Raw genomic sequence first — 53221 nt, 5'->3', positions numbered from 1 at the left:
AAGATACTTTTTAATAATTATTGTAATGATATATATTAGTAATAATAATAATAATATAAAATGTACAAGACTTCATTGGTACGGATTGTGAGATAAATTTAGGACTCGTCAGTAAGGTGGTGACACTATGATAGGATTATATTTCTGAAGCGACAGGGAGTGGTACCTGCAAAGACACTCCAACGTTCAAGTCAGAATGGATCTAAGAAGTATAAGTGAGTTAGGAATATGTAACGTATAGCTTTTGGCTCCCTTTTTATAGTTTAAAGTTGTTATCTTATCTTATCTTGTCGATAAGATAAAATTTGAATTTGAATGTTGGTTAAGATTTTATAAATAGCAGGTCAGTTTGGGCTGCGATGGTGGCTCGGATAACCGGGTCGTAGCTGCTTCGATGGAGGATCCAGAGATCGGGTCCATAACATAAAATATATTATTATAATAAAGAGTAAAATATATTTTTTATCCTTAAAGTTTGTTAAAAAGTTTTAAAATATTTCTAAGTTTTATGTTATTTTAATTTTGTCCCAAAAATTTTCTCTTTGCATTAAATATATTTCTGGCGGCTACTTTTTTTTTGAAAATTTAGGATATATTTAGTAATAATTGCACAAGAATAACTTTTAACATAATCAAATTAGACATAGATGTCATGTATTATTATTAAATTGGTCATAAATTTTCTAAAAATTTAGCTGTCAAAAATATATTCGATGTAAATCGAAAATTTTTAAGATAAAACTAAAATAATATAAAACTTAAGGATATTTTTAAAAATTTTAACAAATTATAAAAATAAAAAATATATTTTACTCTTTGTAATAATAATATATTTTATATTACTATTATATATAATTATAATAATTATTAAAGGGTATCTTCGTCAAATTTACTAAAATATATGTTATTTAATTTTTATAAGATAAGATCAGAGTATGTACGTTTTACTTGTTACAAAAATATTTAATTTAAAATTTCTCACATATTTCATGATTAATGATCAAATATTTAACATAAATAAAATTTATCACTTCAACGGTGTGTGTATATATATATATATATATATATATACTATTACATAATATACAATATTTTTACTTGTTATAAAAATACTTAATTTAAAATTTTAAAAACATATTAGAGTAATAATACTTATATATTTTTATATTATTTTTTATAATAATATATTTTTAACAAGTTAAAATATTAGAAAATAAATTAAATTTATTACCGTAATTAATAAATATATATTATGTTTTTTTTAAATTATCAAATAATTATTACTTATTTAATTTGTATATATGATTATAATTATTAAATTGAAGAGTATTTTAGTCAAATAAAATAAAATGTATGTTATATTAACTCTTGTATGAAAAGAGTCCATTTATTTAATTTTTTAACCAATTTGGTTGGTCGAATGGTCAATTCACTTGTCCGCTTAAATAAGTGTCGCGGTTCGAATTCTGCTTTGTACATGCAACAACTCATTGGCCAGCGACAGACCTTAAATAAAACTAAGATCCGCGATGGATTAATTATTGACCTGTCAAGTTGGAGGATACCGTGGAAAACAAAAAAAAAACTCTTTATGAAAGAGAGCGTATATTTTAGAAATAGAAAAATGAAAATTATTTTCTCTTATTATTTAATATATATTTTAACACAGGAGAAAATATATAGAAATTTATGTTTCTTAATATATAGAAAGATCATTTTAAAAATTTATTATAAAACTAAAGATGATTTTGAAAATGAAATTAAGAATGATATTAATTATGGACAAAAAAACTCTAGACTAAATTTATTAAAAATATATATACATAATATTTTTCTATTGGATATATGAATAGAGAAAGTGGATACTATTATTCTTATTTTAATAATAACATCTTTTTTTCATAAAATTATACAAACATATAGGTATATTATATTGAAGCTATATTCAATAAGCGATAATTAGTCTATTTGGTATATTAGTAGTAACCTCTGAAGTTCACTTTCAATAATGAACAATTTTTAGCAGCCATATATCTTGAATGTTATTAATGTTAACGTAATTATTTATATAAAGATATTTTTATATATAAAAATAATAATTGATATTATTAAATAACTTAATATATTTAACATAATATATGTTTATATCATAATTAGTCACCAAAACAAAATCTTAATTATGATTATGGCATAAAAAATTTTGTATGCGAAAAACCACCTAATACTACCTAGCAATTAGAAAGATGTATAATGCTAGAAGTCTACAAATAATAATAACAAACATGTCGTAATTAATGTTAGCGAGATAGTATTCAAAGTTTAGTTCAATTATTCTGATAATAATTAAAAATATAGAATAAAATAATTTTAATTTTTTTTAAATTAATTTTTTATTGTTTACCAAATATTTTCAAATAAGGATAATTAAGTACGATTTTTATCTTTAAAATATAGGTCAAACAATTTTTTCGTCCTCAACTTTATTTTGCATACAAAATCGTCTCTAAAATTTATTTTCGTTTTAAAATTGTCTTTTTTACTTAAATCTTAAAATTTAAGATCAAATTATCCCTAATAAAAAATTATAAAATAAAAAAAAGAAAAAGAACGAACGTTGAGACTTGAGAGAGAGAAAGAGAATCATGGAATGGGAAAGAGAAGAAGAAGGAGGAGGGGGAAGGGAAGGTGGTGACGACGCCGGTGAGAGAGGATGGACGTCAACGCCAGTGAGAGAGGATGGACGTCGACGCCAGCAAATCGGCCAGGGAGGACATCCGTCGCATCACTGTTTCTGCTCCTTCTTCTCTCTAGCTCGTTGTTCGTTGCTGCTCCTCGCTACTCCCCGCTCGCCGCTGCTCCTCGCCACTCCCCGCTCGCCGCCGCTCCTCACATGTCACCGCTGCTCTTAGTTGCTCGCCGCTGCCTTTTCCTAGAGTTTTAATTCTGCTTCTGATTTGTTGATTTTGTTAATTACATTGATTCTTCCACCTTTGTTTCTTTTAATTTGTTAATTACATGATTGATTTGCTGATTTTGTTAATCACATTATTTTTTGTCTGGTTCCATTGTTGTTGTTGATTCTGATTTCATTCTTTTGCTTTTGATTCCATTATTGTTATTGATTCTTCTGCTTTTGTTTCTATTTTTGTTGTGTTTTTTGGAGTTGAGAGAGATAGTGATAATTTCTCTTTTCTTCTCTTTTAATTTGTTGTTGCTGCTAGTTGAAATGAATTGTGTTTTAATTCTTTGATATTTGAAATACAGATTTATTTTTTTACTATTGTTTCTATTTCTATTTCTGATTTTATTTTTTATGTTTATTACATTAGTTCTATTTTTTATTTTATTGTTATTGTTGTTAATGCCGTGACAAAGAAAAAGAAAAAAAATGGTGCTGTGACGAAGAAAAAAAAAAGAATAGAAATTGATTATTTTGGTGAAAAAGAAAAATGATATTTTAGTTTGAATAACAATTTTAAAATCAAGTTAAATTTTAGAGACGATTTTATATAAGAAAAATGTTAGAAACAAAAAAGTGTTTTAATCTATTCTTAGAAACTAAAATCTTATTTAACCGTTTAACAAACATATTATACCATGTTAGAAAAAGGATCTGTATATTTACTATGTATTTAGTGTGTGTCGCATATAATAAATAAAAAGTACCACTTATTTATAGATGTAAAACAAATAAAAATAAAATCACAAAAATAATTATCTAATTTAAATTTAAGTATAAATTCTAATCTAAATAATATCCAAAATGTTGTTCCAACACATGTCGAAATTTAATAAAATAGTGACACATTCCAACTTTTGCCTGCTCCATTATTATAGGCATCAATGCTGAAAAAAAATTGCTTAAAATAAATCATTAGTTGAAACTGGCCTCTCGCAAGTCACAACCCACATAATAAGTTTCATTTCATTTGTGTTTATTAACAAAAGTTAATAAATGAGATGGCGAAATTTAGGGTTTTTAAGTATATAAAATAATTATTAGAAAACAAACTTTTTAGATTATTCCAAAAGAATTTTTATTATAAATTTATCCTCTTTTTATTTATGTAAATTATTACAAATACATAGTTGTCGCTTACAACATTTTGGTACTCTCATGTTTGATTGTTTTAACGGATTACATTATATATGAAACCGTGGACTATGGAGCACAGATTATTGGGTATTAGCCTATTAATTAAAGACGCCGCACCATGATTTAGCATAAAAGGCCAAACAACTGAATGTAGAAGCATGCAACAATATAATAAGAGACATATTCAACTGATGCCTAACTTATTTGTGGGCAATACATATATCAATTATAATCACAAATAATGTTATTTCAAATTAAATGACTTATATAATGATGATCTTATTTATTGTTATAAATGCTAATTGAATAAGTCATTATTACTTTTGATTTAGAATTAAATGAGAATAAAACCGGATATTATCTTTTGTTCTTTAGATAATTATCTTTTTGGATTTTAGATATATTATCTTTTGGGCTTTAGATACTATTTTATTTGGGCTTAAGGGTTTAATGGGTGCCATGCTCAAATATAAATAGACCTTCAGGGTTTCGGTCCCCAATATACCAAAGCCGCTTTTGTTGCTCTTTCCCCATCAAAAAGAGTTACGGTTCAGCCACCTAAGAATACAGAAGGCGAGGAAGATCGAAAGAACCACAAGATCTAAATTCTTCTGATTGTATGATTCATGTTTATGAATTCAGGTACGCTTCCACATTATGTTATATTTTTGGTGATTCAATATGGAAGATCTGGGATATGAAAATTGATTTATTCCAACAACTAAAACCCGAAAGGTGGTAGCAATTTATCTTCACCAAGACACTGAAACATGCATCCAGTTAGCTAGATTCATTCTATCTTCATTCTATGGTTAGATGGCATTGCTCATGTGGCATGCATGTTTCAAAAACGAAGATGTTAGTAGGATATTTTTTATTTTAAACATTTTCATCATATTTATTCGATTAGATTATTCCTAGATTGTTGTTGAAGTAAATGGTGATGATAGTCTAGATGAGATTATATTATTTAATTACCATTTGAAAAAATAAGATTAGTATAAAATATACTGTGATTTTCTATACATTACGAATTTAGTTGACATTGGTAGAGCTTGTGTGATAAAATATGCCATATAAGTATTTAAAATATTATTAGTATACCAAAATCAGTTACCAATATATTTGTGTATAAATATATATGATTTAATTTATTTTCAATGTGTATTTATATTCCAACATATATTTTATAATAATGACTGATTTTAGTGGCTAATTTTGGTATACACGTAACATAATCGACAATATTACAATTAGAAAAGGAATATAAATGAGATTTATATATTTTTTTTATCTTTTTGTTGGTAATGTAGTTAGATTTTTCATTAAAAAATTTGATTAAACGGGAAATACAACAAATTAAATACATCTAGTGATTCTTTAAATATTTATAATATATGTTCTAAATCCAAAATATTTTCTCTTCGTTGTAACTGACTCGTTTAGGGTAATTAAAATAGCATCAAGTATGTCGAGTGGATCTATTTAATCAAATGAAGAAAAAACATTATTTGATTCGTAATTTATCCCTTTTAATATTGTCGTAAAAAATAAATTATAGATCATAAATTTTTAACAAGTCCCAACAATTACACCAAAATACCCCCAACACCCAAAACACACCAAACTGCCCTCATATAAAAGGCAATAACCCAAATAGAAATAGTCAATAAAATAAAATCATCTAAAAATAATTCGAACTTATCTTATTTAATATTTATTAATTATTATAACAATTAATAAATCTTAAATAAAATAAATTTTGAGGTTTTTTTTTTTTCGAAAAAGCTCTGCATACAAGCCATTAGGGCTTGTATGCTTTACAAATTTATTAAACAATAAATTTAAAATACGCGCTCCTCCACGTACATTGAATACACGCGCTATATAATATCCCGCGTATATCTAACTTCCAAATTTAAAATATTTGTTTCTTTCTTCGTTTTCGTTATTTTGAGATTTGGTTGTTCTTCTTCTCGCGCGTCTTCCCTCATTCTTCTCCATCGATCTTTTCCTCTCCTTTTCTCACTGGTATGTTCTTCGTTTACGTTATCTTTTTCTCTCTCTGCAACTCGAGCTTCGTTTTCTCTTTTGATTTGTTGTTTTCTGAAATCAAAGTTTGAAGTCGTTTTGAAGATAATGGATCCTTCAAGCTCAAATTGTCTGCTGAATCCAGGCGAAGTGGATTATGAATTTGAATCTAACGAAGTTCCTGAGGTTTGATTTACAGTAATTTGTATAGCATTGTGTAGTTTAAAAATTGCTCAACATTGATTAATTACCTGGAATTTATAGCAGACGTTCGGGTGTAGATCAATTCTTCTTTAGGTGTATTTTAGCTAGAAGTGTGGGTGTATATACACTTTACTGGTTTTTTGTTATTTTTAATTGAGTTGTTGTTGTTCAGGTGTATTATATCAGACATGATTGGGTGTGTTTTTAGTTTTTGACATGGTGTATTCTGCAGCCTGTGTATTGACAGTTTATGGCTTTAAAGGTCATTCTGTAGTTGAGTTGTTGCGGTTCGGGTGTATCATATTAGACATGATTGGGTGTATTTGAATCATATCTATGGGTGTATTCACAATTCTGACACGGTGTATTGTGCAGCCTCTCTCGGTTGTTGATGACGAGCTTGTTCCGAAGGTCGGAATGACCTTTACCACCCTTGAAGATGCCGGAAAATTTTACAGGAACTACGCCAAGGCTGCAGGTTTCTCTACAAGAGTTCGATGCACAAATAGGAAGGGAAACGAGATTAAGAATCAACTGATTATATGTACCAGAGAGGGAAAATTGAAATCTAAAATATCTCCAACCGAGAAGACCAATCCGACAGCCGGTTTAAACTGTCCTGCAAGAATTTATATACACACATTGAAGGATGTCGGTGCTTGGATCATTTCAAAGGTTGTGCTGGATCATTCACACTCCTGCTGTCCAAGCAAAGCAGAGATGCTCAAACAGCACAGGGAACTAAGCATGTCCATTCGTCGTACGATAGAGAATAACGATGAGGCCGGTATCAGACCAAGCAAAACCTACCAATCATTTGTTGCGGCCGCCGGGGGTCACCGCGAGTTAAATTTTATCGAAAAGGACGTGAGGAATTACATTACCAGGGAAGTGCGGAATGTTTCCGAACAAGAAGATGCAAAGGAATTCGGGAAATATTTGTTAAGAATGAAAGAGAAGAATCCGAATTTCTTTTTTGAGCTCGAACTCGAGGAGGATCAATCGATTAAGCTGGCTTTTTGGGCCGACGCAAGAAGCAGAGCCACCTTTGAGTATTTCGGAGACGTCATTTCATTCGACACCACCTACAATACAAACAGGTAACAAATTGTCCCTGTTTATGATGCTAAATTAATTTATTTTTACGAATCCGCAGCAGAGGTGTATATTGGCTGTTTCATTGGGTGTATTCGAAGCATTTGTTGGGGTGTACCTAATGATTTTGCATTCTGGACCATGGTAATTCGTTTCAGGTATAATTTGGTCTGTGGTTCTTTTGTCGGGGTGAATCACCACGGTCAGTCAACACTTCTCGGATGCTCTTTGATGAAGAACGAAGAAATTGAATCATTCAAATGGTTATTTCAATGCTGGCTTTGTTGCATGGGAGGAAACGCTCCGAAAGGGTTTCTCACCGATCAGTGCGCATCAATGAAAAGGGCTTTAGAGGCCTGTATGCCAACAACAGTTCACCGCTGGTGTATTTGGCACATCATGAAGAAGATTCCAAGCAAATTAAATGGGTACAAGGGACATGCCGATATCGAACAACAAATGAGCCATGTTGTTTGGAACTCTCATAGCAAAGACTCATTCGATAGGTATTGGAACGATTTTCTGGTGAATTTTGGTCTTGCGGACAACAAGTGGCTTTCAGGTAATGTGTTTTTAAAATCTGCAGCAGAGGTGTAAATTGTACGATCTCTCGGGTGTATTTTACAGAGTGTGTTTGGGTGTATTATGCAGATCTGTACGAAGACCGTCACATATGGGTTCCTATCTATCTGGATCACCACTTCTGGGCAGGGATGAGAAGCACACAAAGGAGTGAGAGCATGCATTCATTTTTTAACAAGTACATCACCCGGAACAGCTCGCTCATTCAGTTCGTCAAACAGTACGATAATTGCCTCGGAAGCAGGGAGCAAGCAGAGAGAGAATTAGATGCTGCAGATTTTCATACGGTCATACCGTGTGCAACCAAATCCTCCATCGAAGCTCAGTTTCAAGATGCGTACACTCACGCAAAGTTTAGGGAAGTCCAAGCCCAATTCAGAGGAAAGGCGAATTGCATCACCAGATTAAAGAATTCCGCTCTAGGCTATTCAGTATACGAAGTCGGAGAACAAGTTTCCAGCTCAATATTCGACAAGTTCGCGGTTACCTACGACTCAGTTGCAGCCGAGGTAAAATGCCAATGCTTATTATTCGAGTCGAGAGGGATACTGTGCTGTCACGCACTAAGCGTGTTAAGCTTCGAACAAGTAAGCCAAGTGTCCCCTAGATACATACTGGAACGATGGAGCAAGAAGGTAAAGAGGCAACACACACACATCAAGAGCAGCCACGACGAGCCACTAATGGAGCCAAGAAGCAAGAGGTTCGACCAATTGGTTTTTCGTTCGCAAAATATTTGCGAATTTGCCTCCGAATCGGAGGAGCTGACTGCAATTCTGCACCGTGCGTACGATAACGTCATGGCCGAGATGGAAGCATTAAAAGCCAAAAGGAAGGGGACATCTTCTTTATCCCACGAAGACGCCAACTTGGAATCCGTTAACGAGCTTCAAAGCCCGCCAAGGATTCGAACAAGAGGACGTCCAAAAAACAGGTTAGGTTCAAAGCTGGAGAAACAGATTGCAAATGCCACAAAGAAGAAGAAGACGAAAGTTTTAAGCGAGGTAAATGTAATGTTCTTTAAATTTGTGGCGATTGAGTTTATTTTTCTAGTTAATAGTTTAGCTAATGCGGGAGTGTTATATTCAGATAAACCTGTTTGATGTTGCATCAGCGGCGCATTCAAATTACAGTCAATATCAGGGACAAGTTATAAATTATCAGCTCAGGGTAACAGCAGCAGGGGATAACTCTTTGGGTGTATAGTTATAAAGAGTATGGGTGTAAAAGCTCTGTTTCTTTTGGGTGTATTTTTGTTAATTCACAATTTACATATAGACACATATATAGATACATATAGAACAAAAGCTGTAAAAATTCACAGGTTATGGGCGTATATTTCAGTTGATGTTTTTCTTCATATTTTAGTACATGTAATTCATTCATTTTGAATACAGCACAGACAGTTGGGTGTATATTTTATTCAACCTCGGGTGTATTATTAGACTTGCATTGGGTGTAACAGTTTATAATTTACGTTTATATATGCCTTTATTTTTTGCTTCATATTTTACCACCTGTAATACAGCTTTTGAATACATCACAGGCAGTTTACCATCACAGATAGTTTAACTATCGGAAAAAATATACATGGAATAGAAGTTGTTGATAAATGGCAAATATTTACATCATTTGTTCAATTTACAAACTACCCAGCAGTTGGATTACCCAGTTTCTATATTAGCAGAATTAATCTGACAAAACGGACTCAATAATACAGAGGATGGCTTCGACAGCCTTATAGCACTACTATCTCTAATTGCCCGATCTCTCTGTTTATTCATCTCACTGAATAGTATCCGGGAAACATACTCCACTCTATAGTAGTCCACCTCCTCCTATAATTAAAAAGTATGTTATGTTTAAACAGAAATATTAATTCAGTAAAGTAATACAGAGTTATATAGTTCTAAAGACAGTTACCTGTGTCCAATTATCCCATTCATACTTTCCATTTTTAATGGTTTCCGGCTCAATTAACTCAAGCCACTTCATTACGTAGATAGCGCAGTCATAGCTGAAAACGAAGAAAATAAATTACAAATCTCATTTAGGAAAGTTTAATGTTCAGAGTCACAAATTTATATCTTGTTTTTTGGCCTGATATTTTAACATATGAGGCTTTAATTTCCTTCTCCTTCTCGCCTTTCTCGAGAGGTTTCCCGCCGGCATATGTTATCAATCTTGAAAATACATATCCCTTAAATACCAAAACAAATCAGTAATACACCTGAATGAAAGGACAAGATACACCCAACTGAATATGGAATATACACCCAACACAACCTTCGAAATAGACCTATCTATTAAAGTAAAGAAGACAGAGGCAACTTACAGTGAATTTATTAATGTCCTTTCTCTCATCGCTTGGAGCTTTTTTGTGTAGCGGGTGAAGTATTTGACATTTCCACTTTGTTGTATTTATCAGCCATAACCACCAATGTCCCGAGTGGCAAACAGGAGCAAAAATCTGAAGGATTGCCACATTTCAACAGTCTGTTATTTTATTTGGCATATAAGTAAATAAGCGTACTAACAAATTTACGAAACGAAAACTTACATATGGATGCGAACTTAATTTTTTTCTATCTATGAAGTGAATGAAACTCGGGTAGGCTTCCACCCTGAATTCTTTTTTCGTTTTCGGGGATATGAATTCCCCCCTTGGGTGATCCGAAAGTGCCATGCTCTGCAAGAATTGCGATACAAGAAATGAAATACTGAAAATACACAACTTACACCCAATCTAAGCTAAAAAATACACCCAAATCAATGCATAAAATACACCCAAAGTTCGTAGAAGTAACACTTACCACAATATCGGGGGGGAGACAGTATATTTGTTCCTGAAACCTCTTTTCATTTTTCTGGTTTAGGATGAGGCAGATGGCAGATACAATCTAGAAATCAATTTTAAATTAATAAACATTGCAGTTAACTTTGGTGTAAAAACATTAATGTTAGTCTAAAATTACCTGAGATTCTATATCACTTTTTGCCTGGAGGGATGCAAGGTGCGTTCTCATCAAAATGTATTCTCCTTGGCCAATCAGAGTGCATATCTCCTCATACTCGTCAGTATCGCCTTTTGCATCTTCCTTCAGTCTCGTCCCCCAGATGTAGCACTTTTGTTTCACATCATCCGGAATTTGATTTATTCCCCCAGGAGTTTCAAACTTTGCAGAACTTTCTCCCCCAGTCTCCCTCTGAATTTGTGGACTTTCGTCTTTTCCCTTTGCCGCACTGCTTGCTAATTTTTGGACCCAACTGTCTAATTGTTCTAGCATAGTTGCAGTTTCTGGAGATTTTTCCCTTTCTGTCTCCTGTGTTGACGCCCCCTCCTGGCTTGAATCTGTCAATCCGAGGCTGAATGATGGCATCCCTGGATCTGTTTTAGGAACATAGGTTGCTGTCCGTGCCATCATCAACAGGGCAGCAGCGTCTTCTGCGGCTGGATGACTGTGTCATTATGTATAAGAATAAGAGTAAGAATAAGAATATACGGATGATAAGCAAAGATTGATTTTAGTCTGATGAACTTACATTTTTGTTGGAGCTGGGGGAAGCTTGGGTTTTGTTTCATCAAGTTGTTTGGGGGTTTCAGGAGTGCTGCACAGTTACACAAAATTGATCAGGAAGAATATACACCCAAACTGTTAGCAAATATACACCCAAACCCTAAATAAATATACACCCAATACTATTTTCTTATGTTTCTCTAGCCCCTTCAATCTGTAGCATAGGGGTTGGTTCGAAATCTGCGTCAGTGGTTGTTTGTTGGGATGCCGGCACAAAAAACTGGATCGGAACTCTAAACAAGAATAAAAATTAAAGGTTAACAACGTATTTGAAAATAATAAGGTTATAAGGTTGAAATATTCTTGGAAAACTCACATTGCAAGCGCTTCCGACGGTGTTTGTTCCTTAACAACCATCATATTCGAATCAGTCGGAGTCAACCTAAAATACACCCAAAGAAGATCAAAAAATACACCCGAACAATTCAAAAAGAAGACGGGCTTTGTTTTTTGAGAACTTACATACTTGCAGTTTTTGCTTTTTTTTGCTGCCTTTTTTTTCTTGAATAAAATAATAAAGGGCTTTTTTTCTAAAAAAAAATATATACAGAATTAGAAGTAGAAGTTATTAGAAGAACAAAAGTAACGGTTATTTGAAAGAGAAATTACATGCTCTGAGACGGCTAGTTTACACTACTCTGTTCTGTGCGTCCTTGAGAGGAAGGATCATCACTTCCCAAGTTCACAGCCGGTAGTCTAAACAGATTTCATGTTATTCAAACGAAATATACATCCAACTTAGTAAACAAGATACACCCAACTTGATCCACAAAATACACCCAAATTGTTTCACAGAATACATCCAAATCATGATAACAAGATTTTATTAAATAATAAAGCTTCTTACGTTTCAGAGGACACATAGCGACCTTCTGTCGATCGCAGGTCAGCTTGGTTCTCCCTGCGAAACAAGATACAATTATTAGCAAACAAAAGACACCAAAATCTCAAATACACAGCCCAGCAAGACATACCCCTCTGCAGCAGATTTATCAACGTTTTCCCTTAACCATTCATCAAGTTCGTCACTTGATATTTCATATCTCTCACTACATTCATAAAATAAGACGTTAACAAAAATAATTACGATGATAGACCGTAGTATAGCTTACGAGGTACTGTACCCGTCAAAGTATTGATCTTCTTCAGGAGGTGAATCCTCCACAACAACTTTTTTCTTTTTTTGTGGTGTTCTGGGTGCAAAAAAAACAGTACCAATCAGAAATAAAAAATTAATTTTATCACAGAATTTTATCCAAAGAATTGCTTACTTTTTTGGAGTTGTTTTTGTTTCTTTCTTTTTCTTCTCCTTCTCCGCAGGCCATGATTCTTCGCTCCTATAAGTTAATAATAGACACTTCAGTTAATACACGAAATCTTTATAACGAAGCCAAAAGAAAGGAGTATTAATTTCAGGACATTACTCATCACTTGGTTCAGATTCAGATTCTGAATCAGAATCTGACTCGTCTTGCCTCTGCTTTCTTTTTCTTGAGTCCATTCTGGAAGGCAAACAATTGTCATTTAGAACATACCAAAAATACACCCAAATGAATTCACGAGATACACCCAACTAAATATACAATATACACCCAACGCAGCAAACGAAACACACCCTGCTTAATAAGCTACATACACCCAACGTGGACAAATAAAATACACCCAAACCGAAAAAGAAATTACACCCAAGTATGGTACTTACTTTTTCCCCTTTTTGCCGGGGTGTTTTCTTCCCGAATCCTCTGAGTCTTCTTGAGCCTCAGACTCAGAGGTAGAAGTGTCACTGTCAGTAGTTTCTGTCTCCGAAGACGATGTTGGGCTCGCCTTCCTTTTTTTTGTTTTTTTTTTATTTCTTGTTTTTTTTCTTTTTTTATCATTTTTTCTCTTGTCTCTACCATCTTCACAATCCCCTGAAACATGAGATATTTTAGTTAGCACCATTCGGGTAAATAAAATACACCAACTTATTATGATTACTCACCAAAATTTTCTCTCTTTCTGCATTCATTCTTTCCACCAACTGCTCCTTAGTCCAGTTGGCAATCCATGGCTTTTGTGGTCTTTCAGCCCTGTTCTTGCCTTTGTTTTTTGAAAGATGAAAGTAGATTATCATCAGGGCGAAGAGGCAGCCATTGATTGCCTTCTTCTTCTTCTCTTGATAGTTTGTGATGCCCTTGACCATGAAGGTCAAAACATGCCCCCCCAGTTTCTCTCCGATATGCCGTCCATCTTAAAAATTGGGGCTAGGTGCACGGGCGATATTTTGTTTATCGTCGTTGGCAAAAGGAACGCCATCTGTATGTAGAGGATGAATATCCTCTTGAACATCAGGTGTTCCTCTTCGTTGCCAACGCCGATTTCCATCATTTCATCGGTAAGACTTTTGAGGGTCTTACCCTGGAATCTTCTATAAATTATTTTGTCATCATCAGAAAGTTTCTTATAGTCAACTTTCTCAGGAAATAGATCTCCTACAAAAAGGAAGACAACAAAGCATCCAAGTCGGTTCAAATACACCCAAGCATCAAGTTAATATACACCCAAGCAACAACTTAATATACATCTATAATTTTGAGCTAATTACCTGTTGCATTGATGCCAAGCGCATCACCTATTTTTTTTTGGGTTATTTGGAAAGAACCATATCTTGTCTTCAGTCTGTTCTCCCCAAGTTTGAAGTTGTTTGCCAGCTCCCTTAAGAGTTGGTGATCCACCCTCAGTGGTGGGATGTGCATCAACCCACCGAATCCAAGATCCCTCACAATCGCCTTCTTCTCCTCAGTCATGTTTCTGAACTTATCATTCAGGAGATGTGTGGCACATTTAAGGTCTTTAGTTTGGTTTCTTGCTGCCATTTTCTCCGAAACTAAAAATACACCCAAAAAGATCAGTAAGATACACCCACATATATATGACTCAGATACACCCATTGATAACAATAAGATACACCCATTGATAACAGTAAGATACACCCATATATATGAGTCAGATACACCCAAATATATCCGCAAGATACACCCATTGATAACAGTGAGATACACCCATAGATATTATTCAGATACATGCGTATAGATATTAGTCAGATATCACTCAACCATGCTTCAATATCAAGCCACATTACAAGGTTAAGCAGTTTACACCCCCGAATATACGGAATAAACCCCCAAAAATCAACAAAAATAGCAGGAGAACTTAGAACAACAACGTAGAACGACGTAGAACTTAGAACAGTGTAACAAAGAAGCAAGAGTAATAGTAAACGCTAGAAGAACGACGTAGAAGAAAAGTAAAATATACAGTATCTTAATGGACTTACGTTGAGTATTATTGCTTTGTTTTTTCTTCAGATTCTTCACGGAGAGTTTGATGGTGTTTTGATGCAGTTTTCGAACTACGATTTCTATATTTTGAACTTTGATTTTCGCTCGAAAATGGGAGGGTTTCGTTGTTTTGAAAGCGCCTTGAGAAATGGAAGAAGTGGAAGAAGTGGAAGAGTCTGCCATACGTAACCGTTCGAATGTTGAGCGCGTGATTTTGACGCGCCATGTTATCTCTCTTCATGCGCGTGAGTTCTGTTTGGGCTGGACCAACTTGTATGCTTGTAGGCTTGTATGTGTAGCAGGCCCGTTTTTTTTTTTCTCTCTAACTCAAAATACATTCGAGCAATTATTCCATGCCTTCCTTAGCACTCAGCAGTTGTGGTTCGCTTTCTTAATTAGCTCAAGATAGAGATCCATATTGTAATAGCCACCCATTCTCATTCTCAACGATAACTCCTTATTATGATGATAACAAATAACAAATTGCACTTTCACATATTGACCATCAACAAATTCACGATCATACCTAACTTATCTAATAATAACAAATTCTTATATGAATGACACTTACAAACTCCCAAGAACAGGGACGTGAGACCAAACAAGTCCAAGAACAGAATACAAAACAACACAAAGCTAAAGCAAAGATACCAATCAATGAACAGGAAACTGAATAATACTAAATCACATCACTATCATAGCATAAAGCCTCCATGAGAACCATCCTCGTGCCCTGCTGCAAACCACAGGAATATACATCATACTCATATCCTTATACTCTTCAAACCGCCGTTCAGTCCTTTCCTTAGTCTATAATGCAACACAATTTATAACCTCATTTTTCAATAGGTCAAAGTTAATTTCCCCTTTTCTAAAAGTTTTATTATTTCTCACCTTCCAAATACATCATGTAACAGCGAAGAACAATGTCATGGGCACCTCTTTTTCATCCCTTTTTAGACTTCTCTCCATCCATAATTCAAAACAAATTTTTACATCATTCGGCCCAACCCAACACACGGTACCCTCCACTGCCAGCGATTTAAAATACTCCCCAAGGCTTATTACATCCAAAAAACAAATTAATTTCAAATATAGCAAGTCGTAGCTTTTTCTAATGTTCAATTTTTCCAAACCAACAAACCACACAAGAAGCTCAACACGAGGAACTAACCCATTTCATAACTTTTTGGTAAAACTAAACATATTAGGTTCCACTCCTAATAACTCTTTATACACCACATGTAAAAAAAAAATCTAACAGACCAATGAGTTATAGTTTAAATAACATAAGATCCGTTCAAGTAAGGCTTTCTCCTCCCACTCCCTAGAGGCCGTCTCCATTGCTAACTCCATCTCCACTAGAAACCATCCAAACACCGCCCTTACAGATGGAACGTTTTTCCACTTTCATCCACAAATCGTGCCAAAATTTAGCCTTCATCCCATCACCAACCTGAACCTACAAACCCACTTTATATAACTCAAACAACTCTACCCTCTTTATGCTTCAAGCCACCAATATCAGCCACACACTCCTTTCTTTCTTATTAATTGATTTTCAATAGGCCTACTTCCATTAAAGTTATTACACGAGCGCACTACTTTCTTTTACAACAGATACTACTCCTCTTAAGCAAAAGACCCATATTCTTCAACACGAGCACCCATATTCTTTGTTAAACCCCATATAGTTGGCATTCCCCTCCCACGGTTCGACTTACCCAAAAGAACCTTGATCGCAATGCCATAAGCTTTGCCGCCACTACCTTTGTAATTGTAAACATGCTCAAGTAATACATTGACAAATTATTGAGAACCAATTTAATCAGCACTAGTTTTTTAATTTTTTTGCTTTTGTCAAGTACCTCCCCTTCCAACCCTGGAGCCTTTCCTCCACTCTTTTTAATAACTGGATTCCATGTTTTCACCCTCTTCAGGTTCGCTCTTAATGGAATTTTCCGATAACGGATCGGTAAATTAATTGATCTACACATCCCAAAATATTGCATGACAGCTTAATCTCTTCTGTTTCGCAATTTAATTGAATGACTGCCCACTTCTCAATAATATCACATGTAGTGACGCTTTGAAATTTTGACATATATCTAAGGGTGTTCATCAGTTCATGTATCGGATTCGTTTTGCATATATGTCATATTTATCTGATCTGAGAATTGTAGATATAGATCCGATTCACAAGACTATTGGATCGGATCAGATCGGATCCGCACACTTATAGATTCGAATTGCAGATTTTATGTCGGTATATACGTATCCGCAGATCCGCAAAAATAAATAAATAAATAATTAAATATTCTTCTTATGTTTTATTTCGACTAATAATAATCGTATATGTTGTATTATTTTAATTTTATTATTTAAGAAAATTATGTTTAATATTATTTTAAAAATAACATATTTAAAAGAGTAGAAAATAGGAGTTTTATTAATAAAAATAAGATTTTAAAAATATTTTTGTGTTTTGCGGATATATCTGATATACGATATCCGATCTGTAAATGTGCAAATCGGATCAGATCCAAGCTTAAAAACTATGGATATTGGATCTGATAATTTTAGTGCAAATCAGATCGAAATTTTGGCTATATCTAATTCAATTCAATCTGCGTTCACCTGTAATATCTTGATCTTATTATCACATTCTTTTAAAAATATGTAAAATAGTAAAATACAAATAAATATATACAAATATTTAGGATTAATTTGATGATTTGTTATTTATAGAGCATTTTATATTTCCTTGATACCTTAAATGAGATAGATTAAATATTCTATGAATTTAGATCGTTACGTAGTATCCAAATCTAAGAAAAAAAACATTACCATAATAAAATATTAAAATATCAAGTATAAAAAAATAAAAGTCTCACAATTGTTGAAAATGGATTATTTAATAATGAAAACTCATTAATTTAAAATTTTGGGTTAAAATGTGATGTCTAACACATTGTTATTTAAACTGATGTTCTATTGTTTCTGAAATATTTTTGTTATTTAATCTATTAGTTAGTTAAAGTCTCTCGGATTGTTAGTGCACACAAGTAGTTAGACTATTAGTTAGTTAAAGTCTCTCGGATTGTTAGTGCACACAAGTAGTTAGACAATTACGCCAATTATATAATATAGTATTTTTTTATAAAAATATCACTGATACATTCAAATTAATTACTAAAATTTATTATTATTTATTTATATATAATTATATATATAATTTAATTTATTTTTAGTGCGTATTTTATATTTTATTTTTATATATATTTTATATTGATGAATAATTTTAGTATACACTTAATTATATTTTTTATAATTATATATGATAATATCAAAAAAAATATAGAGAAACAAGTGTGTAATTAACCAAAAATTAAACAATTCAATTAATTATAATTATTAATAATTAATTTTAAATTTTTTAAATTCAAAATTTAAATAATTAAAAACTGATTAATTAGACCTAATTAAAAACTATAAAAATATTCTCCTTCTCTTCTATAGTAATCTGCACATCCCCAACAATAATACACACAAATTCTCTCTCTCAAAAAATTTGCTGCCGAAGAAGCAAAACCTGAAAGCTGAGAAAAAGGAGGAAGCTTTTTTATAAATTGGTTCTTCCAGTCAAAATTTGGACAATAGTGTTGTCTCATCAGACACCACTGAGATGGAGAAATCAAAGGCAAAGTCTGGCAGCGGCGGCGGAGGTGGAGGTGCTGTCAACGGTGGTGGTGGTGATGAAAATCTGAACGGTGTATTCAACCAAGATAGAGGTGAAAATACTGTTGTGTCAGTTCCTAACGGTAATTACAAGGCTCAGGTGGGTCATATTCAAAATGGATTTGATAGAAACGGTGTCCAGGATCAACAGATGGTGGTCAACAATGATGAGTATGTTGGGATTAATGCGGTAAGAAATAGGGAGAACTGTGGTGAGAGTTATAAGAGGGAGATGAGAGATTTGGAGGAGCTTTTGTCAAAGTTGAACCCCATAGCTAAGGAGTTTGCCGCCATCGCTCGCCAACAATCACAGTTACTTGGCTGGTCCTGGTGGTGTTATTAGTTTTGGATTCGCCAACAATTTTGCGATGTCGATAGAGGTGGTGTAGTTTTGCGAAAAGTACAATCTGGTTCAGTTTCAAGAGTTGTTCAAGAAAGGAGTGATGGAGCACGGGTTGTTTTTGAACAATCGCAAAAATATATAAAAAAACATCCCTTTAATATAAAAAAAACATCATAATACTTAACAAAAAAATGTCCAGCTATAAGATTTTAAAAAAAAATCATATAATTTTTAAAAAAATAGAAATATCCACATTAGTAATACAAAAAATTTAAAAAATACATTAAAAAACATCTATTTAATATGAAAAAGAAACATCATAATATTTAGCAGAAGAAATATCTTTATATATCAACTTATCTTTATTAAGATAAATTTTAAAATCAAATTCATTAAAAAATTGACAAAAATTGGCTAGACCCTAATTAATTCCCTAGCAAAACTCTAATATCAAATACAAACTTTGTGAAGATCCATGATGAAAAACTACATCAGCTAATGATATGCTTATTACTTCTTCACTTATTTATCTTATACAATAGATGACAAGATGATATATAATGTCCGTACAATCTATAATAGAGTCCATACCATGTAGATGCCCCTAAATCTAATTAATAATGCCTCTATTAGTAACCTTTAAGCCTTGTTTCATGTGAAGCACAATAGAAACACATGGGCACACATTTTTATGTCCTTCCACCACACCTCAAACTGAAAATTGCACAGCAAAGCAATGGCGATGATCTTCATCTGAATAAAGGTTATATTTTCATTTGTCCTCTTAAGCAAGTGTCGAGAGTTTGAATCCCGCTTTGTACATACAATAACCTATTGACTAGCGACAAATCCTTAAATAGAGTTTAGATCCGCGACGGATTAATCCTTAATCTGTCGAATTAGGAAATACCATGAACAAAAAAAAATATACATATAAAAAAGTAATATATATATATGTATTAATAATTATATATATTAATAATTTTAATTATTTTTTATATATAATTTTAATGTAGGACATAAATAAAAAATTTATAATTTATTTTAGATAAAGAATATATAAAATTGATTTTTTAAAATATTTTTTAAATATATAAGTTATAATTTATTGGTATAAAATAATAAATTATGTAGTTCTTATTATTTGAGTCAACCCGTGAGCTCGAGCTAGCTCATGAGCTTTTGGTGAGTCGAACTTGAATTTAAAAAATAAGCTTGACTGTTAATGAGTCGAATCGTGAACCAATCTCAAATTTTGTGTGTCGAATTTGAACTTGATCCAATTTGACTCAACTCAACTTACTTTCAACCTTAAATTGACAGCTTAAACTCTTTTGCTTCGTAATTTAGTTAAATAATTAACGACTTCTCAATAATATCATATGTAGTGACGCTTATAAATTTTGACATATATCTTAATTTTATTGCCACAATCTTTTGAAAATGTGTAAAAGTATATATAAATATATACAAATATTTATTAGTAATTGATTCAATAATTTATTATTTATAGAGTATTTTATATTCCCTTGATACCTTAAATGAGATAGATTAAATATTCTATGAATTTAGACGGTTATATATGTATCCAAATATATAAAAAAAAGACTTACCACAATAGAATATTAAAATATTAAGTATAAAAAAGTAAAGTCTCACAATAGTTCAAATGAATTATTAAATAATAAAAAAAAACCATTTGTACAGAATGGTAAAGGGGCCCAATCCCATAGAGATTATGACTTGAATCAAATCAATTCTTTTTTAATCTTTATCCCTGCTATTCTCTCGACACCAGAAGAGTCCTGGATGACCGGGCTTCGTAAGATCCACTAAAACAAAATGTAAGACTGGTGCCAACAGTTCATCACGAAAGAAAGAATTCACTGAGCCAAAATCACTAACTAATATAGCCGAGCTCGAAAAAATCGAACCAACCAAGCTATTGCCTCACCAACTAGCTAATCAGACGCGAGGAGTAGGTCCTGGGGGGGAGGTTATAGACACCTTTCCATACTTTGTGTCCGGAGTACTTCACTTATTCAATTCAGCGGGATCTTTCATTCACATTTTTTTCCATCAAGGAAAATGCTCTACCTTTGAGTGCGGTTTGAACTATTGATTTACGTAATTGGAAGTAAATAATCGCAGAAATCCAAACATTTATCTATCCAACCATGAGGTAGATCGGCCGCGACTCTCCCGATACAGAAAAAATTATGCATCATTCTCATACCTATCGCAGCTTCGAATAGATCATATATTAATTCTCTTTCTTCTATATAAAAATCATAAAACTCATTAATTTAAAACTTTGGGTTAAAATGTTATGTCTAACACATTGTTATTTAAACTAATGTTTTACTTCTAAAATATTTTTTGTTATTTAATTTAATCTATTAGCTAGTTAAAGTTTCTGGCATTGTTACTATAACACAAGTAGACAGTTACGCCAATTATATAATATAGTCATTTTTTATATAGATGCTATTTACACACTAAAATAAGTTACTAAAATTTGTCATTATATATTTATATATATACACGTATAGTTTAATTCATTTTTAGTGTAAATTTTATATTTTTATATGTATTACATACTCATGAATAATTTTTATGATTGATTTTAGCATGTACCTAGTTGTATTTTTCATATTATATATATATATATATATATATATATATATATATATATATATATATATATATATATGATCAATATCAAATACAAACTTTGTGAAGATCCATGATGAAAAACTACATCAGCTAATGATATGCTTATTTCTTCTCCACTTATTTATCTGATACATATGACAAGATGATATATAATGTCCGTACAATAATGGAGTCCATAACATGTAGATGCCCCTAGCTAAATCTAATTAATACCTCTTTTAGTAACCTTGACCTTCAAGCCATGTTTCATGTGAAGAATAATAGAAACACATGGACACACATTATTATGCCCTTCCACCACCTCAAACTGAAAATTGCAGAGCAAAGCAATGGCGACAATCTTCATCTGAATAAAGGTTATATTTTTACCCAAACAACTTCTTGGGCCTGCATTGAAAGCTATGAACTTGTAAGATGGTATGTGTATGATGCTTCCCTTTTCAGAAATCCACCTTTCTGGCTTAAACTCCAAGCAATCTTCTCCCCATATTTGTTCCATTCTTCCCATTGAATATGGAGAGTAAATTACAATAGTATTTGCATTAACACGATGTCCACTAGGGAGTACATCAGATTTAACTGCACATTTGTGCTCAAAAGGAACTGCAGGAAAAAGTCTCAATGCCTCACACAAAGCTCCATGCAGGTAAACTAGCTTGTTAAGATTTTCTAATCTTGAAGTGATGAGCCAATATTCTTCTTTGGTTATAAAGTTTGCTCTCATTTCTTCAAGGATCTTGGCTTCAACAAGAGGATGGGTTGAAACTAGCCAGAAAAACCAACTGAGACTTGAACTAATTGTATCCCTTCCAGCTGCTAACAGAGTCAATGCATTGTCTCTTAGAAACTTGCGATCTATTTGTTCCATTCCACTTTCCTCCACAAAAGCTTTGAGCATGTTAAATGTTGGTTCATCATCATCTTTGGTGCAATTGACTTTGCTTTTCTCTTGGAATGTGGATGATATACACTGATGCAAGAATTGGTCAATTATTTTTTCACATTCAGTATAGGTCTTCCCTCGTCCAATTTGGAGCCATTTCTGAAGCTTCCACACAAATCTTGGGACAATGTGTCTGTAAAACATTACATCCTCGATCATGTTGAAAGCTTTCTCGAAAGCAACTTCCGGGAACTCGATGAGCTTGTTAGGAAGGGATTTAGGATCAAACCCCAACACTATGGAGCAGATGTTGTCAAAACTGATTCTCTGAAAGATGTCTTGCAAATCCACAACAGTTCCTGATTCTGATACATCATTGAGAAGTGGAACTAGGCAACTGTGGAGCTTCTTATGAATGGTTTTCACAACTAGACTCTCAAACGAGTTTTGTCTGAACAATGAATGTAGTATGTTCCTACTATGCTTCCATTTGTGGGAATCAGTGTTAAAGATGCCATCTCCGAGTATTTCAAAAATCTCATAGAACTCAGAGCCTTTGATGTAGTTGTCAAAGTTCTTGCTAGTAATGTGGTGCACATTCATAGGATCACTGGTGATGAGAAAGTTGTGGTTTGTGAACCAGGGACCTTTGAACAAAAAAGTACCTCCACATTGCTTCAAATTGGTGGTTGTGTGATCATGGATATTGGAAAGATTACATAAAGTCCCTGGAAGCATACCAAAGAAGGGCCAATTAGTGAGGCGGTTATTTCTATTAGACCTCCATGTGTGGATAAAGAAGAATGAGACAATGGCTGCAAGAATAGCAATAAGCTCTAAGGAGTCCATCAAGATTTATATGCATGACGATTGACAAGGTTTCAGACAATGGTAAACTTATATAGGCGCACAATGCTTCTAATAAAGATAATATTATACTGAAAAAAATATATTTATACACTAAATTATTTAATTTATGTTTAACGTGTATTTTATATTTAATATATATTATTTTATTTTAATAATTAATTTTAATATACAACTCGAAAAAAAGATATGATCGAAGTCAGAAGATATGAATCTGAGAGAGATTTAAAATTCACACCACATTAGTAACGATTTATATGCCAAAACAATTAATAATTTATTTAATTTGATTGAAAAAATATCAGATTATTGAATATTTTTTTGACCACATTAAGTTATTTACTATAACTAATCAATTATATTAATTTTTATTAGATTGAGATAGATATCAAATTATTTAATATTTTATTTTACCATATTAACTATAACTAATTAGTTATATTAATTATTTGATTTGACTGAAATAAATAAATTGATTTTATTTTAATTTACATTAATTTTTTGTCTTATGTTTTTAATTAATAATTTTTAAAAATATTATAATTAATTTTATTTTATTTTATTTAGATAAATATCGAATTATTTAATATTTTATTTAATAACATAAACTATAACTAATCAATTATATTAATTATTTGATTTAACTATAATAAATAAATTAATTTATTTTAACTTGTATTAATTTTTTTGTCACTTATGTATTTTGATTAATAATTTTTAAAAATGTTATAATTTTCACATACCATATTTATAAGATATCTTTTATTTATTTAACTTATTTTATTGAGTCAAATAATTATAACTAATTTTTATATCAATGATTTAATTTAATTAATTCAAATTTGATTCAATTTTTTTTATCATATTAATGTTTAAGTCGTTGTTTATCAAAATTTTCTCTTCATTTTTTGATCTCAAATATTTTAATTTTAAATTTCAAAATTTTGTTTATTATTTATATTTCTCTTTTATTTTATAATCAAATTTAATATTTCTATTAATATTTTTTTGTAATTTATTATCTAATAGTTATATCTACTATCAATTATATGGTCCTAAATATTTTTTTAATTTATTAAAAAAAACATAATTTTATTTTATTTATTTTATTTATTTTTATATTTTATAACTTATTCATGTGGTAAAAAGACATATATACTTAAATAATTTTTTTTTACCAATTACTCCTTCTATCGGTAATCGATTTTTTTCTCCTATGAAACATTATTTTTATTGCTCAACTTTTTTATAAATTATAAAAAAATATTATCTCTTTTATTTTATCTAACACATTATTACTTAAGAGAAATATTAAAAGCATCATAATTTATTATTTTTTAATTAAATTAATTTTTTAATTTAATATTTTTAGTTCAGTAATTTAATAACATACTTTATTTTATATTTTTAAATATTAATAATTTAATAGTCGAAAACAATATATAATTCGGATGGCCCAACAATATATAAATCTGATTAAAGCCTCCTGTTATCTAGATTATTTCTTTATCAATAATAGGTTTACCATTGTAATTATTTTTTAGTGAGAGTACATAAAAAAAAGTACATAGTATATAAGGTATAATAACTCAACAAATATTTTCTAAGGGGGATTTTTCATTCTCTCCAATAATGAGAAGAACCTATCTCTCTCCCTCTCTTAATCCCTTCTGATTCATCAAACCATCAACATCACAGCTTGAACAGCTTAGGGCATGAGATTTTCTTCATGGTGCGGTGAGCGTGGAGAGCAACCAAGCTGTGAATCAAAAAAAAAGAAAAAGTTGTGAATTGAGATCAATCCAATTTTGCCATTCTCTTTCTATCCCTAATTTTTCTTTCGACATTTTCTTTCCCCCATTCTTACCTCTTCCTTCAAACTCATCCAATAGAGTTTGATGAGAGGCTATTTCGCAAGATTCTTTCTTGGTGAACATAGCTGTTCCGATCAACGAGTTGGAAGGAAGAAGATCTGAATCCCTATTACTCTGTGATTCATTGATTTCTCAAAATGGCAAACATGGCAAACAGATCCTCCCATTGCAGAGGTCGTGGAGCTACATTGGCTTGCTCTCATTGCAACAAGCAAGGCCACACAGAAGATGTATGCTATAAGAAGCATGGGTACTCCTCCCACTTCTACCAATGGCAGCAACATAACACCACCATCAATCACGTGATCACTGAGGGGCATGATGATATACTCAGTGACAAACAATTCCAGCTCAATTGTCTCCAAGAGAACATTGGAATATCAAGATCTGGATTCACTCCAGAGCAAAGATTTGCCTTGTTAGAGTTGATCAAAGACAAAAGTGTGCAGCAACAACCTCATAATGCAAATCAAATTTTGACTAATTCCATTTACACTTCCACTCCAGGTAAAACCATTGCATTACATTTTAATGCGAGAATTATGAGCATTATCACTCCAAAATCTGCACTATGGATCATTGATTCCGGTGCAACAGATCATGTGACTTTTGACTTAAAAGATTTTGCAAGTTTTCAAAATATTGATCCAATCAATGTGATATTGCCAAATGGAACCAAAACTGTTAGCACCATCATTGGCACAATCACATTCTCTAAAAATTTTTTTCTCAAAAATGTTTTATACATTCCTTCTTTTGATTTTAAATTGATATCTGTGTCAAAGTTAACCTCAAACTTACATTGTCAATTGTTAATCAATGATAAGTGTTGTGAGATACAAGATAGATCCACGTCAAAAATGATTGGCATTGCTGAGTGTATAGAAGGGTTATATACAATGAGTAGAGAACCAGAATTCTCTCATTTTCCCCCTCTTCCAACAAAGCAAGCTTCATTGGCGGTAACTACTACTACTACTCATCCCACCACACCTTCACACAGTGAGCACAACAACATTTGGCATCTTAGATTAGGACACATACCCATGCATAAATTGATTTTTCTGAAGAAGTATTATCCTTTTATAGATAGTATTGCTTCAAATTTTCCTTGTGATTCATGTCATTTTGCAAAACAAAAGAAATTATCTTTTAATCTTAGTACAACTAAAATAAAAGATTGTTTTGATTTAGTTCATATGGATATCTGGGGTCCTATTTCTGTCCCTTCCAAATGAAGGACATAGGTATTTTTTGACTGTGGTGGATGGTAAGAGCAAATTCACTTGGATTTTTTTTATGAAAACCAAATCTGAAGCATCACAATTGGTTATTAATTTTGTGAATTTTGTCAGAGTACATTTTGAAAAACAAGTTAAGTGTATAAGGACCGACAATGGGCCAGAATTCACTCTAAAATCCTTTTTTGCATCAACTGGAATTTTACACCAAACTTCTTGTGTAGAAACACCAGAGCAAAACGGGATTGTAGAGAGAAAACACCAGCATATTTTAGGTGTTGCTAGAGCACTGCTATTTCAATCAGGAATTCCACATTGTTTTTGGCAATACGCAGTTGCTCACGCCATTCACCTAATTAATAGGCTGCCCAGCACTAACCTGAATAATGCTAGTCCTTATAAGCTTTTGTATGGCAACTTACCTGACCTTTCATATTTAAGAGTATTTGGTTCTCTTGCATATGCCTCCACATTAACAAATTCAAGAACAAAATTAGACCCAAGAGCCAGAAAAACAGCTTTTCTTGGTTTTAAATTAGGAACAAAGGGTTTTCGACTTATTGATTTAAAATCAAAGGAAATTTTCATATCCAGAAATGTAATTTTTTATGAAACTCATTTTCCATTTTTACATTCCACTAGCACTGACATTTCTGAAGTGCCCATTCATACTCCACAATGCATTGATCTTTTTCAATATGATACACCATCCACACAACATTTGCAATCACCCACACATACCACACTCATAGATTCAAATGAACATTTCTCAAGCTCTATGCACTCACCAATTTCCTCACACACCATTTCACCCATTACCACACCACACACTGATAATGCACCTGCATCACAACACTCTGACATCACACATGACTGCATTACTAGAAAGTCTGAAAGAGTCAAGAAACCGCCTGCTTATTTGAAGGACTATCATTGTTTGACAACCCACACAGCTCACTCTAGCAATGTTTCCAACTCTAACTCTTTATATCCTATCTCACAACACTTGTCATATGATAAACTAACCCCGAAATATAAGTCACTTTCTCTAGCCATCACCTCAAATCAAGAACCTAGCACTTATGAGGAAGCGGCTGCACATGAATGTTGGAGAAAGGCAATACAAGATGAATTGACAGCTCTAGATCAGAACAGAACTTGGTGTCTCACTGAACTCCCAAAAGACAAGAAGGCTGTGGGTTGCAAATGGATTTTTCGGGTAAAATTCAATCCCGATGGCACCATAGAAAGGCACAAAGCGAGGCTAGTTGCAAAAGGATTCACTCAAGTGCAAGGAGTAGATTATGGTGATACTTTTAGTCCAGTTGTCAAAATGACTACCCTACGAGTAATCTTAGCATTAGCAGCGGCAAAGAAATGGCATTTGAAACAGCTGGATGTCAACACTGCCTTCCTTCATGGAGATTTGGACAAAGAAGTTTATATGAAGATACCACCCGGTTTGGCTGTGTCACAACCAGGTTTGGTTTGTAAATTGCAAAAATCTCTATATGGGCTTAAGCAAGCAAGCAGGCAATGAAACATTAAGCTCACTCAGACTCTTGTGGATGCTGGTTATAAGCAGTTTTTTGATGATCATTCACTCTTCATTAAGAAACAATCTCAAAGCTTCACTGCCATTCTAGTATATGTTGATGACTTGGTTTTAACCGGGAATGACATTGGTGAAATCAATTCCATCAAGCAAGATTTGGATGACAAATTCAAAATAAAGGATCTTGGTGATCTCAAATACTTCTTGGGAATGGAAGTAGCACGCTCTAACTCTGGAATTCACATTTATCAGCGGAAGTACACCATGGATCTTCTCAGAGATTTTGGTTATCTAGATTGCAAGCCTCTCTCTACTCCATTTGATTATAGTCAGAAACTTTCAAAGGAATCAGGTACCATTTTAACAGACAACAATGTTTACAGGCAGCTCATCGGCCGACTCCTTTTACCTCACAAATACTAGACCCGATATCTCTTATGCTGTGGGACGTTTGAGCCAATTTTTGGACTGTGCAACCACTTCTCACCTACAGGCTGCTTTTCGTGTACTCCGATATTTAAAAGGCCGACCTGCAACTGGTCTCTTCTTCTCCTCTACTTCTAATCTGCATCTCACTGGATTTGCCGATGTTGACTGGGCTACCTGTGCCGATACTCGTCGCTCCATTTCCAGTTATTGCTTCATGCTTGGGAACTCGCTCATTAGCTGGAAGAGTAAAAAGCAAACCACAGTTGCCAAGTCCTCTGCAGAAGCTGAATATAGGTCTCTTGCTGTTGCCACTTGTGAAGCTAGTTGGTTATCTTTCTTAATGGATTTCATTGGCTTGCCGCTTCAAAAGTCTATCACTCTATTCTGTGACAACCAGTCAGCCATTCACATTGCCAATAATCCCATTTTTCATGAAAGAACTAAACACATTGAAGTGGACTGCCACATTGTTCGTGAAAAGCATTTGTCTGGTCTCATTCATCTTATGCCAGTTCGTTCCAAGGATCAATTTGCTGATTTTCTTACCAAAGCTCTATCACCGGGTCCTTTTCTTGCCAATGTTTCCAAGCTAGGATTGTTAGATTTACACAATTCTAGCTTGTGGGAGGGTGTTACCTAGATTATTTCTTTATCAATAATAGGTTTACCATTGTAATTATTTTTTAGTGAGAGTACATAAAAAAAAAGTACATAGTATATAAGGTGTAATAACTCAACAAATATTTTCTAAGGGAGATTTTTCATTCTCTCCAATAATGAGAAGAACCTATCTCTCTCCCTCTCTTAATCCCTTTTGATTCATCAAACCATTAACATCACAGCTTGAACAGCTTAGGGCATGAGATTTTCTTCACCTCCCGTCATCATATTCCTCCAACACAAGTAGATAGTTACACCAATTAGCCCATATGTATATATCAAATATAAAGTTTGTAAGTTAAAGATCGATGACGAAGAAATACAGCTGATAATATGCTTATTACTTGTTCACTTGATTATCTCATACAGATGACAAGATGATATATGAAACGTACAACAATGGATTCCATATATATATATATATATAGATACCCCTTAAATATATTCTAATTAATACCTCTTTTAGTAACCTTGACCTTCAAGCCATGTTTCATGTGAAGCACAACAGATACACTTGGGCACACATTATTATGCCCTTCCACCACCTCGAATTGAAAATTCCACAGCAAAGTAATGGCGATTAGTTTCATCTGAATAAAGCTTATATTTTTACCCAAACAACTTCTTGGGCCTGCTTGAAAAGCTATGAACTTGTAAGATGGTATGTGTATGATGCTTCCCTTTTCAGAAATCCACCTTTCTGGCTTAAACTCCAAGCAATCTTCTCCCCATATTTGTTCCATTCTTCCCATTGAGTATAAAGAGTAAATCACCATACTATTTGCATTAACACGATGCCCACTGGGGAGTATATCAGATTTAAGTGCAGATTTGTGCTCGAAAGGAACCGGAGGGAAAAGTCTCAATGCTTCACACAAAGCTCCATGCAGGTAAACTAGCTTGTTAAGATTTTCTAAGCTTGAAGTGATGAGCCAATTTTCTTCATTGGTTATGAATTTTGCTCTGATTTCTTCAAGGATCTTGGCTTCAACAAGAGGGTGGGTTGAAACTAGCCAGAAAAACCAACTGAGACCTGAACTAATTGTATCCCTTCCTGCTAATAAGAGACTAATTGCATTGTCTCTCAGAAACTTGCGATCTACTTTTTCCATTTCACTTTCCTCCACAATAGCTTTGAGCATGTTAAAATTTGGTTCATCATCATCTTTGGTGCACGTGACTTTACTTTGCTCTTGGAAAGTGGATGCTATACATTGATGCAAGAATTGGTCAATTATTTTTTCACATTCACTATAGCTCTTCTCTTGTCCAATTTGGAGCCATTTTTGAAGCTTCCACAAAAATCTTGGGACAATGTGTCGGTAGAACATTGTATCCTCCATCTTGTTGAAAGCTTTCTCGAATGCAACTTCCGGGAACTCTTTGAGCTTGTTAGGAAGGGAGTTAGGATCAAATCCCAACACTATGGAGCAGATGTTGTCAAAACTGAATCTCTGAAAGATGTCTTGCAAGTCCACAACAGTTCCTAGTTCCGATGTATTATTGAGAAGTGGAACTAAGCAACTCTCAAGCTTCTTGTGAATGGTTTTCACAACTAAACTCTCAAACGAGTTTTGTCTGAACAATGAATGTAGTATGTTCCTATTATGCTTCCATTTGTGGGAATCAGTGTTAAAGATGCCATCTCCGAGTATTTCAAAAATCTCATAGAACTCAGAGCCTTTGATGTAGTTGTCAAAGTTCTTGCTAGTAATGTGGTGCACATTCATAGGATCAGTGGTGATGAGAAAGTTGAGATTTGTGAGCCAGGGACCTTTGAACAAAAAAGTACCTCCACATTGCTTCAAAGTGGTTGTTGTTTGATCATGGATATCAGAAAGATTACATAAAACCCCTGGTAGCATACCAAAGAAGGGCCAATTAGTAACGGGGTTATTTCTATTAGACCTCCAAGTATGGATAAAGAAGAATGAGAAAATGGCAGCAACAATAGCAATAAATTCTAAGGACTCCATCAAGATATATATGGCCTTATTATTTTGGGTTTGTTTTAAGTGATAACCTGTGATATATGCGTGATGAAGGTTCTTCTGATCGTAAACTTATATATATAGGCGCACAATGTTTGTAACGATGAAGATAAGATGAGCAGAGCAGAAATTATTATTTTTTTTTGTTATCACTTCTAGTTATTAGTTTAATAATATATTTTTAATATATATTTTTAAATATTAATAACTAATTGATGATTAAAAATAATAAATTATATTGATCTTTTAGATAATAATATTATAAAAAATATTAAAAATTTATTAAAATTTATTATTTTTTATCATCACTTAGTTATTAATATTTAAAAATATAAAATAAAATATGTCATTGGTAAAATTGAAAATAGACTAAATCAGACTTTATAATAGAATTTGAGTTGACCTAACCTAAAACCAGATAAAAGATTTGATATATATATAATTTTTTATTAAAATAAAAAATTAAAAATATTTTAAAAAATATTTATATGTAATATGTTAAATTCAATCTTTACAATAATATTTAAATTTTTAAAATATTTAAAATATAAAAAATATTTATAATTATTTAAAATTATTTTTATATTTATTTATATTTTAACATAATTAAATAAATTTGATAAATTTTATTAGACTATTTTATAACTCTTGAGTCTGATTTATTAACAAAATTAAATTTTTAAGTTAGTTTAAATCTAAAATTATTTTATAATAATGGAGACTAGATTAAACCAAAAATGCAAGTTAGATTATACGTCCTTATTAGGTTATCTGACTTATTTTCATTCTTAATTATTGAATTATTAAATTAAAAAATTATTCTAAAATAATTGAGTTGTTGAGTAAGTAATAAAATCAATAAATTTTGAAATAACATTTCTCTAATATTATACTAGAAAAAGACAAAAGAGACGGAAGATATTATATAAGAGTAAGGGTAATTTAGGTTATTAAACCAACATTTATTTAATTTTACGTAAATTATTTAAAATAAAAAATATAACTTAAATTACTCTAATCACATTTTTATATAAATTAAAATAGATAGACTAAATTTAAATCTTTACATAAATCAAAACAACAGTCAGATTTAATATATATATTTTTACATGATGTCTTAATAAATTTAATCAACCTATTTTAATTTATATATGTATACATAGTATCTTAATAAAACTAAAGAAATCAAAATATTTTCATAAGATCTTTTAAATGTTTATTTATTTAGCACAAAAAAAAAAAAAAAAAAAAAAAAAAAAAAAAAAAAAAAAAAAAAAAAATTCATAGTATACTCTTAATAAACCTAAAGATACTGTTTTGATTTAATTAGTCATGCAGGTGAGGTCATAGTCATTTAAAATAATCTATTTTGTGTAAAATTAAATGAATGTTAGTTTAATAATATAAGATATATTATACTTTAATTTAATGTTATTAATTTAAATTTATTCTTTTAATTATGTTAATTTATATTATTTACACGTTATTTAATTAAAAATGTTGTTAGTTACCTGTACTTTTTTATAATGTAAATTATGTAAAGAAAAATATCCAAAAGAGCTCTAAAGAGTAAAGTCACACCACATGATAGTGACGGTTTACATGCCAAAACAAGCCCTCTTTCCGTATATCCATAAAATTTGCCAATTATTACTTATCTTTAATGAAAGTAATCAGTGATATGGTTGAATCTTCATTGCATGCTTTTTTGTTTATTGTGATTGGGACTATTAGACTAAATCACTAATTAATCTCTCATTGATTTATAGATATTTTGATAAGTAGGATAATTGCTTTAAGTTTTTATTTTTTTTTCCACATTCAAGACAAAAACTAAACCATTTTGACATTTGGTATAATATAATTATAAGCTTTGTATATAATAAAATTATAATATAATTATAAGCTTATATAATTCTAATTAAGCTTTCTATGAATAATATAATTATAAGCTTGTAGATAATAAAGTTATATACATAGTAATAACTAGCTCGTGAATTATTAATGATCAACTAAAATAATGTTAATATTTGTTTAAATAAAAAAATACTAAAAGACTATTAAAATTTATTTTTTTGGTCAGCGTAGTTACACATCAATATTTGAACGTATGAATTAAAGTATTTTATTGGATTACTAAACTAAAAAAATTAAATTAATAACTAAAATCAATAACTAAAAAATAATAAATTTTAATAATTCTCTAGTATTTCTCTTTAAATAAATAGACTTAATGAGAATTTTTGTATTACTGGTTGCGGTTATTTTTTATACCATACAAAATATTTAAAAAAATGTAAACGATGCAATTATCATTTCTTAAATTTTGATATGTTTGATATGCATATGCACATATATTAAAAGGTACTGTAATATAGGACCATTATGGTGTGGCGTATTATTGTATCTCTTAATAAAGAGTGCATATTATTTTTTTTTATCAAAAAAATCACAAAAAGTCATGTGTGTAATGTTATATAATTTTTTATAAATTAATAAATTTATTAAAAATTTTCATTTTTTACTTAATTCGCTTTTCATAAAAAAATTTCCTTATGCACGTCCAATAATAATTAAGTCCACTTGCATGTATGCACGAATTCACCCTTAGAACTGCATGTAAAGTGTTTTTATTTTATTTTCCGAATTTTTTAATGTTAGGAATTAAAAACACAGAAACTAATTATATTCTAATTATTTATTTCTAACTTTGGTAATGTATTTGCTCACATGATATAAATTTTTATTCGAGACATTTATTGAATTGAATGAACGATTAAAAAAATAAAAAATAAAAAATAGTAATTGTAATAAATCAAATGTCTAATAATATAGTAAAAACATCAATTATTATTCTAGCATTCGATTGAACATGTTTCATCTATATCTATGGCATACATAGAGAAGCAATAAATGAGTTTGTAAGTAGGGTACCAGCCACTTTAAAGTCTCTAGGTTATCAATCCATTATTACTTTAGGATTGGACACCAAATATATATATAAAAAAAAGGAGAGAAAAAGAAAAGCTGCTATGAATTATAAGAAAGATTTGGAGAGGAATTGTGGCGGTCCAAAATTGATGTTTGTTTCCAAGTATTCATATCATCTATATCCTTTTTCAAGCAGTTAAAGCAACGTTAGCTATGCTCAGAGTCATGAAAAATTCCAGATGATGAGTTGTTATTATAAAAATGTGTTATTTATAGTTGAGTGGTCGGCTCTAAAAAAATAAAGAATAGTGTATTATATTAAAGCTATTCAATAAGCTATAATTAGTTTATTTAATTAGTTACTTATTAATAATAACCACTGATTAGATTGTTCATCACTTTAATAATGAATAACTTTTAGCACCCGTATATCTTGGATAATATAATACTAACTACCAATTAAAAAGTTATGTAATGCTAGAACTAATAATGACACATGCCAAATTGCCTATATTAAAAAAATATAATATAAATAGAGACACATTTCAGCTTTGATATTTATTATGGTGGCTAAAAATATTATCTAATTATTAAAATAGATTAAATAATTTATTTTAAATTTAAAAATATAAAAGTTAAATTATTTTAAATATTTTAAAATTATTATAAAAAATAATTTAAACAAAAATTAGACATTAAACAAAAATATTATAAAATTAACCTTTAGCTTTTGTCTGCTCCATTATTATAGGCACCTACGCTGCAAATGAAGATCATAAAATCGATGAGGATCATTTATTTATGGTAGTCAGTATAAATATAAGTTGAAACTCACTTCTCTCAAACCATATAATCAATCAAGTGGTTAGTTAACTTGATCAATCCATATAATCAGAGGTTTTTATATGAAATATATGTGATCAGCCAACCATAATATATAATAACCGCCGATAATTCTCAAGAAGATAATAATTTAAAATTATTTTATTTGATTTAATATTTATAATTATACATTTATAAAAAAAATAAAACTTTAAAATATTTTAAATTATCTTTTATTATCTTTCAAATATTTTTATATAATAATACTAATTATTTTTTCTTTTGTGCCCACAGCAGTAATAAACCACCGTCACAACAAACAAACCCCGGCCCCCATTAGGCTGTTAGACACCACTACCCAATCTTGTCACCTCCTCCGTCGTCTCAAACAGGCATATTGTCAACGAGCCTTATCTCACATAATATATCTCTCTTTCTTTATCTCAAAGGTCTAGGATTTAAATTTTAGAAATTGCAATTGAAAAAAAATATAATAAAATATATGAGAAGTGTGTAAATATATTATATACTTAAAATTAGAGATTGTCCAATTAATTAGGATACTTAAGATCGGGTTATCCAATCTAATAACCAAAAAAAAAAAGCAGGCATATTAAAATTGTTGAGAAGCTTTGTGCCAAACATTTTTTAATTTAGTAGTTGACTTTTTCTTAGAATGAACTACCAACTCGGTCTCTTGTCAATCTTTTAGAATGATAATGCGATCCTTCAAAAAAAAAAATAATCCACTTCGATCCCTGTTCTTTATTTTATGACACAACACGGTCCCTATGACTGTTTTTCCGTCAACTCTGAACGTAAAATACTGACGTATCAGGTTTAAAAATAAACAGGAACCTAATTGTCTCTAAATTTAAATTGGTTAAGGATTTATTTGTCCTTATTTTTTAAACGATATCTTTTTCAAATTATTTTTTATTCATTATATTAATATTTTTTTCAATAAATTATTGAATATATGATATAATAAATACAAACTAATTAATAAATTATTCAAATTTAAAAATATCATTTATTATGAAACTAAATAAATAGTTCTCAAATATAATTTTTAAATGTATAAATAATAAATATTAAAATACGGTTAATACATTAATAATAATCCTATGATATACTATTAGTATTATGATCTAGATAATTTATACAATAAATTAGAAACTAATGAATACATTATTTGATATATAATAAAAATTTTTTGAGTAATACCAACTTTAATTTTTTATCTCTCTAAACTAAATTAATAACTCTATTTGATATTTTTACACTATAATACATTATGAGTAAGCTATTAATACTAAATAAAATAAAAATATTATATATATAAACCATTTATAAACTCAACAAACTCAAAGCATCAATAATATTATTAATATATATATATATATATATATATATATATATATATATAAACTATTTATAAACTCAACAAACTCAAAGTATCAATAATATTATTAATCTATTAATAATATATATTGTTATAAGGTTACATATCAATGGAGATTTATCAATATAAGAATAATGTAGATTGATTAAAATTTTACGTATATTAAAATTCATTAAATTTTACATATATTTTACTCAAAATTAAGTATTATGATCTAGATAATTTTCACAATAAAGTAAAAACTAATGAACACATTATTTGATATATAGTAAATTGTTTTGTGTAATAACAAATTTAATTTTTTATCTCATTAAATTAAATTAATAATTCTATTTGATATCTTTGCATTAAATTAATAATCCTAATATCATAGGGTTATTATTAATGTATTAACCGTATTTTAATAATATATTTAAAAATTATATTTGAGATTTATTTATTTATTTCTATAATAAATAATATTTTTAAATTTAAATAACTTATTAATTAATTTGTACTTATTATACCATATATTCAATAATTTATTGAAAAAAGAATATTAGTATAATAAATAAAAAATAATTTAAAAAAGATATTATTTAAAAAATAAAGACAAATAAAGATTCCTAACCAATTTAAATTTACAGACAATTAGGTCTCTGTCTATTTTTTAACATGACACGTCAGCATTTTTCATTCAGAGTTAACGGAAAAACAGTCATAGGAACCGCGTTGTGTCATAAAATAAAGGATAGAGACCAAAGTGGATCGTTTTTTTCTTAAGGGGTCGTGTTATCATTCTGAAAAATGGATAGAGGCCAGATTGATAGTTCACTTTTTTTTTAATCACTTTTTAATAGTTTTTATTATTTTGTGAATTTGATATTTTATGTCGTTTATTTATTTACATATTGGTATAATTTTAGTGTAATATGTGTTTTTTAAAATTATGAGAGTAGGACAATACGTCTCTCTTATATTAACAATACGTCTTCTTATATTGTATATTTTATTGTCTTACTCCCACAATTTTAAAAAATACCATAAAATTCAATGATTAATTGAGTATTATATCAAAAATTTTTTAATATAAAACAAATTAGCCGTTTTATGTTGTGAAAAATTAACTATTTTTCGAGAGAATCCGCACTAATTATTTTAATTTGATTACGGAATCGATCCATGACCTATATACCTATAGGCCACAAGTACTCACTACAGTAGACTGTTTAAGAAAATAAAAAGATTATTACATATATATACATGGAAAAATACCCACATAGAAGTCTAGAACACAAGGCAAAAAGCCTTTGACAAACATAACATACCATAGTTGTGTAAACCAATATAACCATAAAAGAAACTACAAGACGCTGCCAACCCATAGTACAAATTAAAACACAGTAGTTTATATATAAAAATGTTAGATAACCAATATTTTTTAAATTTTTGTTTTATTTTTAAATAAATAATAACTAACTCTCTGTTTTTTATCATTAAAAATATTGATTTCCAAATATATATTCTATCATATATTGTACCGAAAATTGATAACACAACGTTTTGATTTATTTTGTGACTATGTTGCGTATATACTAAAATCAGTCATTAGTAAAAAATATATTTTAAAATATATAATACACATTAAAATAAATTAAACTACATATATATTTATACATAAATACATTATTGACTGATTTTAATGTAAGAATAATATTTTTATTTATTTCATAAGAATTAAAGGAGGATGGTGAGTTTAATTTAAATTTGGCAACTACTAATTAATTAGTAGGGGCGTTGACCTAAGATGTTGCCTGGAGGGTAATAGTAGCAAGTAACAAGAGTTCTTCCATTAAGACAATTGGCTCTAGCACATCCTACATAAGTAGATGCCTTGGAAACAACTTGAGTGTAGGCAACACAATTAGCAGGGTTACCACCTATGCAAGTGTTGGATATGTAGTCATAATTTTGTTTTTGTGCCACCCACTTTGCCACAGCAAATGCTCCTGTAAGGCTTTTGGATGGACCACTCAAAATGTTTTGACCGTACATAGGATGAGGGGATATAGATACCCTATCAAGGCAATCCACAATGTGTTTACTCAAAAACGTGTTGGCCTGTGATTCTAACTCATTATCCCACAACAGAGGATTAACCCCAACTTCTGCACGTGCAATATTGTGAGCTTCAAGATAGTCTTGTGGAGAGTTTTGTGCCAATAAACATAATGGGATTACCGTTATAAAACTTGTTACTACCGCCACAATATGCAACCTCCCCATTCTCTGTTTTTTTCGTTGTTATGTGTGGGATAATTATTGCAAGTGTGTTTAGAGTTAGATAATATTGCAATAGATTTTGGATATATATAATTGACAATATTAAAATAGTTTTTTATTTTTAATATCTTCAATTAATATTTTTAAAACATTTGCTGGCAAAACTATTTATGTATTGATATACCAAAGAGTTGAGAAGGCAGTAACAAATGAAAGTAATTTAATAATGTATGTTAATTATTAGAGCAACGGAATGATGAAGTATAACCAATGAACCTTGACTTTTCATAACTTGAAGGATCAAAAAGGCCAGGCTTGTGAATGCCTCTTCCTCATCGTCATTATGATCAGTCTCATTTGTGTATTAATGAAAATTAATAAAATACCACCTAAATTAATTGAATGGGTAAATCCTATAATCTTAGAATAAAGTTCTATAACTAAATAAAATGTCATCTAATTAAATTTAACTAAGTTGTTATCAATTATTATTATTATTATTATTATTATTATTATTATTATTATTATTATTATTATTATTCACCTCTGTTGCTGACGTTTCTTCCTTTTTTTTTCGTTTTTTTTTACTTTTAATTTCTTTTTTATTATCGGTTGTAACCACCACCATCTCCTTTGTTTTTTTTTAATTTGAATTTATTCTCCTCTTTCTTTATATATTGTCTTTTCTTTTATACATATTGTTGTTATCATAGTATTTTTTTTAATTATTTTAATTTTTTTTGCTTCTTCTCTATCCTTTTAACTACTACTTCCCGCAGTCCATAATGACCACCCCAAAACAACTTTATGTTGTGTGGTCGTCAAAACTACTTTTCATCATAAAATGACGCAATAATTATAAATTGATTGTGGAAAATATACGTTAGAACTTAGAACCACGATATTATTAGTACTAATTGAGAACATTTTTAATTATTAAATGAAAAAATATACTCGCATATATAGATCATAGAACAGAGGACAAAAAGCGTTTGACAAATTAAACATACACAATCATATAGTTGCAAAACAAAATAACCATAAAAACTGCAATACCAAAACCATATTACATAGTGCAACAAACTTATTTAGTAAGTAATTAGGGATATGTAGCTGTGTTTAACTTAGATTATTATTTGGTAAATACTAATTAATCATCAATAGGGGCGTTGACCATCATCGTTACCCGGGGGATCATAGTAACAAATAACAATGGTGCCTCCATAATTGTTACACTCGGCTCTAGCACACCCTAAATAAATAGATGCCTTAGAAACCACCTGAGTATAGGTAAGACATTGAAAAGTACCATCAATGCAAGAGTTGGATTCGTAGTAGGGGTGTGCATAAAAAAACCAAAATGTGGTTAACCGGTTAAAAAACCATAACCACATTTTGGTTAACCAGTTTAATAAAACCATTTTAAAAACCATATCCATATTTTTTAAAATTGGTTAACCAAAACCAAATTTAAAAAAATCGGTTTTTAACAGGTTAACCAAAACCAAAACCAAATTAAAATCAAAACCTAATTTCAAAACCAAATTACATACTCTTTCTCTCTCTTTTTCTCTCTCTCTCTCTCTCTCTCTCCCTTCCTCTTTCTTTCTCTCTCTCTCTCTCTCCCTCCCTCTCCCCCTTTCTCTCTCTCTCTCTCTCTCTCTCTCTCTCTCTCTCCTATCTCTCTTTTTCCCTTCTCACCCTCCTCTCTCTCTCATTTTCCTCTTTCTCCTCCTCCTCTTTGTCCTCTCCTTTTCTCTCTCCCCCTCCTCTCTCTCTCTCTCTCTATTCTCTCTTCCCTTATCTCTCTTCTTTTTCCCCTATTTCTCTTCCCTCTCCTTCTCTCTCCCCCTTCCTTCCCCTCTCTCTCTCTCTCTTTCTCCCTCCTTTCTCTCTCTCTCTCACTCATTTTCCTTTTTATCTCCTCTCCCCTTCTCTCTCTCTCTCTCTCTCTCTCTTCTTTTTCCCTCTTTCTCTCTTCCGTTCTCTCCCTTGTCTCTCTACTTCCCTTTCTTCATCTCTTTCTCTCTCTCTCCCCTCTTTCTCTTTCTCTCTCTCTCTATCTCTCTCCACCTCGACTTTCTTTCTCTCTCCCTTGTCTCTCTATCTTTCTCTCCCTCTCTCTTTCTCCCCTTTCCTCTCTGTCTCTCTCTCCTTCTCTCTCTGTCTCTCTCTCCTTCTCTCCGCTCTTTCACTGCGTCTCTCTTTCTCCTTGCCCTCTTTCTCCCCATCCCTTCTCTCTCTTCCTCTCTCTCCTCTCTTTTCTCTCTTTAATCATCTCTCCTCTTTTTCTATCTCTCATCCTCTCTCTCTCCCCTCCTATCTCTCTCTCTTTTCCTCTCCTTCTCTCTCTCTCCTCTCCTATCTATCTCTCCTTTCTCCTATTTTTTCCCTTTTCTCTCTCTCTCTCTCTCTCTCTCTCTCTCTCTCTCTCTCCCCGCTCCTTCCTATCTCTCTCTCTCTCTCATTTCCCTCCCCTCTCTTTCTCTCCCTCTTTTCTTTTCTTTTCTCTCTTTCTCTCTCTCACTTCTCTCTTTTTATTTTTCTTCTTTATCTCTATCCCATTTTCTCTCTCTCCTCCTCTTCCTCTCTTCCTTTTCTCTCCTTCTCCTATTTCTTTTCTTACTCTCTCTTTCTCTCTCAACCTTCTCTCAATCTCTATCCCTCTTCTATCTCTTTTCTCATCTTCTCTCTAAAGTGAGAGAGAAGAGAGAGAGGAGGAGAAGATAAAGGAAAAGAAAGAAAAAAGAGAGAGATAAGAAGAGAGAAGAAGGATAGGAGAAAGAGATGAAGAGAGAGAAAGAGGACAAAGAGAGAAAAAGAAGGAGGGGAGAGAGAGAGGATGGGGAGAGAGAAGGAGAGAGAAAGATAGAAAAAGAGAAGGAGAAAGAGAAAAGAGAGGAGGGGAGAGAGAATGAGAGAGGGAGAGGAGGGGAGAGAGAGAGAGAGAGAGAGCATGGGGAGAGAGAGGCAGAGAAGGATAGAGAGAAAGAAAGGGGAGGGGGAGAAAGATGGAAAAGGGAGAGATAGATAGATAAAGAGAAAGGGGAGAGAGAGAGAGAGAGAAAAGAAAAAGAAGATGAGAGAGAAAAATGAGAGAGAGAGAGAGAAAGAGAGAGAAGGAAGAGAAGTGGAGAGAGAAAGGAGGGGGTAGAGAGAAATAGAAGAGAGGGGAGAGATAGAGAGAGGAAGAGAAAGAGAGGGGAGGGGGAGAAAGAGTGGAAGGGGAAAAAGAGAAAGAGAGAAGAGGAGGGGGAGAGAAAAGGAGATAAGAAAAAGTTACTCGTATCATTTAGAAAGAAAATTATTTATATTAGAAAAAATTATTTATAGAAAATGCTGAAAAGAGATAAGAAAGAAAAAGGAACAAAAGCAATGGAAGGGATTTCATTATTTACAAATGTTACTTGTATCATTTAGAAAGAAAAAAATTAGATTAAAAAAATTCAATTAAAAAAAGGTTCGAAAAGTTTGGGTTTTTTATATAAAAATATTAATTTTTGTGTAAAAATTTATTTTTACATGTAAAAACCAATTTTATGGTATAAAAACCAATTTTTTAATATAAAAACCGGTTTTTGGTGTAAAATCCGATTTTTAATGTAAAAACCGATTTTTTAATATAAAAACCAGTTTTTTATATAAAAACCGGTTATTTTTTAAAAACCGATTTTTGTTTTAATAACCGGTTAAAAACCGGTTTTGAATTTCACTAACCGATTAATAACCGGTTTCATCATGTAAAACCAATTTGGTTAATTAACCAATACTATATTTTTGGTTAACCAAAAAACTGGTTTGGTTTTTGGATTAACCAAACCATGAACACCCCTAATTCGTAGTCATAATTTTGTTTCTCTACCACCCACCATCCCACAGCATCTACTCCTGTAAGGTTTTCTGTCGAACCACTAATAAGTATGTTCCGCGCAAACGGACTAGGGTCGATATAATCCACCTGCATACAATCTTCAATGTGCTTACTCAAAAAGTTGCTAGCATGTGATTCTAACTCAGAATCCCACACTAGAGGTTTAACCCCAACTCTTGTACGTTCAACATTGTGAACTCTAAGATAGTCTTGTGGAGAGTTTTGAGCCAACAAACATAATGGAAATATGCTTACAAAACTTGTTGTTAGCACTGCCAGAATCGGCAACTTTCTCATTCTCTCTCCTTTTTTTTTTGTTGGTTATGTGATAATTGCAAAAGAGTGTTCGAATTCTTATATATGTGTGTAGTAAGAAATTTTAGAGGACAATGATTTCTTTATTTTTAACAGTTAATATATTAAGTTGTTGATATTTTATCAATTTTTACATACATACATCTTACATGCATGGATATATGAATCGGAATAATTAGTACAATAGACACAGATTAATAAAGAGTGCATACATAAATTATTATATTTTATAACACTTCTATAAGGACTGGCTATTATGTTAATTACAAAACTACTATCTACTTAGCAGAGTTCAAATAATAATACACTATTTATTTCTAGATTAGCAAAAAAATGTCGTAAAGGCATTCATTATGGAAAAAATATTGAAAAGTTTTAATTTAGTTATTCAAAGAATTTAATTTTAATATACTAAGAGTGTAAAGTAGTTATACAAAAATAATCAATATAAATTAGGTATCGTCATATCAGCAAAAATAATTATATTTTACAATCAAATAGCATACATGAATAGTCATCTAAATTAAAAAAAATGAACATAATTGACCAATAGTATAAAATAATTTATATTATTAATGTATCATATTTGTATTATCTATTAAAATTTTTATTTTAAATATCTTTAATATTAAATATTTTTAATATTCTCGTTAGCAAGATTTTTATTTGTTCAATTATACCATGTTTGGTATTCAGCTTACTTGAGTAAGTGTATTAGTTAACCAAAGGATCAAGAAGGCAGTATACATCAAAAGTATTAAAAATTTTCTATTATTATATTTTAAAATGTGTTTTTAGCAATGTTCTGAAAACCGGTTCGAACCGGCCGGTCGGACCGGTCGAACCGAGAACCGTTAGCAAATACGGTTCGAACAAAACACAAAACCGCAGAATTTGAAAACCGATGTTGGCCCGTCGAACCGGCCGGGAACCGGTCGGTCGAACCGAACCGTGACCCGGCCGGTTTTTATATTTGCCCCAAACGCCGCGTTTTGCATGTTGAAGGGCCAAAGGGAACCCTAATCATAGAGGCACAGACCTCACCCCTATCCTCTCTCGAGCTTCCACTCTCACTCTCACCTCTCACCTCTCACCTCTCACGTTTCCAGTCTCCACTCTCACTCTCCGTCCAGCCACCGCCACTTCCGTCCAACCACCGCTGCCGTCGCAACTTCCAACTTTGAACAGCCACCGCCTGCTCCCTCACTTCCCTTCCTTCGCGCAGCAAACGTCGCAAACTTCCTTCCCTCCATCGCGAAGCCACCGCTCGATCGTCAAAGCCTCCATCGCGCAGCCACTGTCTTGCCGCGCCAGCTCTGTTCCACTGCGCTCCTGTCCCTTCAGCGGCGTCTGCTCTGTTCCATCGCGCGGCCCTTCCCTCGAAGGTATTTTTTATTTTTGTAACTGTAATTGTGGTTTTAGTTTGTTGGTTAATCAGTTAATCTGTGATTTGTTTCTGATATTTTTGATTTCAACCTTGCTACTATTAATTTTTTTTTATTGTGTATCACTATGCTAATTATCTATGAGATTAATGGGTTGCTGTAAGCCTGTAATATTGATATTGGAAACATTGCAAACATTAAAAACATTGCTGATGGGCAATATCATGTGCAAACATTGTATGAACCGATCGGTGTTGCTAGTCAGATTATTCCCTGGAATTTCCCTCTTCTCATGTTTGCTTGGAAGGTTAGTGGCTCTGGTTACTGGCTCTTCTTTTTAACTTTGCTCTGGTTACTGGTTCTGTTTAATTTCTGAATACTTGGTTCTTCTTCTTTTTAGTTTCTGAAAGTTTTGTTCAAAATTTCATTTTAATATTTTGTGATTTTTTGTAATTGCTCTGGTTACTGGCTCTGTTTCATAATGTACCAATGTTAGTGTAATTGCTATTTTGTAATTGCTGGTTGCTTCTTGCTGGTTGCTGGTTGCTAGTTGCTGTCATGTCCCACCGTTCTGTTTCTATTCAACCATCTCCATTGCATTTCAAAGCTCCATCTCCCTCTCCCTCTCCCTCTCCCTGTTCTGTTCGAATTTCAGAACATGCTCCAGCCTAAGGTAATTTATTTTCCTTTATTTGTTCTTTCTTGTATTAATTATTCAGTTATTATTTTATTTAATTGTTGTTTTTAATGATTAGTATGTTGTTCAAGTTTTTGTTTTCTTGTTGGTTTGCTGTATTTTAAAGCTTTAGTTGTTCTTGCTATTTTGATTTTCAATTCTTTAACTTGTTAATTTGATAAATTAATGTTTTAGTGTTGTTCTTAACTTTTAAATTTTAGATTGTTAAGTTGTTATGTTGTTCTTGACCTTTTGATAATTTGTTAATTTTATAAATTCTTAAGTATATAAATTGTTCATGATGTTGATCTTAATTAATTGTTCTTGTTATTAGAAAGAGAATGGAATTGAGGTATATCAATTTACAGGTAGCTATAAATTGAAAAGAAGACACTCACTGGGCAGAGCTCCTTTGTTACTTCAGATGCAATACCTGAGATTAAGAATTGAATGGAAGATGAGCAATATTGAGTTTCTTTTCGTTTGATTGTTTGAATATGAATTCAAGATTTTGTAAAACTGACTTTTACTAGGAATCTTACAGCTTGCTCAATATGTTTCAGTTCCTCCTAGGCTGAGCCAACATACTGAGCATGACAGATTCATGTTATGATATAAATATGGAATAGAAGGAATGATCTCAAATGATTGATTGGTGCTCACCTCATCAGTGGCCTCAATACACCATCTCTCTAATTCACCCAATCCTACCTTTACATACTCTCTATTGCTGAATGAACAACACTCAAAATGTTAGTATTTTCTATGCAGCAAATTGACATGTAATATGAAGATGGTGAATAATTGAATGGTTTGTGATTGATTATTATTTTTTTTGTTATTTGACTTTTGTGTTTGTATTTGGATGAGATTATAATATTGTGGTTGATTGTAATATTTTTAATTTGGATAATATTTTAAAGATTATTAGTCTATAATTATATTTTTGTGTGTTTATTTATATTTTAATTATTATTTTTTTATAAAACGGTTTTTTCGGTTCAACTACGGTTGAACCTATGAACCAGTGAACTAGTAGCTTGAGCGGTTCAATAATCGGTTCGGTTTTTAGAACCTTGGTTTTTAGTATACAAGTTAGTTAAATCTTTAAATAAATTATTATTTCTAACTAAAAAATTTGAATGATGACATATCTAATAATGAAATTTGTAAATTAATTTGAAGATTGAATTGGTTTGATATATAGAACGAACTACTTAAAACGAGTAGTTTTGTATAACTACTATAGTCTTTGATGGATATAAAATAAATTTATATCTTTCAGAGTTAAAAATATTTATTTATTTATTAAAACATTAGAATAACATCTTCACAAACAAAGATAGACTTTATTATTATGTCTTTAACTATATTCCAAGATAAGAAATCACACGGTTAAACTTAAAAATAAATAAATAAATAAATCAAACAATGCATAATTTATCAAAGAAGTTAATAGCAATCACAAATGAAAACTCACTTCTCTCAAACCATATAATAATCAATCAAGTGGTTAGTTAGTTAACTTGATCAACCCATATAATCGGAGGTTTTTATATGAAATATGATCATCCCACCATAATATACAGTAACCGCCAATAATTCTCAAGAAGATAATAATTTAAATTTATTTTACTTAATTTAATATTTATAATTATACACTTATAAAAATATAATCATTTCAGATTATTTATATTATTTTTTATTATCTTTCAAATATTTTTATATATTAATACTAATTATTTTTTCTTCTGTGACCACAGCAGTAATAAGCCACCGTCACCAAAAACAAACCTCAGCCCCCATTAACATGTTAGACACACTACCGAATCTTGTCACCTCCTCCGTCGTCTCAAGCAAGCAAACTAAAATTGTTGACAAGTATTACATAAAAAATTTATTAAAATATTTGTGCACCGATACACTTGAAAGTTTTTATGAAAAAAGAACAATGCTAGAGAACAGCAATATTTGTGATTAGTAGCTATCAATGATGATTTGATGGTGTTGATAGCTATCAATGATGATTTGATAGTGTAAGATTTCATCTAATAGCTCACCTTTCTCTACTGGTTATATGCTGGCCAAAATGTAATAAAATTATTGGCTCTCTAGATTTTTCCATGAAAAAATACCCACATAGAAGTCTCAAACACAAGGCAAAAAGCCTTTGACAAACATACAATACCATAATTGTGTAAACCAATATAACCATAAAAAAAACTACAAGACGCTGCCAACAACCATAGTACAAAATACAGTTTATACTTTATATATAAAAATGTTAGCTAACCAATATTTTATAAATTTTTTTGTTTTATATTTAAATAAATAATAACTAATTCTCTGTTTTTAATCATTAAAATATTAATTTCGTAATATATTCTATCATATATTATACCGAAAATTGATAACACAACTAACGTTTTGATTTATTTTGTGATTATTCTACGTGTACACTAACATCAAAGTAAGCTACAAGTATAAAATATATATATTGAAATATAAATACATATCGAAAAATAAATTAAACTACACATGTATTTATACACAAATATATTAATAACTAATTTTAGTGACTGATTTTAGTATACCAATAATATTTTTATTTATTTCCTAATAATAAAGGAGGACGGTGAGTTTAATTTAAATTTGGCAACTTCTAATTAGTAATTAATTAGTAGGGGCGAGTACCTAAGATGTTGCCTGGAGGGTGATAGTAACAAATAACAAGAGTTCCACCATTAAGACAATTGGCTCTAGCACATCCTACATAAGTAGATGACTTGGAAACAACTTGAGTGTAGGTAACACACTTAGCAGGGTTACCACCAATGCAAGTGTTGGATCTGTAGTCGTAATTTTGTTTTTTTGCCACCCAATATGCCACAGCAAATGCTCCTGTAAAGCTTTTGGATGGACTACTCAAAATGTTTTGACCGTACATAGGATGAGGGGATATAGATACCCTATCAAGGCAATCCACAATGTGTTTACTCAAAAACGTGTTGGCCTGTGATTCTAACTCATTATCCCACAGCAGAGGATTAACCCCAACTTCTGCACGTGCAATATTGTGAGCTTCAAGATAGTCTTGTGGAGAGTTTTGTGCCAATAAGCATAATGGGATTACCGTTATAAAACTTGTTACTACCGCCACAATATGCAACCTCCCCATTCTCTTTGTTTCTTTCGTTATGTGTGTGATAATTGGTGCAAGTGTGTTTAGAGTTAGATAATATTGCAATAGATTTTGGATATATATATATATATATATATATATATATATATAATTGACAATATTAAAATAGTTTTTTATTTTTAATACCTTCAATTAATATTTTTAAAACATTTGCTGGCAAAACTATTTGTGTATTGATATATCAAAGAATTGAGAAGGCAGTAACAAATGAAAGTAATTTAATAATGTATGTTAATTATTAGAGCAACGGAATGATGAAGTATAACCAATGAACCTTGACTTTTCATAACTTGAAGGATCAAAAAGGCCAGGCTTGTGAATGCCTCTTCCTCATCGTCATTATGATCAGTCTCATTTGTGTATTAATGAAAATTAATAATTGAACGAGTGAATTTCTGTAATCTTAGAATAAACTTCTACAACTAAATAAATACCACCTAACTAAATCTAACTAAGTTATTATCAAAACTTTTATATTATTATTATTATTATTATTATTATTATTATTATTATTATTATTATTATTATTATTATTTATCTCTGTTGTTACTGCGGCTCTTTCTTCTTCTTCTCTTTTTTCCTCACTTTTTTCTTTTATTATTATTTTCGTCGTAACCACCACCACAATCTCTTTTGTCTTCTTTTCTAATTTAAATTTATTTTCTTCCTTCTTTTTTCTCATTGTTATCTTTTTCTTATACATATTATTGTTATCATTATCGTTATCGTTATCGCTGTTATAGTCGAATTTTTTCACTTTGTTTCTGATTTATTTCGCTGCGTTATCAACAGATTTTTTCACTTTATTTTTTTTCTATCAAAATTTGTAAATCTGTAACTCAAGTCTTTATAAGATAAATTGTTAGTTCCACCACCTCATTTAGTTAGAAAGTTCGGTGTTAGAGTAAACACATTTCGATGTTATTTTTGTTTTTACAAGAATTTAATCCAATAAGTGTGAATCTACATTCATTCAACTAAATAAGATATTTCGATGTTATATTTTAAATTTTTATGTGTTATTTTATATATGAGATAAGTAGAGGTGAATGCGGATCAGTTCGGATATGACCAAAATTTCGATCCGATCCGCAATAAAATCATAGAATCAGATCCAATATCCGCATTTTTTATGTTTGGATATGACCCGATCCGATCCGCACTCGGATATCGGATATATATACGCAAAACACAAAAAATATTTTTGAAAGCTTATTTTTATTAAAAAATATCAATAAAATTCATTTTTTATATTCTTTTAAATATGTTTACTCTTAAAATAATAGTAAACATACTTTTCTTAATAATGAATAAAAATAATACAACATATATAATAATTATTATTTGAAATAAAATATAAAAAGAATATTTACTTATTTATTTCTTTATTTTTGCAGATACGCAGATATGCGGATACTTACACAAAATCCGCAATACGATCCTATTAGTGTGCGTATTGGATTCATATCCGCAATTTTCAGATCGGATTCGGATAAACACTTCAGCTATGCAGATCGGATCCGATCCATGAACATCCCTAGAGATAAGCATTCAATTAATTGAATGTGTAGTAATTTTGAAAATATTTAATATTTTTGTGTCGTATTACTAAACTTCTGGTGTCAATTTTAAATCATTTTAGTACTATCTTGTTTTATTTTATAAAGTCTAGTAATCTTTTAGTATGGAATTTACTTTTTATATTCTGTATCATTATATTTAAATTTCGATGTCAATTTAAATAAATTTCGGTGCTATTTTTGTTTCTGACAAGAATTCAATCCAATAAGTGTGAATATACATTCATTTAGCTAAATAAGATTATACTACAATAATGCAGACATATTCATTTAAGTCTAATATAAGAAATAATGCTCTTAAAAGAAGAAGTAAGAGCAACAGAAAAAAAAAGAAGAATAATAAGAAGCAAAAAAAAAATACAGCATTTAAAAAAGATATTTTTGCATTTTTTAAGCAAAATTTCGGTATCAAAATTAAAAAATTTATGTGTCATGTTTAAAAAATTTTGATGTTATTTTTCGATAAATTTTTCAAGCAAAATTTCGATGTTAAAATTAAGAATTTTTTTGTCACGATTAAAAAATTTCGATGTTATTTTCAATAAATTCTGCATAATTCCTTCATCCTCCTTTTTCTTTTTCTTTTTTTCATAATTTTTATTTCACCATCTTAACAAGAACTTGTGTTACGGTTAAAAAATTTCAATGTAAAAAAATTGAAAATTTTTTGTATCACACTTAAAAAATTTTAGCATTGTTTTCTAATAAATTTTGCATAACTCAAAACTCCTCCTCCTCTTCTTCTTCATCATTATCATGTTCTTTTTCTTCTTTTTCTTTTCTTATTCATCTTCTCTTTGTTATTTTACCTTCTCATAATCTTTTTTAATTTATTCTCTTAACAAAAAAAAAATAAAAAATAAAAAATAAAAAAAAACACATAATACTACAAAAGCACTTAAAAAAAACTCTCTATCCTTAAATAAAAAAAAAACACACATAATTCATGATCTTGTTTTTTTAAATTGTTTTTAATTTTTTTACTTTTTCTCTGTCCTTTTAACATCACAATTTTATCTATTCACTACCAGCTACTACCTCCCGCCGCCCATAATGACCACCCCGAAACAACTTTATGTTGTGTGGTCGTCAAAACTACTTTTCATCATAAAATGACGCAATAATTATAAATTGATTGTGGAAAATATAAGTTAGAACTTAGAACCATGATATTATTAGTACTAATTGAGATCATTTTTACTTATTAAATGAAAAAGTGTACCCACATATATAGATCATAGAACAGAGGAGAAAAAGCATTTGACAAATTAAACATACACAACCATATAGTTACAAAACAAAAATAACCATAAAAAACTGCAATCCCAAGAACCGTATTACATAGTGCAACAAACTTATTTAATAATTAAGGGATATGCAGCTGCGTTTAACTTGGATTATTATTTGGTAAATACTAATTAATCATCAATAGGGGTGACCATGGTTACCCGGAGGGTCATAGTAACACATAACAATAGTGCCTCCATTATTGTTACATTCGACTCTAGCACACCCTAAATAAATAGATGCCTTAGAAACCACCTGAGTATAGGTAAGACATCGAAGAGTACCATCAATGCAAGAGTTGGATTCGTAATCATAATTTTGTTTCTGTGCCACCCACCATGCCACAGCATCTTCTCCGGTAAGGGTTTTTGTCGAACCACTTGTAAGCATGTTCCGCGTAAAGGGACTAGGGTCGATATATCGGACCCGCATACAATCTTCAATGTGCTTACTCAAAAAGTTGTTAGCATGTGATTCTAACACAGAATCCCACACTAGAGGTTTAACCCCAACTCTTGTACGTTCATCATTGTGAACTCTAAGATAGTCTTGTGGAGAGTTTTGAGCCAACAAACATAATGGAAGTATGCTTACAAAACTTGTTAGCACTGCCAGAATCGGCAACTTTCTCATTCTAGCTCTCTCCTTTTTTTCTTTTTTTGTTTTGGTTATGTGATAATTGCAAAAGAGTGTTCGAATTCTTATATATATAGGTGTGTGTAGTAAGAGAAATTTTAGTGGACAAATTAAATGATTTCTTTTTAACAGTTAATATATTGGAACTATTAAGATAAAGATGTCAAAAATGTCTTTTTATAAAGATATTTTTTAAAAATTAAAATTTAATACATATAATTAATTAAACTGTATTATTTTTATTAAAATTACATCAGACAAATCAGTTTAGTAAAAAAATTAATAAATTAAATTTTAAACTGGTATAAATTAATATTTTTTATAAAAAATGACTATAATATTTCTATTATAAAAAATAACTAAAATATTCCTATAATATGTATATATATTAATTTTGAAAACTTTAAATCCTAACCTTATGACGACAACGAATAAAAGGGCTAGAATTCAGAATTTTTAAAATTATATATAATAAGAGTATTTTAGTCATTTTTTATAAAAAAATAATATTAATTTAGACTGATTTAAAATTTGATTCACTATTTTTCAGTCAAATAATTAATTTGTCTAACCTAACTTTAACAAAAAATAACACAATTTAATTAATTATATATATTAAATTCTAATTATTAAAAAATATTTAAAAAAAAACGTTTTACACATATTTATTAAAATTTCTAATATATTAAGTTGTTGACATTTTATCAATTTTTACCTAAATACATCATACATGTATATATGAATCGGAATAATCAGTAGTTCAGTACACCCAGTATAAAATCTAGACATAGATTAATAAAGAGCGCATACATAAATTATTATATTTTATAACACTTCTATAGCCTATAGGGACGGGCTATTATGTTAATTACAAAACTACTGTTTAGCAGAGTTCAAATAATAATAATAATAATAATAATAATAATAATAATAATAATAATAATAATAATAATAAGAAAAAGTTTAGGAAACACTATTTTATTAAAATTTAGCCAACAGTTAATCAATAAAAAATAAATAAATAATCTTACACTAATATATAAAATCTCACACCATTAAAAATATTAATAATGACTAATTAATAACTATAAATCACAAAACTTGATAATCGTCTATCACTTTAATAATAATAATACACAATATTTATTTCTAGATTAGTAAAAAAATGTTGTAATGGCATTCATTAAGGAAAAAATATTATTGAAAAGTTTTAATTTAGTTATTCATAGAATTTAATTTTAATATGTGTAAAATAGTTATACAAAAATAATCAATATAAATTACGTATCGTTATATCAGCAAAAATAATTATATTTTACAATTAGCGTATATATGAATAATTATTTAAATTAAAAGAATGAACATAATTGGACAACAATATAAAATAATTTATATGATTAATATATCATATTATTATCTATTAAATTTTTATTTTAAATATCTTTAGTATTAAATATTTTTAAGATTCTCGTTAGCAAGATTTTTATTCGTTCAATTATAACATAGTTGGGGTTCAGCTTACTTGAGAAAGTGTATTACTTAACCAAAGGATCAAGAAGGCAGCATACATCAAAAGTATTAGAAATTTTCTATTGTTATATTTTAAAATGTGTTTTTAGCGTACAAGTTAGTTAAATCTTTAAATAAATTATTATTTCTAACTAAAAAATTATTATACGCCATCTC

At 30.6% G+C, this 53221-nt stretch overlaps 5 protein-coding genes across 5 annotated transcripts; 1 reads left to right on the top strand and 4 right to left on the bottom strand.

Moving 5' to 3' along the window:
- Positions 1–21865: 21865 nt before the first annotated feature.
- Positions 21866–23395, bottom strand: LOC112771972 (alkane hydroxylase MAH1-like). Its single transcript, XM_025816841.1, has one exon. It carries the CDS (start codon positions 23393–23395, stop codon positions 21866–21868), a length of 1530 nt encoding a protein of 509 aa, XP_025672626.1.
- Positions 23396–29618: 6223 nt separating this feature from the next.
- On the bottom strand, positions 29619–31148 carry LOC112769372 (alkane hydroxylase MAH1). The gene has a single exon (XM_025813882.3). It carries the CDS (start codon positions 31146–31148, stop codon positions 29619–29621), a length of 1530 nt encoding a protein of 509 aa, XP_025669667.1.
- Positions 31149–38085: 6937 nt separating this feature from the next.
- LOC112771956 (pathogenesis-related protein 1B-like) lies at positions 38086–38586 on the bottom strand. The gene has a single exon (XM_025816824.1). The coding sequence runs from the start codon at positions 38584–38586 to the stop codon at positions 38086–38088; it is 501 nt and encodes a 166-aa protein (XP_025672609.1).
- A 4516-nt stretch (positions 38587–43102) lies between these two features.
- On the top strand, positions 43103–45771 carry LOC112771946 (uncharacterized). Its single transcript, XM_072230549.1, has 5 exons — positions 43103–43107; positions 43775–44154; positions 44416–44461; positions 44705–44827; positions 45394–45771. The coding sequence occupies exons 1-5, from the start codon at positions 43103–43105 to the stop codon at positions 45401–45403; spliced, it is 564 nt and encodes a 187-aa protein (XP_072086650.1). The 3' UTR covers positions 45404–45771.
- A 1736-nt stretch (positions 45772–47507) lies between these two features.
- LOC112771938 (pathogenesis-related protein 1B) lies at positions 47508–48008 on the bottom strand. Its single transcript, XM_025816802.1, has one exon. The coding sequence runs from the start codon at positions 48006–48008 to the stop codon at positions 47508–47510; it is 501 nt and encodes a 166-aa protein (XP_025672587.1).
- Between the last annotated feature and the right edge of the window lie 5213 nt (positions 48009–53221).

Source organism: Arachis hypogaea, chromosome 3 (assembly GCF_003086295.3).
Source record: "Arachis hypogaea cultivar Tifrunner chromosome 3, arahy.Tifrunner.gnm2.J5K5, whole genome shotgun sequence".
Classification (NCBI taxonomy): domain Eukaryota; kingdom Viridiplantae; phylum Streptophyta; class Magnoliopsida; order Fabales; family Fabaceae; genus Arachis; species Arachis hypogaea.
Note: the sequence above shows the minus strand (reverse complement) of the source record. Positions and strands in the feature narration are given on the sequence as shown.

Coding starts and splice junctions, on each gene's coding strand:
- LOC112771972 (XM_025816841.1), bottom strand. CDS start 23,395: ATGGACTCCTTAGAGCTTATTGCTATTCTTGCAGCCATTGTCTCATTC.
- LOC112771946 (XM_072230549.1), top strand. Junction 44,155..44,415: donor GCGCGGCCCTTCCCTCGAAG/GTATTTTTTATT, acceptor CGGTGTTGCTAG/TCAGATTATTCCCTGGAATT. Junction 44,462..44,704: donor TTCTCATGTTTGCTTGGAAG/GTTAGTGGCTCT, acceptor GCTGGTTGCTAG/TTGCTGTCATGTCCCACCGT.
- LOC112771938 (XM_025816802.1), bottom strand. CDS start 48,008: ATGGGGAGGTTGCATATTGTGGCGGTAGTAACAAGTTTTATAACGGTA.
- LOC112769372 (XM_025813882.3), bottom strand. CDS start 31,148: ATGGAGTCCTTAGAATTTATTGCTATTGTTGCTGCCATTTTCTCATTC.
- LOC112771956 (XM_025816824.1), bottom strand. CDS start 38,586: ATGGGGAGGTTGCATATTGTGGCGGTAGTAACAAGTTTTATAACGGTA.